We start from the raw sequence: 72089 nt of genomic DNA on the forward strand, positions 1-72089 counted from the left end.
GGACGCCTCACAAGACCAAATAATACGCAAACTGATGTCGAATTCTTTTCAATTTTTTGAATCGCCTCAAAAATTTTTGGTGTTAAAAAGGAACATGAAAACAGACCGAATTCTTTTTGCGATTGTATGTGTGCCATTTGACAACAATTTATATACGAACGTTAAGCTCAAACCAAAACAATTTCTGCAAAATAAAACCAGAGATTCATTTGATCATTAATTTTATTTATTTTCTTCGGTAATATAAATTTATTTTAATCAGAATCAAACGGAAATTGCAGTTATTATTGAGATCTGAGTGAATATAAAGTAGAAGGTTAATTATTTTGGCCGCATGCTGTGGTTTTACAGAGAAAAAAATTCTTGAAGACAATCACGTGAAGAAAAGTCACAGTAATTTGACTTTTTCAAACATTCAGCTTGACGTTTGAGAAATGTCAAATGTTCCAAATGTGTGTGCAAATCCGTGTAAATCTCTCAAAAAAGCAGGATTAAAAAAAATTCGAATTTTGGTTCGTTTGAGGCGATTTTTGTTTCTATGGAACATGATTTTCAGAAAAAATTCGCTTCGAGATCGCCGAAAATTCGATTTTTTTATTGAAAGGAATTCGACATGAGATTTATACTCAGGATAAAACCCTCTTCAATACTGCATCCAAACTTAGCAGATAGACAACTGTCGGATTTTTCCCCATTGACTGAACTAAATGCAAGTTTAAGAAAAGAACAAGTCAACAAGTCAAAAATTTGTTAGGTTATCTCTTTCATAACAATAATATTGTTAGACAGTGACATCTTAAATGAAAAAATAAATGCATTCTTATTTCCCCACCTAAATAAGTAAAATAAAAAGCGCATTTTTATTTCCATTATATAACTCTATTTCTGTTGTTAGATTGGGACAAACCTTAGCCAACGATAGATGACATCTTTCTCACACACACTCCCCACCTCCACATCAACTAGTCGAAAATAATGTGTCATTTAAATACGGTTGTAGTCTTATGTAAAGTATAACACAAGGTGGAGAGGGAGAAGTAGTCGAGTAGTCCAACAGATAGGTTTAGAACACTTTATATGGAACATTTTGTTGCTTAAATTTGTTTTATTTTTTAGTTGGCCTCTGACCTCCATCGAAAAAGGTGGTTGTGTTACTTCTTTTTTATATTTTTTTTTCATATAGGTATCTTACCTGTCATCCTTATTGCAATTGTCAGGTATTAATTGATGATAAATACTGAAATTCGTTGTCTTTTTAAACTCAATTATTAAATTTTAATATTCATCAACTATAGCTGACAATAGCAATTGGGGTGACAAAATTCTAAAGAACCAAAAAAAAAACATAAAATTCTGATAGTTGGGTTTTGGGTAGGTGCATAAATATGACACAAAAGACCTGCCCATATGGCAAATATATAGGTATATTAGAATTCTTTTTATTAGGTGGGGTTTTTGTTTGATTTTTAACTTATCCTGTGTCAAATAAATAAACAAGGAATCGGGTTGTTTTTTGCATAAAAAGATTAAACCACACCCATTTTCGTTAAAATCTATTAAAATAACCAATGAGAATCGATATTCTCTTATTTATGTTTCCATAATTCCATATCGTTCCTCGCAATTGTTGCCAACCCAAAAATCACATGTCATAGCTTAACATAACTTTAGAATTCGTAACTCTAGTTTTTCGTAACTTCGGTTTCGCGTAACTTTGACGGCCGTAACTCTGTCGCCCGTAACTCTGTTATTTGTAACTCCGTTACCATTTCCTTCACAAGTCTCTTTTTTGGAATATTTGGTTTTTAAAAAAACTTAACATAAACCCAAACCTCGCCTCCACGCGATATCTATTCGTGAGTGGAGTCAAGGAGGGTACTAATTAGTATATATTTGCATAAATATATTCTAAGTTGAAATTTTAAAATATGTAGATCGAAAACGAAAAACAGAACATCTCTTTTAAATTTAAATGCGATGAACACTTTACCTTTACTGTGAGTGGGCAGAGTTGAAACAAATTTTAAGGTGGGAGACAGGTAATCGTAACAATCTTGAAAAAGTATGGACGAAAATGAAAAAGATACTTAAAAGAGGACTTTTAAAAAATAGAGAACAAAAAAAGAATTTTATGAAAAAAGAGAGTTACACTCTCTTTTTTCATAAAATTCAGAGTTGAAAAAGAGAACATGTTCTCTTTAAAAGAGATGTTCTGGAAACCCTATGTAATTTTCCTTAATTAGCACTTAATTATAAATAAGATGTAGATCTTAAAATTAAGTTGATTTCAATAAAATAAATGAAAAAAAAATGAAATGAAAATTAAGTAGCACAATTAATTTCTTAAACGTCCACGTTTAATTTGTATGCTAGGTATTAGTGGTTTACTTACGTAATATTATCCTATAATAAGATAATTAAATCCATATTACAGAAGGAAGATCTGCTTGTATTGGGTATTTTCCATTTGTGGAAACAGAGGCGGCGCTAGACCAAAATGAGGCGTGTGCTAGAGTAAATTTTCGGGCCCCTGAGAAAATGAATTTGGACTATTATTTTGAAAAAAAGTATCAAATCTTCCGTCCAAGTTCAAGTTCAAAATTCTAATAACAAACTTAAGGGGTTATCTAGTTGTAAGTGCAAAAAAAAACTCTTTTTTGTGGATTTTTTGTGAAGAGGCATTTAATTATATAAACATAAAGAATACATATCCATATAGAAAATTTAATGTATTAAAAGAATTCAATGTGTATTTAAAAAAATATTGGGTTCCGTTACTTTTGTAGAAGATCTCCTAGACGACCTCCAAAAAAAAGGTGTCTGGCGGTGAGCAAATTTTCTCCCAAACGGCTGAAGTAAACGGCTTTAAATTTTTACACAATTTTCTTAGATACTTTTGTCAGGTAATGAAGGAAGGAAAAAGGTTTTTGACAATAATTCGATTTTTAAAGCCACTTTAAAGTGTAAATTTTCGTAAAAAAAACGATTTTTTTTCTTTGGGAAGCCGCCATTTTGTCATATCAAAATTTTGACTATTTCTTCGTTCATTACCTGCATTCGTCTATCCTGAAAATGAATCTTTTGGTTTTTTTAATTTTAAGTGACTTGGATCAGAGATATCTTGCTCACCACCAGATACCTTTTTTTTGGAGGTCGTCTAGGAGATCTACTACAAAAACAACGGAACCCAATATTTTTTTAAATACATAGCGAATTCTTTTAATACATTTAATTTGCTATGTGGATATGTATTCTTTATGTTTATATAATTAAATGCCTCTTCCCCAAAAATCCACAAAAAAGAAGAATTTTTTGCACTTACAACTAGATATAACCCCTTAAGACAAAACGTTTCATTTCAATGTAAGCCCTGTTCCTTTGGGAGGTGGCAAAGTACTACTAGTAGTTTACTAGCGATTCCCAAGACAGTAGATGATAGTCCTAGATTAACCAAAACATCTACTATTAGAAGACTACCACTTCCAATGGAACAGGGCTGTAGATGAAAAACAAAATGCAAGACTCGATCTCACGAACTTTTTCTTAAGTTTCAGATTGCTTTTTATATAAATAAGATTTTTCGTTAAATGTTCTGAAACGTACATATCAAAAAAAAATTATTTGTTCTTCAAATCAAACAAAATCGACATCTAGAATGAATTTCAGCAAATTGATTTCTTTTATTAGGGCGCGTTTTTAGAAAAAATCAAAATCGTTAGAAATCGCTGTAAACATTTTTCGGAAAAAAACTATTTTAAGTAAAATTGATATGAAATTTTGCAGAAATTTTTAATCTACATTCCAAATCTCATAAAAATTAAATGCAAAATTTTCTAAAATTTGACTATTCAAATAAAAATCAAACTTTCTTCATCAAAATAAAAACTAACACTTGATTGCTTTTTTGATTAAATTGTAATTTTCTAAAATTGGTATAGTATAATATAGCTATTTATTTTAATGTAGAAATTCTTGTTTTCGTCAGTTTCTCGGTTTCTTTTTTAGAATATAAAAATATCAATTGAATTACCAATTGGAAAAGGGGAATAAGTCCATATCATCTTATTGTTGGCAAAACGCAAATAACTGCACAACTTCATTATTTGATGGTTCTAAGAATGTGGTTAGGCTAGTCTCACGTTATTCTTAAAATTTGAAAATTTACACTTTTCAAACAACCTGTAATATAGCTGAGTGCCATTGCTATATTAAAATAAAAAAGTTAAAATTTATCAGTAGGAAGAAGGAAATAAGGCCGGGATTTGTTTCTTTCTTTAAACTATTGTTTTTTTTTTTAAATCACTTGTATATGTATATGATTTCTATTAGAAAATCGTTTTTTTTTTTCTTTCTTTTGTATAGAGACAAGATTAACATCAAAATGTAATTATAGGAATATTGAGGACTTATTGCTTCTTTTAATTGGTGATTCAATTTTGCTTTTGAGTTGAAGAAGAAGAGACCGGAAAAAACCAAGGGGCTCCCCCTGCTAAATACAGGAAGATATATAAAAAATTGAAATTGTTTTTGTTGATGTTTTTCCTCTGTTAGATACTTATCAATCATTAAATTTTTTTTTACGAAATAACTTAGAAAAACATAAATTATTCGCATGTCTGTTTGAGCAAAATCTTTGGTTTAAAACAGGTTTTTAAAGTTTGGTGGATTGTAAATCCGTCCGTATTTTGAAACATCAATGAATCCGCAAAATGATTTCGAATACCTACGAAATTTCGAACAGCGAAAATTCCACTGAATAAAATGGTCCTTTTTAATCATTAAATTGGCGGCGGAAAACAGAACAGTCCTACGTAATAAAGTGTTTAAATTGGTAGAAAGTGTAAAAAATCAGTTTATATAAATTGCGAGCGTAAGCGAGCAAAGAATTTTATTTAAGGGAAATAAAGTTTACCCATTCTTAACCTTTACAAAAACTTATTTCATACAATTTTAAATACCTACATATACAAAATTGAAAAATAGAAAAAAGAAAAAAAAAAAAAAACTGTTTTTATCACTGAGATTTTGTATTTTTTAAATTTAATTGGGAATTTTAAAAAGCAAAATTTTAGATAATCCAAACTAATTATTTGCTTCACTTGAGAAAAAAAAAACAAACAATAATCTTAAATTGTTTGATTTATTTTTTATTTCCTACTTTTGCAAAAAGTGGCCAATGTATGCTTCGACTCATCTCGATGGAATTATGGAAATCGAGTGGAAACAAGCCAATTTCAATTATTTGATTGTTTTGAATAAAGAGAAGAGACATGGTTTTTCGGATTTTATTATTTCTGAGACATTTTCATTTAGCGACCGCGGGGCCCCTCTAAGCGCGGGGCCGTGTGCGGGGGCACACTCCGCACACCCCTTCCGCCGCCTCTGTGTGGAAACATTATTTTAAAGTAAAAAATATTCCCGAAAATCCAAATCAAATTCCTCATTGTTTAAAATGTTGACATTTTTGTTTGAAAATTCCCAATCATCCGATCCAACTTACTAGCTACTGTTGTCTTCTGACTTTTTTCCCATATAGTGCAATTTTCACAAAAAAAAAAAACAATTTTGAATGATCGAATATTCATCAAAAGCCTCAGGGTCACAAGGATTAAAATAGTTTCTCTTTTTCATAATGTAAATACGATTTTTGCACATTCAGAAAACTGGGACACGTTCCCATTATCAATTTGTTCCAAAAATTGGTTTCTGTTTCAAAAAATAAATATAAACACCGAACAAAAAAATTAACAGCTTTAAAAATAATTAACATTTATAATGTTTTTTTTAACACCAAATCATTCATAATGAACATGTTCTTCAAATAATGAACAGTTCATTATTATAATGAACGGATGGTCACCGTAAATATAAGATATATTTTTCATGAAGATAATGTTGTTTCAACAATATGCAGATAAGGATTTAACTTAGACTTTCAATCAATCAATTCTTTAATTTAAAAATAAAATATAAGAACAATAGTTGTTTATGCAAACAAGTATTGCAAACATCGTCGTTGTTTTAGTTCAATTCTTATAATTTAACCCAACTCAGTACAAATTGAAACTCTAACTTACTTTAATTTAACTTAACTTTGGCAAACAATAATAGCTTCACAAACTGAAGACATATATTCATTTATTATAGAAATAACTTGCGAGAGGGTAGCGAATAATAAATGCAATTAAAGTACTCGCTACTTGAATGCCCAAAAGCATATGTGTTACAATTGACTCGTGAACTGGGCCAAAAATAACTAAAACTAAATTAATGAGTGTAAAATTATTCGTAATAACAGTTCCATCAGGCTTCTCCGTCCACGAAATAAATTTAAGTTTCCGAAATAATGTAACAAATAAAAAACCAAATCGTCCAATTTTGTCTTTCTGGAATGTTGTTGTACTTGTATGTAAAAGATCAGTCTTAGAATCATATTGAGGGAGTCGGTGCCGTGGGCATGGAATAAAATGGAAAAGCTGTGGTACCGAATACAAAAAGTTGATTATTTGTGGTATAAAAAACAATAGCAACGTTTTACTAAAGTGTCCTAATATACCAACAACTGCAAATGTCATTCCGGCAAAGTAGCAAAAGGTGTCACCAACAAAAATCTTCGCTGGATATCTGAAAAAAAGTTAAAAATAATGATAAGATTAAAAAATAACTAAGTTTTTCAATGTAACAATATACTTTTATAAAGTTTTTTTTTCTAATTGCGATATCCCGGTATGGTTCCAGAGGCTGATATGTTTGGAAATAAATTAATAAACATATTTATTTCTAACTTAAACAAAATTGAATGATACATTTTTCAAAACCAAAATTTTTACTTAATTGTTTTCGAAATAATCGATTTCAAAGTCAAAACTTTGTAAAAAAGCGCTGCATCAACTATAACATCATTAAAACACATAGATAGTTTTCAAAAATAAAATTTTTTGGTACCAGAAGTACGCTCTTATAAATAAAGAATTTTTTCTGTTGTAGGTATGTGTTTGACCAATTCTTTTTTAGTTCTTATTTATTTTGTTATATTAGGCTCTTTTGGTCTTTTTATTTTTGGAATGCGAATAAATAAAACACTTTATTACATACTTTCACCCAACGTTTAGTACGAATTCCTTACTTCTTCAAGGGATTTTTGTTCTTTATTCAATCTGTTACAAATATATTAATACAAATAATAAATATTTGTAGATTTATATTTGGTAATGCAGGCTATTATGGTCAAATGATTTTAAATGCAATTAAAAAAACTTTATTCCATTTTTTACCCAACGTTTCGTCGCTATTCACAACTTCTTCAGGGTTTTTTTTATTGATCTTAAAGGAGACTGGGCACTTTTGTATGGGACGTGGCCCATCGGTGTAACACATTGTGACATACATCAAATGAAAGGTCTCGATTAGTGCATTGTTTTTTAGTACGGGCACAAGTCTTTATCTCGTGCAGGGAAAGTGCAGTGATGCATTTTATGTTCAAAAATATGTGTAATAAAATTCCAAAAAGTATACATTTTGACTAGATGCTCGATTAAATTGTTTCAAAAACATTACATAACTGTGTTGGAAGTTCAATTTGGCTATTCCATCACCAGTTTTCACCCATGACTTAATGCATTTTTCGTTTTTTTTTTTAACACTTTTGTATGGGACGTGGCTCATTGGTGTAACACATTGAGACACACATTAGATGAAAGATCTCAATGAGCGTGTTATTTTTTTGTATGGACAAAAGACTATCTCGTGCAGGGAAAGTGCAGTGGTGCATTTTATGCTCAAAAATAAATGTAACACATTCAGACTTACATCAAATAAAAGGTACCGATGAGCGCATTATTCCTTTGAATGGACACAAAACTCTTTCTCGTGGAAGGTGGAGTGTTGCATTTTATGTTCAAAAATGTATTAGGTACAGCTTATTTTACATGTTTGTGTTTTTAGAACAAAAAAGGTATGGTTTGGAGTTTAAATACACTCCAACATTTTATTAGTAATATAACTTAAAGTTTGATTTGCATTTTTGAAAAATTAGTCACAGACATCGTATATTTAAATTACTTTCAAACCAACAAGGTAGTTTCGACTTCAAAGTACAGAAAATCATATACTAACTCAAATATTTTTTGGTATTGCATTTCATAAATCCATAAAAACCGATGGATTAGTCCAACAAAACAAAGTTATTATAATGTTTTTGAATCAAGTCAATCGAGCATCTAGTCAAAATGTATGCTTTTCTGAGTTTTATTACATACATTTTTAAACATAAAATGCATCACTGGACTTTCCCTGCACGAGACACAGACTTTTGGCCATATAAAAAAATAACAAACTAATGGAGACCTTTCATTTGAAGTATGTATCAATGTGTTACACAAATGAGCCACGTCCCATATAAAAGTGTTTTAAAAACCGAAAAATGCATTGCGTCATGGGTGAAAACTGGTGATGGAATAGCCCAATTGATCTCCCAACACAGTTATGTAATTTTGTTTGAACCAAGTTAATCCAGTGTCTAGTCAAAATGTATACTTTTCTGAATTTTATTACATACATTTTTAGACATAAAATGCATCACTTTACTTTCCCTGCACGAGATACAGACTTGTGCCTATACAAAAAAATAGTACACTCATCGAGACCTTTCATTTGATGTATGTCTCAATGTGTTACACCAATGGGCCAAAATGCCCACTCTCCTTTAACATTATGAAAAAATTTTTGTATTTATTATACACAGTTTGGTTAATATTTAAAAAACTTACGGAAGCGGGTCAAAATTCTGGCTTCAAAATTCTGGTTTTCAAAATTCTGCTTTTTTCAAGAAAATTCTGTTTTTCAAAATTCTGCTTTATTTTATATTCTGTCTTTCAAAATTCTGCTTTTAAAATTCTGCCAGGATTTTTTTTTTAAGAAAAAAATTCTGCTTATTCTGTTTTTTTTTTTTTTCAAGCATACATGTTTACTTAACAAAAATACACCTCATTAATGTACAGTAGGTGGCCACATGATTATGACCGATGAAATTTTTCACAAATTTTGTACGCTAAAAACTAATTTTATTTTATTTTTTCTGTACAGTAATTATTATTACTGTATTCTACTATAGGCTAGAGTGTCACGTACTTCCTAAGTAAGAAAAATTAAAGAATAAACAGGCTTGGTAATTTTCCAGGGATGAATTCCACAAATAACGCTCTTTGGGGGTTTTTAGCGAAATGCTGCAGAAAACCTCATACCAACTGGTGGAAAAGCTTAGAGGTGAGTGGCTGAATCATTACAAGCACGGAACATAAGCTCATTCAGGTTAAAATAGAGTTCCCAAAAGAATACAGGCAGTTTTGCAACAAAAGGAAAACACGAAATATTGAAAAAATGGTGGTCTCCTCTATCGTCATCAATTTTTTTGACTTTGTTTCTTTAAACAAAAAATTAGTATTGGCATAATGTTTTATACAACCGTACATTATGCCAATACTAATTTTTTGTTTAAAGAAGCAAAGTCAAAAAAAATTGATGACGATAGAGGAGACCACAATTTTTTCAATATTTCGTGTGTTTAACTTTTCATGCAAAACCGCCTATATTCTTTTGGGAACTCTATTTTAACCTGAATGATTCAGCCACTCACCTCTAAGCTTTTCCACCAGTTGGTATGAGGTTTTCTGCAGCATTTCGCTAAGAACCCCCAAAGAGCGTTATTTGTGGAATTCATCCCTGGAAAATTACCAAGCCTGTTTATTCTTTAATTTTTCTTACTTAGGAAGTACGTGACACTCTAGCGTTATAGTAGAAAGCCGTAATAATAATTAATGTACAGAAAAAATAAAATAAAATTAGTTTTTAGCGTAAAAAAATTGTGAAAATTTTCATCGGTCATAATCATGTGGCCACCTACTGTACATTGTGCCAACTTATAGATCTGATGTCAGATTCAAGAGCACTCATATTCAAATTCTTGAAATGTCATTGGAGGCCTAACACATGAAAAATCATATGACAGAACAATAAGATCATGTCGTGAAAAACCAGGTGCGGACAACTGATCATATAACATAACCTTATTGAGATCAGCAACAAAAAAAACATCAAGAGTGCTTGAGCTAAGTGAAAAATGCGTTGGATTACTAACGTTAACAGGATTAAGGTTGAATGTTCGCATGTTATTGATCAAACTACTATAGGCTAAAATGTTGCAGTTTAAATCGCCGCAAAGAATGGTATTTGGGAACAAAAAACAATTATCTTCCAAAAACATGTTGGTTGGAGATAAATCAATATATGAGTAGGGTCTATATACAACGCCTAGTAAAAGTTTTTCATTGTTACTGCTGATTTCAATACACAAACAATGAAAAGAACTAACGTCTGGGGAAATATATCTAACTCGGCTCTTTAAAGACTCCTTAACATATAATGCTACACCGCCACCAACTCTATCGAATCTATCCGCTCTGTATAATGTATATCCTCTCATTGCATACGTTTTATCATTTACATCATTTTTGAACCATGTCTCTAAGACAACAATTGCATTCACCTCTGAAACCTCAAACAAATCCCAAAACTCATCAATTTTCCCAAACAAACTCAGGGCGTTCAAATGGTAAACTTTAAAACCTCGATTTTGAGAATTTAAAACATTAATAATAACTTTTGTAACATTGACGTTATACTCGCTAAATTGGAATATGTTGCAGGATTCAGTTCACCCGCCATGATCGCAATATAATATTACAATAACTACACGAGAACCAAGAAGAACAGGGATTACATAAAAAGGTAAATAAGGTATTTACTATTTGAGCCCCCCGCTAAATTGACGGAAGTATTTAAAGGTTTTGAAAAATTATGTGATTAGAATTGCTTAAAACACTGAAATAAAAGAAAGAAATAAAGAAAGAGCAAAAAGAATAGAAAGACTTATAGAAGTAGAAACAGATAAATAATTACAAAATCAATAATTATGACTTAAATCTTAAATTTAAATAAAATAATTTTCAATGAATGTATTGAATATTTAAATTGAGAAAAAATATCAAATAATGTTACTGTTCTCGTTAGACTTTGAAAAGGCTTTTGACCGAATAGGCATCCATCTTGTCCTAAATAAACTAAGGAAATGGGGAATAGGTCCTAAAATATTTAATTATATTAAAGGCTTTCTCCTCAATAGAAAATTTTGCGCAAAATCAAAAAATTGATTTTCACATAACTTTGACCTTCCAAATGGAATTCCGCAAGGATCTCCTTTATCGGTGGTTCTTTTTACTATAGCGTTTGAAGATTTAAGTGCTATAATAGAAAATCACAAACAATTAGACCACACTGCATATGCCAATGATTTCCATATTCTTTATTATTTATTGCTTACTACAAGCTAGACTTAAAAAACTAATAACAATAATTTAAAATAAAATTATAAAATTAAACATTGTAAACATAATGCCATTTCAACCACAAATATATTTAAAAAAAAAACGTTTCAAATGATATCCTCGCCTGGTCCTCTCGTTCTGGAGCAAAGTTGTCATTAGCAAATGCAAAACATTGCATATCTGTCGTAAAACTTCATGTAATAATACATTTTTTTCATTTAACAATATTAATATTTAAAATGTTGATAGTTTAAGTATCTTAGGTGTTACATTTAATAATAGATATAATTGGAAAACACATTGTGTACACATTGGAACATACAAACTGAGTCAGTTAACACTTATTTATGCGAATTCAATAAGAATAACACGACTAAACAGTTGTACTGCCAAGAATTTTTAAATCTGACATCAGATTTAAAATATGAAGGTTGGAACTTCGTCTTTACTGACGGATCTAAAAACACAACAAGCACATCTTTTGCTTCTGTCAACGATAACGGATCTATCTTATGTTTAGGCCTACTAGAAAGCACTGACTCAATATTCACTGCAGAAGCACTTGCCATCCTCAAATCCATAAAATGCGCGTGCCTTCCAGGAAAATTTATAATATGCTCAGATAGCTTATCAGTTATAAATGCAATCAAAAATCCGTGCGTACCCAGCCATGTAGGTATAAAAGGAAATGAGCTTGCTGACCAAGAAACCTCAAAGGCCCATTCTGCTCCAGTTTTTCTTTTTGAAACAGTAAGTAAACCAGACCTTCTACGTTTCATCAATACCTACTTTAAATTAAAATCTCTATATGAATGGTCTACCTTTAACCACCACTATGCTAGCATAAATCCGGAAAAAACCGGTTAATTCTCCCTACCACAACTTCAAAATCCATGAATAGAAGCTTCATTAGACTACGAGTGGCCACACAATTTGTACTCATCAACATATTCTTCGTAAAGAACAACCGCTTATTTGCCAAGCTTGCACTTCACGCATCGATATCAACCACTGTTGGGGTGGTTCAGGAAGAAAAAATCAGTTGAATAAAATGAGTAAGTGTTGGGTTGAATAATTAGATTCTTTATTGAGTAGGTCTTACCGCTGATAAGAGTTTTACAAAAGTGGACGAGTTGTATTGACACTTGGAATCACGGCACCTGGTGGACAGCGCCGAAAACCTCAAAGTTGTATAGATTATTTTCCGATTTGCCGTTCAATGTAGTTTCCATAAGAAAAAACACAAAAAATACGTCGAAAAACATTTATTTTACGAATTAATTTGTGGCGATTCATGAAATTCATAATTTTGTATGATATAAATAGTGCTTAAAAAATAAAATAAAATCAGTTCTATTTAAGAATTCAAAGAAGTAGTTTCTTTTCATCCGAAGCTACTACAAATTTTATATGAACGAGTATCAATTTTATAATTGTAAAATGATAATAATATGTGTTTATATCTAAATCAGGTTTAAAATATATAAAAAAGTATAATAATACCTGTGTATTTTGTCTTCAAAAAGTATAAGTGAATCGCCTGAAAACAATAAGAAAATACCATACAAAATATAGAAATTATTAAATTATTCTTTTATTTGATTTGCTTTTTCACAAATAATAGTAGGTAAGCACTTTTTTTTATTTTCAACAATTTTGAAAAAAATTTCTTTATTTTTTGTAGTATTTGTTGTTGTTATCCTGCGCTTTGCTACACCTTTTGAAGACAAATTACACAGGTATTATTATACTTTTTGATATATTTTAAACCTGATATAGATATAAACACATATTATTATCATTTTACAATCATAAAATTGATACTCGTTCATATAAAATTAATTCGTAAAATATATGTTTTTCGAGGTCTTTTTTTATGGAAACTAAATTGAACGGCAAATCGAAACAAAAATCTATATCATTTTGAAGTTTTCGCCCCAAGTGGTATCATCACAACAAGAGGCTGTCCTCAGGGGGGCCCTTTCACCCTTGCTTTGGAGTATTGTTTTTGATGAACTACTAGAAAATCTAACTTCCCTAGGTATACGATTTTTCGGTTTTGCCGATGACATAGTAATAATAGCCAGTGGAAAGTTTGAAGAAACTCTTGGCGATATTATTCAAGGACGATTGAAAAACATTCGGAAATGGTGTCTATCGGCTGGACTTAACGTTAATCCTACCAATACAACAATTATACCATTTACCAAAAAAAGACTTCTTCCCCGTATGAAACCTATAAGGTTAGCTGGAGAAGTAATAGAAACACAGAAGGAGGTTAAGTATCTAGGTATCACACTAGACAGTAAACTCCTCTGGAACAAACACGTAGAAATTACCACTGGTAAAGCTAAGAAAACCTTAATGATTTGCAAAAGATTAGCAAGCACTTCATGGGGCTGCAAACCATACATCCTAAGATCGATGTACACTATGATGGTAAGACCTATAATTACCTATGGTGCAGTGGCTTGGCACAAAAGAACCGATCTTGCAACAACTAGGAAATCACTAGATAAAGTGCAAAGACTCGCATGTGTCTGCATCACCGGGGCTATGAGAACATGCCCTACAGCAGCAATGGAGGTTATTTTTGATTTAACTCCACTTCACCTATTTATTGAAAGTGCTGCTAAGGGAGCTATCATGAGATTTGCCAAGGAAGGAACTGCGGCTGGAAAATGCATAGGCAACAGAGAAAGAGAATTCCTGTCCAGATCCTCAGAAGAAAACTGAATCTGGCTTAGATACGTTGATGACGTATTCAGTGTTGTTAAAAAGAACACAATGAATGAAACTCTAAACATACTAAACAACAGATATAACACCGTCAAGTTTACGTATGAGGAAGAAGACGACAAAAACTCCATCCCGTTTTTAGACGTTTTATGTAAAAAACGTAATAAGAAAATAGAGTTTGAAGTGTTCAGAAAAAATACATCAACTGATCGCTACATCACGAATAACTCTTTTTGCTCATACCAACACAAAATAGCAGCGTTCCATTCAATGGCATACAGATTGTGTAAGCTCCCACATTCCATTGCCAGTTTCAAGAAAGAGTTTGATTTCATCGTTTATTTGACTGATGTTAATGGTTTTGAAAAGACGGTGGTGGATATTAAAAAACAGTCAAACCGAATAAGAAATAATGAAATCTCAACACTTTTTAGCCAAAATCAATCCACCAACAAATTTCGTGTATCATTCTCTTACATACCTGCAATCACAAATCAACTGCGGAAGACCCTGGAGAAAGAAAACATACACATCGCCTACAACAACAACGGCAAGCTTAAAAACATTCTCGGTTCATCCAAAGATGTCACACCAACAAGCGAGAAAAGTGGTATACATGAAATCAGCTGAAAGACTGCAACAAAAAATATATAGGCCAGACGAAGAGGAGTATAAAAACACGATTTAAAGAACACATCAACTGCATCAAGCATAAGCAAACAAATCCATCATCAGTGGCTGCTCATGTCTTCGCGTCGTGCGATAACGACGAACCACCACACCACACCGGCCCCTTTGAAGAGAGCGTGCGGTTGCTGAAGAGCGTGCGGTTGCTGAAGAGCGTGCAAAATGAAAGAAAGCTTGATGCATTTGAGTATCTCTTAATCCACAAAGCTAAGAATGTAATGAATAGTGATAATGGGAACATTCTATCTCCCTTATTCTCATTAACTTAAATGTAATAATTGTAACATTAACTTTTAATTGAATTGTTTGAATTTTTGTTTACATTCACCCAAATTGGGGTGGGTCAACAAAAATCGAAATTCATTTTTTTGATTTGGTACTCCGAAAAATCGATTGCTAGACACTTCTAGCAAAGATCATATAACTAGTAAAGATGTCGCACGTAGAACAAATTCCTGTGCTTGAAATTTTCTACCATCAGATTTTACCCATAGGTCCAAAACATGTATCCAAGAATTAAATTGTTGAGAAACATTTTAAAATTTTTCGATGACTGCGTAGAAAAGAGAGGGTTGATTTTTATAGATGAATTTATTTAATGGGAGGAAGCGAGATAGTAGTTAAATGTTGATACGAATAAGGAAAAGAATAAAAAAATACATTTGTCTGCGAGAATGTACTTATGAATTATTTTTTTTCTTAAATTATTCAGGAAACTCATAACAACACATGATTCAAAATAATAATTTGAATAAGAACAATTTTAGATATATATATGACAAGAGTGTATGAGCAAAATTGTCTGAAAATGAATTTCAACCCTCAAATTGTCAATAGGTCCAAATCATAATAAAGCAGAAATCCTTCGCAACATTAAAAAAAAGTTCTTATAGTGAGTGGGAAAGAGAGAGTTATTTTTAACACATTTCTTAAATGCGGAGGACCGAGATGTAAGTTGAATAGAAACAAAAATGAAAACAAAAAGGATCGTTTTGTCGTGTGGGTATATATTTTTTTTCACAACTGGATGGCTTCGCACAAGCAGGGCGAAGACGAGATGGCTAGTTTTAAAGATTGATGAAAAAAAGAAGAAAAGGTAGGTAGGTAGAGATGGCGGTCATAAGCATCCTAGCTTGATGACCCAAGTAGCGCAAAATGCGCCGTTTTGATACCAAAACTTGTGAAACCTATGAGTTATAAATGGGTTAATTGGAATAAAGTGATTTCAATACATACGAGTGTTTAGGCTAGCCTAAAACCACTTCGTTGCATTGAGGAATGAGATCAAGTCTTTGATCTTTAATTCTGAGATGTTATTTATATCGTTGAAAAATTCACTGCCCAGAGAGAGCATTCTGCTTCTAGCAAGGGCAGGACATTGGCAAAGGAAGTGGAATACCGTTTCTTTTTCTTGCTGATTCAAACAACTGCGACAAAAGGTGTTGTAAGGAATACCTAGTTTTGCTGCGTGTTCTCCTATCGGCCAATGTCCCGTACATACCGCAACGATCCTGCTAATTTCTTTTCTGGGTCTAGAGATTAGGTCATATGATTTGGATTTATTATAGGTGGGCCAGATTTTTCTGGATATGACGCAGCTAGTCAAGTTGTGCCACCTATTGTTGGCTTTTGTTAGGTATTTTGAGAAGATATCGCCCTTCATGACTCCCATGGGGATGTTAACTATTTCTGCTAGAGACTCATGAAGGGCCGATCCTTGCCTGGCCAGTTCATCCGCCTTTTCATTGCCTTCAAAACCACTGTGACCTGGGATCCAGATGAGAGTGATTGTGAGGCTTCCACTCAGCAATGAGAGTTCCTCTCTGCACTGCTGAACTAATTTGGAGGATGTCGTGACCGAAGCAATTGCTTTTATAGCTGCCTGGCTATCTGTTAATATAGCTATGCTTTGGTTTTGGTTTGGATATAGGCTAAGTAATTTGCAAGCTTCTTTAATTGCCAGCAATTCCGCTTGGAATACACTGGCAAAGTTTGGTAGTCGAAAGGATTTTGAGATATTGAGGGATTCATAATAGACACCCGCACCGACCCCACAATCCATTTTTGAGCCATCAGTGAAAATGCAGGTGTCGAAGTCTCTCGTCACAATGCCATCTTCCCAGTCTGATCTAGACGGGAAGCTGACCTTGCAATTCATTACAGTATTCAAAATAGGAGTGCAGTAGTCCGTGGGTGTCAGAAGCATATCCGATGGTATTAAATTTGCTGTGTCACTGTGACCAAAGGGTTTTGCCTTCCAACAGCCCGTTTCTTTTAGCCTTAAAACGCTACAAGAAACCTGGTATTTTATATGAAGGTCTATGGGTAAAAGGTGCAAGAGAACATTTAGAGCCTCAGTAGGGCACGACCGGAGGGCTCCAGTTGTCCCTACGCTTGCTGTTCTTTGAATTTTCTTAAGTTTGTTGATGTTATATGCTTTATTTAGTATGAAGAAAAACAACTTTTGCAAGTGACTGGTGTGCTGGTGGGTGGGTATACGTGTAAGCAGAAGAAGGTTGATAAGTTTTTTTTTTTGATTTTAAATTTTTTTTCGATGGTAGTTAGATATTTAGGTATTTTTTTAAGTGGAGGGTGGTTTTCTATTTCCATATTTTTGTTTCCTTTTTGATTAATCGCGAAGCACAGGCGCATTGCTTTTAGGTGTAGGTACACACGTAATATGTAGGTAGGTAGGTTTTGTTTTCCTTTGCGACAGCAAACGTCCTTGAAAAATGTAGTTCATTTTATTTTGGTTGGAAAAAGAAATTCAAACAAGTGGTAGGTAGGTAGGTAGGTAGTAGACCAGTGCCAATAATTTTTGAAAATAAAAAAATTACAAGCAGCATATGGGTGGTTGGAAAATTTAGGATAAATGGTATATAATTTTTTTGATTTCGGATTCGAGTTCAGCGCACAAAAAACCATTACAAAAATATACTTTGATCTCTATAATTTTTTTGACTAGTGAACCGAACAGGACAGAAAAAATCGACTGCCTTGTTCGGTTTCACTAGTCAAAAATTTTTTTTATAGAGATCGAAGTATATTTTTCTAATGGTTTTTTGTGCGCTGAACTCGAATCGGAAATCAAAAAAATTATATCACATCACGTTTTTGAGATATTACCATGCCAAAACATCACAAAAATAGTGTTTTCGACGTTCAAAATTCAATATCTCAAAAACTTTGCACGTTAGAGCTATTCTATTGCTAGATTCAAATTAAGAAGATCAAAGGCCATTAGAAAAGTATAATTTGATTTCTATGGAAAATTATTTCTCCTCAATATTACTGTCATTTACGGAAAAATCAATCTTAAAAATCGTTTTTTTTTCAATTTTTCTCAATATTTATTAAAACAAAAGTATAGTTTTTCCACACAATCTTAAAAAACAGGTTTTAATATAATTAATTGCATTCCAAACTTTTCAAAATTCCAAAATTTTTTCGGTAACTTTTTTGATTGAAAAATAGGCTATTTTTTCGAATTTAATTCGTCAAAAATCCAAAAATGAACATTTTGCTCAAAAAACATTTTAAATATATAGAAAACATAACAAAATAATTTTAAACGAAGTTTCCAACTATTTTTGTAAAAGATAAAAATAAAAAAATCGTATTTTTGCATTGTTTTTCAATATTTTTGAGGTTATACCTATAAAAAAATGGTTTGAGAAAAAGTTGTAGACATTTATACTTTCTACAACTTTTGTATTTGACTTTTTTCGATAGGAGGTCTACTTTAGACAGAAATCGTAAAAAAACATGATTTTTGACACCCACCCCACTTTTTCGCCCACCCACCCCCTTTCCCCCAATTTGTTTGTGGGCAATTAATTTTTCCCCTTTCATATACCATTTATCCTAAATTTTCCAACCACCCATATGCTGCTTGCAATTTTTTTATTTTCAAAAATTATTGGCACTGGTCTACTACCTACCTACCTACCTACCACTTGTTTGAATTTCTTTTTCCAACCAAAATAAAATGAACTACATTTTTCAAGGACGATTGCTGTCGCAAAGGAAAAAAAAACCTACCTACCTACATATTACGTGTGTACCTACACCTAAAAGCAATGCGCCTGTGCTTCGCGATTAATCAAAAAGGAAACAAAATTATGGAAATAGAAAACCACCCTCCACTTAAAAAAATACCTAAATATCTAACTACCATCGAAAAAAAATTTAAAATCAAAAAAAAAAAACTTATCAACCTTCTTCTGCTTACACGTATACCCACCCACCAGCACACCAGTCACTTGCAAAAGTTGTTTTTCTTCTTTTTTTCATCAATGGGTGCGTTCACGTACGCACAGATACCCTATCCAAGATACCTAAGTATCCGATACGTTTGTGAACACGAAACAGCTGTTCATCAAACCTCCCATAAGATACACGAGAATCCAGAAATTTTTAGGATACCTTTGGATTTTTTTGCTTGTCAACACAGCTGATCGATCAGCTGAGATTTTATATGGGATTACAACAACACAAAGGTATCCGGATACCCTTGGATCGGTACGTGAACGCACCCAATCTTTAAAACTAGCCATCTCGTCTTCGCCCTGCTTGTGCGAAGCCATCCAGTTGTGAAAAAAAATATATACCCACACGACAAAACGATCCTTTTTGTTTTCATTTTTGTTTCTATTCAACTTACATCTCGGTCCTCCGCATTTAAGAAATGTGTTAAAAATAACTCTCTCTTTCCCACTCACTATAAGAACTTTTTTTTAATGTTGCGAAGGATGTCTGCTTTATTATGATTTGGACCTATTGACAATTTGAGGGTTGAAATTCATTTTCAGACAATTTTGCTCATACACTCTTGTCATATATATATCTAAAATTGTTCTTATTCAAATTATTATTTTGAATCATGTGTTTTTATGAGTTTCCTGAATAATTTAAGAAAAAAAATAATTCATAAGTACATTCTCGCAGACAAATGTATTTTTTTATTCTTTTCCTTATTCGTATCAACATTTAACTACTATCTCGCTTCCTCCCATTAAATAAATTCATCTATAAAAATCAACCCTCTCTTTTCTACGCAGTCATCGAAAAATTTTAAAATGTTTCTCAACAATTTAATTCTTGGATACATGTTTTGGACCTATGGGTAAAATCTGATGGTAGAAAATTTCAAGCACAGAAGTTTGTTCTACGTGCGACATCTTTACTAGTTATATGATCTTTGCTTCTAGAATATACACACCAAATATGAACTCTTTATATTAATGGGAAGGTCCTCCGCTTCGCAATTTTCCATTTTTACATTAAGCTTCTACTAAAAAAAAATCATTTTTTTATCAATTGACTTTTTAGCAAATTTCTTTACATATTCTTGTAGAAAATTGAACACTACTAAAAAGGCGTTGTATATTTTTTTTCGTTTATCTAACCGTTTAATAGATATTTGAGGTTCAAAAATCAAGAAAATCTTTAAAAATTCGTTTTTTGTTCTTAATTTTGAAACAAATTGAAAAATTATAACAATCAAACGCGCAAGACATATTCTTGTAGGAAACAGAAAAGGTCTTGATAACTTTTTTCTTTTAAGCAAGATGTATTCTTGTAGGAGCTTAAACGTTCTACAAAAAGTTTCTTGGCATCAAATTGATTGCTTTAACCGTTTAGAAGATATTCGTAAAGAATATGTCTTGCGCGTTTGATTACACGGTGTTACAAAAATGAGGTTTTAAAATATACGCGGGCAGAGACCTTTCACGTTTTGTAGAGCTAGTCGCACTGATTACGAAACGGTATTTAAAAAGTCCCTAACACCCCCAAAATCTGGAGTTAGGGGCAAAAAACGTTTTTTTTTTTTACCTTCACCCATTGAAAAAAATCTAGCTTCGTCAAATTTTTACCCATTTTTTTCTGATAGGAGATAAATATACCTTTTTAACAATGTATAAAACATGTATTTCGGTTAAACCACCTAGAATTTATAAGCTGTCAAAGTTCAAAAATTCCGTTTTTTTCGTCATTTACCCAACTTCAACATCAAATTAAAGTATATATTTTCACAACAACATGCTGTTTTAAAAATATATTCTAAAATAATATTTATCTCCAAATCAAACGAGGTATTTTTTATGAAAATCAGTTTAAAATTGGCTTAGAAAAAAAAATTTACAATTTCAACCCCGATACAGAAATTCGAACTTTTAGGTATAGAACAAAAATTTCGTTTTGGCACGTAGTAGGATAACTTGGGCGCCAGGATTTGATAACGGGTTTTTGTAGAGGGGTTCAATACAAAATTTTTTTTTTGGGAGGGGGTCTATCTCCCCCCGTTTAGGTGGGAGGGGAAGTTTTCTAAAAAAAAAAATCATCAAATAAAAAAAAAATTATTAAAATACAACGGCAACACTTACAGTATTAAATGATACCATCTCCGAAAGGCAAAATTGTACATTTAATTCTAATTTTTAAATCAATAAATTATAACCAATAGTTTTTGAAATAATAGATTTCAAAGTTGAAAATAGGCGAAAATAAATTTTTTTTAAACTCATTTTATACCATTTTTGTCAAGACTGTGAATTTTAATTAAAAAAAATTACTCACACAGAAAACGGCCTCAATTCATTCCTTATCGAACAGTGAAAACTATATGTTTCTATGTCTTGTAGTTTTTGAGAAAATTGAAAAATTATTTTATCAGATTTTTCTTTTTTCAAAATATTTTTTTTTTGTTTTTATTTTTTTTTATTTTTCAATTTTCTCAAAAACTAGAAGACATAGAAATATATAGTTTTCACTGTTCGATAAGGAATCAATTGAGGCCGTTTTCTGTGTGAGTAATTTTTTTTATTAAAATTCACAGTCTTGACAAAAATGGTATAAAATGAGTTTAAAAAAAAATTTGTTTTCGCCTATTTTCAACTTTGAAATTATTTCAAAAACTGTTGGTTATAATTTATTGATTTAAAAATTAGAATTAAATGTACAATTTTGCCTTTCGGAAATGGTATCATTTAATAATGTAAGTGTTGCCGTTGTTTTTTAATAATTTTTTTTTTATTTGATAATTTTTTTTTAGAAAACTGCCTCTCTAGACTGATTCAAAAAAAAAAAAAATTTTTTTGTTCAAAGCATTGTTGAAAATATTGTTGGAAATGACGAAAAAAAAATACTGTAAAAGTTTCAGCCCTTAATGTTAACATTTAGTACCACCGCATCGCAAGTTTCTATTTCCCATACGATTTGTATGGGAAAGATTGTGTATTTGTGTTTAGAATTTTTTATCTTTTTAATGGTTCATCCAAAAGGCTAGACAAAATCATTTTCTTTTATAAAATTGTCCGCTCTACAAAAAAAGCTCTTATTAATTTTTTTGATTTACCACCGCGTTTCGAAGTTATTAAACTTTAATAATACTATCATATTAGATTTCTTCAATAAATTCGAATTATTCATTTTTTCAACTAAAAATTATTTTAATTAATTTTCCGCGTCCGTTTTTTTTTAATTTTATAAATGCAATTTTGTAGAGCGTTCAATTTTATACAAGAAAATGATTAAATCTAGCCTTTCTGATGAACCATTAAAAAGATAAAAAATTCTAAACACGAATACACAATCTTTCCCATACAAATCGTATGGGAAATAGAAATTTGCGATGCGGCGGTACTAAATGTTAACATTAAGGTTGAAACTTTTACAGTATTTTTTTTCGTCATTTCCAACAATATTTTCAACAATGCTTTGAACAAAAAAAAAAAAAATTTTTTGAATCAGTCTACTGCCTCTCCCACCTAAACGGGAGGAGATAGACCCCCCCTCCCAAAAAAAAAATTTTTGTATTGAACCCCTCTACAAAAACCCGTTATCAAATCCTGGCGCCCAAGTTATTCTACTACGTGCCAAAACAAAATTTTTGTTCTATACCTAAAAGTTCGAATTTCTGTATCTGGGTTGAAATCGTAGATTTTTTTTTTTAAGCCAATTTTAAACTGATTTTCATAAAAAATACCTCGTTTGATTTGGAGATAAATATTATTTTAGAATATATTTTTAAAACAGCATGTTGTTGTGACAATATATACTTTAATTTGATGTCGAAGTTGGGTAAATGACGAAAAAAATGGAATTTTTGAACTTTGACATCTTATAAATTCTAGGTGGTTTAACCGAAATACATGTTTTATTCATTGTTAAAAAGGTATATTTATCTCCTATCCTGTAAAAAAAATGGGTAAAAATTTGACGAAGCTAGATTTTTTTCAATGGGTGAAGGTAAAAAAAACGTTTTTTGCCCCTAACTCCAGATTTTGGGGGTGTTAGGGACTTTTTAAATACCGTTTCGTAATCAGTGCGACTAGCTCTACAAAACTTGATAAGTCTCCGCCCACGTATATTTTGAGTGTTACACCGTGTTATTATAATTTTTCAATTTGTTACAAAATTAGAACAAAAAACGAATTTTTAAAGATTTTCTTGATTTTTGGACCTCAAATGTCTATTAAACGGTTAGATAAACAAAAAAAATGTAGAAGGCCTTTTTTGTAGAGCGTTCAATTTCCTACAAGAATATTTAATGAAATTTGCTAAAAAGTCAATTAATAAAAAAATTAAAATAAAAATCGTTTTGCATTGCGCAACCGAGTTCACTTGTGTTTTCGTTTTCCGTTGGATTCAGTGTTAAACTTTTCTATCTTTCTGCGCATCTATGTATGCCTACATCACTTGGTAGGCGTTCTTGAGTAAAATTTAAAATGCGAAAAAAATATAGATTCAAATGGCCATAATTCGGTTAATTTTCAATGAAAAAAATTAGTGAGCCCAGCATTAGGAAGGAAATTTTATCTTCTTTTTTTCTTTAGAGCAACGTTTATGCCTATCTCAACGAAAAAAAAAAATACAACTAAAAAGCAAAAAAACTCCAAATGAAGTAATTGAAAAGCGGAACAGTTGTTGGGCGATTTCATAGAAAAAGACAATTTCATCCTTAACACAGCCACACAAAAAAAAATAAAAGTTCTGACCTGGGGTTGCGACTAGGTTTTTCATATAGTTTTTGGGTCGCTAAAACCGAATCCGAAGTCATTCGAAGTTTATTTTGGCGTATCATGTCAGGTTTTTGAAATATCCTCAAAAAATGTCAAAACTAAAAAAAAAGTTCCTATCTGACATTTTTTGAGGATATCTCAAAAAGAAAATTGACTTCGGATTCGGTTGCAGCGACCCAAAAACTATATGAAAAGCCTAGTCGGAACCCCAGATAAGAACTCAGAAACCTGACGTGATAGGGCAAAATTGACTTCGAATCTGGATTCAGCGATCCAAAAACTATATGATTAACATATTCGCACATCCAGATGTGATGAGGCAAAACTGACTTCGGATTCGGTTTTAGCGACCCAAAAACTATAAGAAAAACCTAGTCGTAACCCCAGTTCAGAACTTTTATTTTTGTTTGTGTGGCTGTGTAATCGAATTCGAAAATTTGATTTTTGTATTATAGTTACGGTGACCATATTTCTGGAAGCGAAACCCGGGACAGATAAAAAATTCGTGGGATCGTTTTGAAAATATTGATTTTTCAAAAAAAATTAAATTTTTTTAAATCAGTTTTCATAATTTTTCCTTACTTTGATATCAAGATTTCCTAAACGATTTTATGGGAGCGTTTTTGTTGAAATCATTTAAGTCGTTTACGAAATCAGAAATCAAGAAAATGTTTTATAATAATGTCTGTTTATAACTTCTAAAAAAATATTTTTTTTAATCAAAATCGGAAGAGCTATTTTTTAACATTTTAATTTTATTTCAAATAATTTTGAAATTGTATGATCTTTAACACAACTTTTAACACGTCCTTAAAAGTTTTCAAACTTATCTGGGTTCTTTACTCTTCCATATGTTGTTCTTTATTCGAAAACATTTTAACTGGTGTAGAAACCTGACAAACAGCAGCTGGAACTAGAAGAACATTTAAAAAAAACTAAAGCCTAGTCTAAAGGCGAAACGAAAATTTTCATACAAAACCAGCACAACGAAATCGTGAATGAAAATTTAACTTTTCGTTGTTTGTCAATCCTATTTATTTGTCCAGGCAATTTTTCTTGCAGCAACAGTTTTTTGACTTTGGAGACTTAGAAAAATGTTCGTTTTGCTTCAGCAGCGTACTAAGCTTTTTGCTTTATCCGAAAAATTAGAAAAAATTTAATTCCAACCAGTATTTTCTTATTTTCCGTACAAAGTATTTAAAATATTGAATACAAAAATCAGAGAATGTGCAAATACTGGACAATCACGGGACAAATTACAAAATACGGGACACTTATACGTCCCGGGTTTCTTAAATAAAAACCCGGGACAAGCTGTAGAAATACGGGACAGTCCCGGGTAAACCGGGACGGATGGTCACCGTAATTATAGTACGAATTACATTACAAACCCCCTCTGTCGTTGCAATTTTTTTTTCATAGAAAAATAAATATCCACATAGTTGCTCAGAAGCACAAAAAAGTACGAACTAACAATAGTACCGTTATGTACCTAACATGCAACACCATAAATTTATGAAAGAGATAAAAAAACCAGAACTCAGTTTTCTTGCTTGAAGGGAGGGAACAGAAAAACAAAGCGTCAACTTCATTTTTTTTTTTCTTGCAGTGTTTGTGGCGTGTCGTGTCTCGCCTTTTTTAATATTAAATTACTATATATAATATGGTATCATTTTAAGCCAAAAAAAAGAATTCATCGATAAAATATGGGTGAGTGTGCTCGCGCAGTGATTTTTTAAATAATAAACTAATCATTTTGTTTTTTTCTTAGGAAATCTTCTTCGGCAGCCTGACGCCACCAGCACCCACATAGGGGAAAGCGGGGCATAATGGGCCCCTTAAGGATAAAACAACAAAAATCATACCAAAAAGATTTTAATTATGTTCAAAACTATTTTATTCGTTAAATGAACATTTACTACATAACTTAAGGAGATATAAAACAAATAAATTCAAAAATTCTTCAATTTGTATTAAAATTAAAACATTGCTTCAAAAACCCATTATGCCCCGTGCATGGGGCATAATGGGCACAGGTAAGAAACGATGGGTATTGGGTTAATGATGTTACTGAAACGTCTGCAAATGTGATTCGATTCATCATCTCCATGCTCCTCGCCGGCACAAGAACAATAGGCCCACTTTCCGTAAGTTCTGCATGACACCCATCCTTCTGTTGATTCGGAATACAAATGTGCACAGTAACAACATTTTTCATCTTTCTCGCTTTCCGAAAATTCTATTTTCCTCTTCTTTTTTATTTTTGCGACGAGCTTTTTTCTTTCTTTGAGGCAGATTTGAAGTTTGGAGTTTCAGCCTCAATGGGGACCCATGCCCATTATGCCCCGCCCATTATGCCCCATGTCTTATTTCTTTAAAAAGTTGTCTATATTTTGGGTCAAGTAACTTAATTAAATGAAATAACTAGATTAAGATAAAATAAATAAACTTACTTTATTGTTAAATGAAAAAAATTAAACTTAAAATGCACTCATAGACTAAAAACACGAATTTTACTTTGATTCAAAAATACATCAACTCAGTTGAAAAGCTATTTTTATTCACTACGAACCACAGATATAATTTTCACTCAATAAGGAGATTCCCCCGTATCACCAGAGGTAATTTGAAAAGAACTGATGCAAAATCGGAGTTGCCACTTTATTCAAACAAGAAATACGAGGGGGGCCCATTATACCCCTGGGGCCCGATATGCCCCGCTTTCCCCTACATTCAACATCCACAATTTGTCGAATTACATCGAGTTTCAGTGAAAAAAAAAAAAATCTGGTTCTTTTTTGGTCGCAAATGCGAAACGTCATCCCTTTTTTGTTCCTCTTTCTGGTAGGCTCCGTTTTCTCGGCTTGGAGATTTTCACCACACCAATACATATGCAATCGACTTCGCGGTGATTATAATTTCCATACTAATTTGAGCCGCCTTCGGACCAGTTTCTGAGCCGAAGTCGGACTCAGCTCCGCCTCAGGCGGAGCGGATTCGGACCGAGGTCGGACTTGTTTGCTTGAAGGGATGGTATAAAAAGAGAAGGTATGATCCATAAACAAAAAATACCAAGACTGGAAACTTTCGTACGTCTTTCCCCCCAAAACCCTTTTGCGTACAGTGTTGTCTGTGAATATATGTGAAAGCCACCACGTTGGTAAATGACGTTAACATGCACACATTTATAGATTCATGACATTCACCACACATCCAACACGAAGAAAACGATAAATTGACGACATTCACCACACCTCGCAGCTTGTAGGCAAACGTCAGTTGACCGCCGAGTTTCCAGTCTTGATATTTTTTGTTTATGGTATGATCATTAGAAAAAACTCTATATCGAGAACTGTCAAAACTTAAAAATATGGCTACTTATGTTTTTGACAGTTGCCCATTGAAATTTTTGTTGTAAACAAATTTGTCTTGGAAATTGTTGTTGCTTTTGACTTTGCCAAATTAAACGTCAAAAACTTATTACTCCAGTTTGTGAAATGGCGACTCTAATGATCCACTTCAAGCAAACAAGTCCAACCTCGGTCTGAGTTGAGTTGAGTCCGACTTCGGCTCAGAAACGGGTCCGAAGGCGGCTCAAATTAGTATGGAAATTATAATCACCGCGGAGCCGATTTTATATGTATTGGTTTTTTCACCACGATTTCGTGGTGTTCATACACAAAAAGTTGCAAGTGTGTGAGTGCAACCCCGTTTTTCTCGGTCGGAGTGTCTTTTCTGAACTCCGTTTTCTTGCTTGAAGGGTTATACCATGTCCTTGTCTTCTTATATCATGGATGCGCAGAACGAAACAAAATTATAAACGCGAGTGCGCGTTTACACGAAGACGCAAAAGTCAAGATTCAATGAAGAAGGGAGAAAGAAAGTTCGAAAAAAAGGGATGGAAGATTTTTTACCCTGTGAGTCTCCGGTCGGAAATTTTGAGACTCATTTTGACGTTTCTCTTTGATCTTGTTCTTTTTTTTTTTGCTGTTTTGCTTTAATTGACTTCGTCGGTGGTAGAGTTCGCTTCGTCGGATGTATATTATATGGGTGTATAGTAACTTTTTTTAAAATTTATTTAAATGTTTTCGTTGCACATAGAGCCCGACGGAGTTGTTTTTTGAATATTTTGGTGCTTATTTTGGAATAAAAATACATACGAAAACGAGAACAAAATAAAACAAAAAAAAAAAAGCTGTCAAATTTGCGTCTAATAAAAAATACTACGTGTAGAAGCGCGCGATGCACCGAAGGGAAAATCAAAAGGAAATTCGAAGATAATTTCTGCGCCTTGCGTCTTCATGTAGAAGCAGACTTAGTTGTATCATGCTTTTTCTATATCCCTTCAAGCACACAAGTCCGACCTCGGTCCGAATCCGCTCCGCCTCGAACGGAGCTGAGTCCGACTTCGGCTCAGAAACGGGTCCGAAGGCGGCTCAAATTAGTATGGAAATTATATGTATTGGTTTTTTCACCACGATTTCTCCTTCGACTTTGTGTTCATACACAAAAAGTTGCAAGTGTGTGAGTGTAACCCCGCTTTTCTCGGTCGGAGGTCGGAGTGCCTTTTCTGAACTCCGTTTTCTTGCTTGAAGGGATACCACCAAACAACACTCGACAGAGCGAGTGCGAGAGATCATGTAGAAACAAAAAAGAAGATAATAATGTGAGAGATACAACTAGCGCCAGTGGAATTTGTTTGAACTACAAATTTCGATACATACGCATTCCATGAATTTCTGAGGAAAAAAATGGAAAGTAGACTATTTTTCAAAAACTAATTGTAAGAAAACTATTATAGCAATAATTGTTTTCTAACTTGATATTGATAGAAAAATAATGAAAAAAAAAAAATAAAAAACATATAACAAAAAATTTGAAAATTTTGGTTTCTAAGTACAGCTTATTGTTTTTGGGACAACTTAAAAAGCAACTGTAGGGTTACAAAACAATATTTTCAAACAAAATATAGCTTTAATCCATAGTCAATAAACTAAGCTTTTAAAAAAAATAAATATCTAAATTATACTTTGAAAAACAAAGAAATTAAACCACTTAAAAAAAAGTTAAGAAAAAATGACTTTTTAACATTTTATTGTTATTTAAGACCTCAAATAGACCAGGGTCGATAATTTTTGAAACCAAAAAAAATCAGTAGAATGAAACCCATTGGAAAAGGAGGCGAATATGATGAAAATTAAAGGAAAAATAAATTACGGGCGAGCCGAGTTCGGGAAGTGGGAGGGTTGAGTTTTTTATGGTAAAAAATGGTATATCTCGATTTCCGGCAAAACTACAAATCCTATAGAAAAAAGTTGTATGGCAAAGTTCTAGGTAATAAAAAGATCTACAACTTTTTGTATCAACAATTTTTTCACATAACCTCAAAATTTATGTGAAAAATTCAAAAAACCGAGTTTTTGGTTTTTTATTTTTATCTTTTTCAAAAACAAAAATTTTTCTACGAAATTTGGTGAAAACCTACCTTATTATATCCCAAATACACTGTAATTTATTTGATTTTAAATATAAATTTGTTCACCTTATTTTGACTTACCTAATACCAAAAAAAACACCCTAATTTTCAATCGAAAATTCACGTGTCAAAATATCAGCTTTTTTCAAAAAGTCGGTGGGCATTTCGTTCGTTAAAATGTCTATTTTCTGATGGTGTAAAAAAAAAATTTACATTAGTATACTATAGAACATGTTCTAGTAAAATTCAAAAAATGAAAAAAGCTTGAATTCGAAAAAAAAAATTATCATTGTTTACAATTTTGGCCTATTTATTCAAATTTACACTTTAATTATTCAAAAAACTATTTAATTATTCAAATTTACACTTTAATTATTCAAAAAACTTTAATCCATAGTCAATAAACTAAGCTTTTAAAAAAAATAAATATCTAAATTATACTTTGAAAAACAAAGAAATTAAACCACTTAAAAAAAAGTTAAGAAAAAATGACTTTTTAACATTTTATTGTTATTTAAGACCTCAAATAGACCAGGGTCGATAATTTTTGAAACCAAAAAAAATCAGTAGAATGAAACCCATTGGAAAAGGAGGCGAATATGATGAAAATTAAAGGAAAAATAAATTACGGGCGAGCCGAGTTCGGGAAGTGGGAGGGTTGAGTTTTTTATGGTAAAAAATGGTATATCTCGATTTCCGGCAAAACTACAAATCCTATAGAAAAAAGTTGTATGGCAAAGTTCTAGGTAATAAAAAGATCTACAACTTTTTGTATCAACAATTTTTTCACATAACCTCAAAATTTATGTGAAAAATTCAAAAAACCGAGTTTTTGGTTTTTTATTTTTATCTTTTTCAAAAACAAAAATTTTTCTACGAAATTTGGTGAAAACCTACCTTATTATATCCCAAATACACTGTAATTTATTTGATTTTAAATATAAATTTGTTCACCTTATTTTGACTTAGGGGGAAGTGGTCACCCTTCGTACACGGTCACCCTTCGTACAGTGAGCATAAAACAAAAACTAAACGGTATTCAAACACGTGCTTACTAGTGTGCATAGACATAGTAGGCGCCGAGCTGCTAGATACATTTTGAATCCTAAGTGCAACGGATTCGGTCGCCACGAGACTTTTAGTGTTTTTTAGTGCTCTGAGTAATTTTTTTATGTACATTTGATGTCATGTTGTGTTTAAGTTAAGTATGTTTTTGGCTAAACATTAATGAAGAATTGTTTATTAAAGTGTTAAATTCGTGTTTTAATTATAAATAATGCAAAACCTCAGTACATTTTTTCAAAAATCGATTTTTCTGCATTATGTACAGCTTGGGGAGCATTCGTACAGTCAAACATGGGGCACATTCGTACGCATACGTATGCCCCCCAATAAATTTTCTTGAGCAGATAACAATCAAAACACGGAGTTACAGTTTTATTGAAATGAAATTTAAACCTATAATAAGTTTGTCGCATTCTATAGTAAATTAAGGTTGGTTTTTTTATATAAATTTGTTTTAGAATCGTCGAATCGCAAAAAATTAAGTTTTTTATTTGTTTTTGTTTTTTTTCTGAGTCAAGTTCAATTAATTAATAAATTAATAAGTAATTAAATGTTTTAAAACTCATATTTGGCATTTGACAAATCAAAAGTTAGTCAAATTAACGTTTTAAATATCCTGTACGAATGTACCCCATGTGCTGTACGAAGGTACCCCACGGGTGGGGAGGATTCGTACAAAAATCTAATTCCAGTAAAATGGCTATAACTATTTAAGCCTTTGACTTAGAAGTGTCAAATTTTTTTGTAAAGTGTAATAATATACATATTACAAATAAAGTCCATTTTCTCGAAGCTGGAGTGAGTAAATAAATAACTAAAAAAAAAATAAGTAAAAACTGTACGAAGGGTGACCACTTCCCCCTAATACCAAAAAAAACACCCTAATTTTCAATCGAAAATTCACGTGTCAAAATATCAGCTTTTTTCAAAAAGTCGGTGGGCATTTCGTTCGTTAAAATGTCTATTTTCTGATGGTGTAAAAAAAAAATTTACATTAGTATACTATAGAACATGTTCTAGTAAAATTCAAAAAATGAAAAAAGCTTGAATTCGAAAAAAAAAATTATCATTGTTTACAATTTTGGCCTATTTATTCAAATTTACACTTTAATTATTCAAAAAACTATTTAATTATTCAAATTTACACTTTAATTATTCAAAAAACGTAAGATTAATCAATGTTACATGAAAATGCATCGAAAAACAGATTTCAATTTTTTTTTTTAAGGAAAGTGTGCAATAGCTATGAAATTTTTAAAGTGTTTATGTACTCATCCAATTATTGTAGAAAATTATAAAAAAAAAGAAATAAATAAAATTTATTTATTCATGGTTGTAGTGAACGAGAACATAAGATGATAAAATTTAAAATACACTGAACGAAAAAAATTATTTATGAACTGGTTGCGATAGAACTTTTTTCTATCTGTTTTTAGAACAGTCATAAGTGTAGCTATCAGCCGTTTTGGGGTTGTGCATTCTCTACTGCACAGCCTGTATATATTCATACATATTCTAAACAAAAATTCCCAGGGAAATGGTTTCGGGAGAAGGGCCCCAATCGGAAAAATGGCGAAAATTTCCATTTTTTTTTTTGCTTTCCCATATTCTTAACCATTGAAGAACGTAATTCAAGCTAAAAAAATAATGACATTTCAGGAACTTTTCAGTTAGGAGTTTTTTTCAGAATAGGCCTGATTATGAGGATTACAACTCAACTTCAACTTTTTGAATCGTTATACCTAAGAAACGGTGGGTCTAAGGAAAAAAAGTGTCATGACACTTTTTATATATAATAATCTGGTCTACAATTCTTGCATTGAAAATTTTTTGATAAGACTAACCGTTTGGTGAAAATCGTGAAAAAACAGTTTTTGTGACCTTTGACCCCCCGTAAATTTTTTTCCAGGCCTCGGATCGATGAGGACTTTTTAGATTAAATTTATGATGGTGTTTCCAACAATCCTACCAATTTTCAGCTTGCTGGGAATTAATGTAACCTCGGATGTCTAAGGGCCATTTTCTTCACTATTGCTCAACTTGAAGCAAACCTGAGAGTTGGCCAACTTGAGAGTTGACTTCAACTGGGAAGTTGAGACCCAAGTTGAACATTTTGTTTTCTTCACTATTTTTTCTCAACTCTCGAGTTTTAAAAACAGAAGTTGGCCAACTTCCAGTTTGAAAAATATCCCTGGGATATTTGTGACAGTTAACACAAAGACTGTCAATCAAATTTGAAAATCAACCGCGTATGTCATTTAAAAAGAAGTTTCGCATTTTTTTTTAGTTCAAAATGTCAAACTTATTATTAAATTAGAAAAAATATGTGTGAAATGGGTGTTTAGAATGCATTTTGCTTTGTTTTTTTTTTTTTGATATAAATTAATATTAAGCAAATTTCTTATTCTCGTGTTAATATGTGTGCCGTTCAATAATTTTGAAGTGATGTAAAACAAAATCGGTGATAAATCCAATTTCCTAGGAGCCATTTTATTCGCTATTTTTAAGTTTAATTCCCAATTTTCCATAAAAATAATGTTTCGTCACAGCAAAAAAAAAAGTTTTGAAACAAAAATTTAAGGAAAAAACATGACATTTGATAGAAAATCTGAAGTTTGCTCTCTCAACTTCTGCTTTTTTCGGAAGTTGAGAAAACCAGAAGTTGATCAACTCGAGAGTTGAGAATCGAAAGTTGAAACTGTCAATTTTTAGTGAAGAAAAGCAAAATCACAAGTTGAGAAAAAAAATCCTCTTTTAACGCCCGCTTCCCACAAGCCGCCCATGTGTGGGGCACCAGCAGGTATAAATTTCCAAGTAACTCCTTGGGGTTGATATATATCAGACACATCTCGAGCAAATGAGTCTATGAAGAGCCTGAAATCGTTCGCTAAAACTTTGCTAGCGCCTACGAAATTAGTTCCGTTGTCGGAAAATATCGTGTTTGGAAGACCACGGCGAGCTACAAAACGAGAAAAGGCAGCTAAAAAGGCTGAGGTAGAGAGATCACTTGCTTGGTTCAAGGTGTATTGCTTTAGTAGCAAAACAAACAAAAAACACACGTAACCCTTTGGGATGCGACAGTTAAAAGCCATCAAAATCGATGCCGGTATTAGCAAAGGGAAGTGAAAGTTCTGTTCTTTCCCTAGGCAGTGCAGCCATTTTTTGATTGCTAATTTTTTGTTTAGAAATTGTGCAAATGGTTTATTTACTTATGCAATATTTGATTAGGTTTTTGAGTTTTGGAATCCATATTTCAGATCGAATCAATCGAACAACGAGTGGGTTTCCTCCGTGTAGAGTGACTTTATGAACAAATTCCACATACAGTTTTGTATAAGTAGAGTAATAGGGTAATATAAGGGGGTACTTTTCGCTATGAGTGTAGAGGAAGCGAGTCAAAAGACTACTTTTCTTAGAAATGGGTTGATTTCATTTGGAAAATAAAGGTTTTGGGTTAAACGAATTAAAAGGGTTTTGGCATAAGAGATTTCTTGTTGGGTAAGAGAAAAATTAATATCCTGAAAGGGGTTCGGTCTTGGGGGTCTAGAATTTCGGGTTAATCTTAATGCATAACACATGACGCGTAACATTCTTGTCCATGAAGAAAATCTTCTGAGAACTGATTGAATATCGGGAAAAAGTATAGTCAGAAAAGTCTGAATAGGGCGCGCTCCTAGATCTTGTTTCATTGGAGAATTGGGAATCGAACTAGGCCATGAGTTTTGTGATTCCGATAACCAGTAAGGTCCACGGCACCATAGTTGCTTGTCAAGGAGTTCTAACGGGGTCAAGCATCTGGTTGCAAGATCTGCTGGGTTATCTGCAGAACGAACATGGTGCCAGTCGATAAGTACAACATTTTGATTTGGTTTTCCACATATGTGGGGGTTTCTTAAGCCAACAGGGCAATAGAGCTATCAGTCCATAAAAACGTTTTTTTTCAATCGCGTAATTGAGTTGAGGGATAATTTTCTTAATGAGTTTTGAGAGAAGTAGGGATCCACAAAGCTCCAATCTTGGGAGTGATATCTGCTTAACTAGGGTGACCTTAGTTTTAGCACAAAGGTGACAGGTAAATTTTTTATCTCTTTGGTTAACTCGGATGTATAATGCAGCGCAATATGCGCGATCAGAAGAATCACTAAATCCGTGAAGCTGAATTAAAACTGAAGGATTATAGGGATGGGAAAAACCGGCCGGTTTAAACCGGTTTCGGTTTTTTTGCTTCGGTCAACCGGTTTTTTTGTCCTCGCGGTTTAAACCGGTTTTTACAAAAAAACCGAAAAACCGAAAAAAAACCGGCTGAAAAAAACGTCCAACAAAAAAAAGATCCGACGAGGCAAAAAAGTGAAAACCCTCAAAACATTCATTCCCTCTCTCAACTTACCATATAATTATAAATTTTCATTCATATTCGGTTTAACAAATTCCTCAAAACTCCTATTAAGAGTGAGTTAAGAACTCTTAGGGCCAATTTATTGAGCCTCCATTAAATTTGGAAATTTATCGTTTTAGTTAAAAGCTTTGTTAATCTATTGACGTCTTTAAGTTTCCATCATTAAAAATTCATTTAATTCACTCTGCTTTAGTTAAAGTCTTTCTTTTAATGGAAGCTTTAAATTTAAAACTCCATTAGAAATATGGCAGGGTTATTTTTTGAAAAATTAAACTGTCAAAAGCTACATTTTTGTCAAATAAAATATATTTAAATTTGAAGATTTGAAGGATAAACAATATAAAAACACAAAAATGATGACCCGTAACAGAAGGTGTTACAATTAGGATTACGCAGCATCTCAACCCTGATTAGTTTCACTAGTCGTGAAGATATTCTCTGCGCTATGTGAAGTGGATAAGAAATGAATTAATTTCTTTGAATTTTGTGTCTATTAAAAATCTCAAATAAAGTGTTGTCCATTAACCCTCATACCCATAAATTTAAAAATTTATATACCATACTGGCGAGAGAGAAATGCCAGTAGTGACCAAAACCTGAAGCAATTCATTCCTATAACGTACATGTCGTTGAACTAAAAAAACACAAAAACGACTTTTTCTGCAAACCAAAATTACCAATTACCGAACGTTGGTCTTATGAAATTGATTGAACACATTTTTACCATCCCATTTTTCCATATTCATGCATGTTTTATTCATTTGTAATTTTTAACTTACACTGAAACTTTGTTTAATAAAATAATAAATGAAATGACATTTGACGCTAATGGAGAGTGAATAAATAGAAATCCTGTTTAAAACCTTCGTTTGCTCTAAAAATCCCTCTTAAAAGGTCGAATTTGGTGTTTTAACTAAAACGACTTTTAAATTTAATGCTCAATTAGTTAATGATGCCAAACTTCAAAAAAATCCTTAAAAGAGACTGAATTAAACGAATTTGGTTTTAAATTTTGAAATTCCCTTTTTTAATGGCGATTTAAGTTTAATGGAGAGTCAATAAATTTGCCCTTATAACAAAATCAAACTAAAAAAAGCTTTGCTCAGGGATTTTCTTCGAAAAGTTTTTTTTTTTTGGTTGACAATTTAGGTTTAATTTTGTCTTTTTATAAATCAAGCAAAAAAAAAACCGAAAACCGGTTTTTCCAAAAACCGGTTTATTGGCCCGGTTTAAAACCGGTCGGTTTAAATGAAAGGAAAAAAACTGGAAAAACCGAAAACCGGTTTTTGTACTAACAACCGCCATCCCTAAAGGATTATATTCAATCCATCTAGGAATTCGAACATTTCGGATTTCGGGAAGGGCTTATGAAATTCTTCCAAGCTTGACACGTTAGAGGCTCTAGGGGTGAGTCCCAGGACGTGCCATTTCGAATCAAAAGGAAATACAGTCAAATATCCATTCCATTTTTTAAATCTTTCGAGTGAGCGTGAGTAATTAGACCACAATTTTTCATTCAATTTTTTTTATTGATTTCAATGATTGCTAAACTCTCCCCCGCAAAAAAGACACGCATTTTTGTTAAACGTTTTCTATTATTTTGCTATGCTTTGTGTAGTTTTTTTTAGAACAATTCATCCGCAAAGTTTTGATCTGTTTTCTCTCGTTCCTAAAAAGTACAATCTAAATTTTGTTTTCTGTTTTATTCACATTTTTCCTTTCGCTTAACTCCGACAGATAAAAAATGTATAGATGGAAACAAATTATGATTTTTAGCTGGAGCTGGATAAAACTCAGCTGAAATTCTTGAATTATGTAATTTTAGGTGGGATAAATCTTAAGCATAAATTAAGATCGATCTGCGTATTATGGTTTAGCAACTAAAATGTTTACAGGCTAATTCTAGGGATTAAAATACATTAACCCCATTATCGACTTTATCAATTCGTGCGAGTTAAAATCGCTTTAATCGAAACCGTACTTTGACAGATTGTGTTTTCTCGAAAAACTTAATTATACCTACTTGTTTTAATATTCAACTTACTTATTATATTTCCATAGGGCCAATGATGTAGCTAGAAACGGTGAGATCAAATAAAGTGAAAATCTGTGAGCTTTTACTTGATTACCCAGAATTAACTCTGTAAAATTGAATACAATAATAGAAGCTGCAATAATTATAGCCTGTCCCACTTCCAATCCATTTATACCGGCTAAAATATTGATTGCATTGGTGCAAAACACTGCAAGCATACCCATGTACACATAGTAGAGTACTCCTAAAAGCAATAAAATTATAGCATAATACAGCGAAATATATTAATATCAATAGTACCATTGTTCGCAAACACTTACCTATATCAACCGTGAGACCCAAAAATGATCTCGCAAACTTAGGAACAAGAATAGTTGTTGAATTATAATTTACATAGTACACCATCAGCAGAGGTAGAGTTGCTATAGTTGGCAACAGCACTTTATGTCTCCATCGGAGATCAAGAACATCGTCTGCGAATCCCAGCAAAATCATACAGCAAATTGATAGCAGAGCTACTATCAACTCAACAAACTATAATATTTTTAATTTAATGTTTGATGGGAAAGTGCACACGTCACTTAACCTACTTCTTCCTGGGAAAAATCGTCTTTTCCATTTAGGAAAAAACTAAATGGCACAGGTATAAAAAAGAACATTGCAACCAAGAACACGCACGCTGTGACGACTCCAAGGGACTCCGGCCTGGGAATTTATTTACTATTTAAACCTTTTGCAGTACAACGTGCACAATTACAGTACGGACATGTTTTCAATTATTTTTTAAGGCTAGATTGTAAACTAGACAACTTAATTTTTCCGATTTTACTTACACTTTAGTCTTATCTTTCTTGCATAAATCATGTCCAATAAGATTGGATTTTATAAGTTTTTCTCGAAAAGTCGGTATGATTCGTACGGACGTTATATATGCTCCAACGGATATAATAAAGTTGGTGGCAAGGGAAAGGTCCATTTTAAGAATTTCTAAATAAATCGTTGGTTTCTAATCAATTGTTAACTGCACAATTCTCATGACTTCGTGAGAATAATGCAAAAATAGGTAATTTTCTTTGGGAAACCTTATGTCAAATTCCTTTCAATTGAAAAATCGAATTTCCGGCGATTGGGCTTTTAAGCCAAACGTCAGTGTGGGCGTAGATTTTCCTCAGTATGCTTTTGTTTTCCTCAGAATTGATTTGATTTGATTTGGTTGGTTTTTCTTGTTCTTCTTTGTGCCTGGCTACAGGTGATTTTTCAATCGCCTAAGCAGTGAGTTTGTAGGCAAGAGGTATTAGGAGTGAAGGGGGAAGATGCTCACGAAGGGAACTGAATTTTCTGAGGGTAGTACAGCAGTTCCATTGCTAAATTGTTTCTCTTTTTGACGTTTGTTCCTAGAAAATGTAAAAGTGGAACGTGATTGAGCACAACAGTGTGTAGCCACCGCATGTGATTTTTCAATCGATTGAAAAATCACTGTGTAGCCAGGCACTTTAATAAACAGTTATGATAGAAAGGAAAAAGACAAAGACGTTTATGACAAAGACAGATTGCTTAAAAGCCCAATTCGGAATTTCGCTCATCTGTCAGTACCAAAAGAACAAAAGAAAATAGAAAAAAATATCTCCTAAACTGGGTGAAGATCAAAACAAACCAAATTTTTCAAGGACTAGCGCAATTTTAAAGAACTGTTGTTTGTAAAAAAAAACTCATACAAATCGATTTCAAGTGTTTTTTTGGTAGTAACGTTCTACTATAACTTAATTTAGCGTCTAAAAATCGAAAAAATTAAGGAATTTAAAATATATTTCTATGCTGTATTTTTTGCTTTTTTGTTTTGTTGGTTTGTTTTTGCTGGTTTGTTTTGATTTTCGCCGAGTTTAAAACGTCAAAATGGTAACTGTAAATAGAAAGAGAAGACAAGGACAAATGTTCGAACGGCTAGTGTTGTCTGTGAATTTATGTGAAAGCCACCACGTTGGTAAATAACGTTAACACGGACATTTATAGATTCACGACATTCACCACAAATCGAACACGCACCCAAGACCCAACAATAGATTCACGATATTCACAACACCTCGCAGCTTGTAGGCAAACGTCATTTGACCGCTCAGTTTCCAGTCTTGGTATAGTTTGTAGATGTCTTTACCAACGTGATGGCTTTCACATATTCACAGACAACACTGTTGTCAAAAGGGTTTTGGGGGGAAGACGTACGAAAGTTTCCAGTCTTGGTATAGTTTGTCGATGGTTGCCAGTCTTGGTATAGTTTGTCGATATGGTATAAAAAGAGAAGGTATGATGACACCGGCAAACAAAATAAAAAAAGTGTCATGTACAAAAGGAACCAGACCCACAGAACACATAATAAGGTAATATATTCCGAACGTTGTCAAAATTTGTTTGTCAAAAATGGGCACCAATCTGTCAGGTCGGCCTTTAATTTTTATATTTCAATCGCAGTAAACAAGAAATTTGTTTTTGTTTTAATTTATAAAATGTCATTTAAAAATATTATAAATTGAAAAATAACAAATTTTCTTCGTGTTTCATCGCGGAAAATTGTAAATAATTGTTTGAAAATTAGTGGTGTGCGTGGTTTATCGGTTTTTGTGCGTTTTTCGTCGGTATTTTAAACAATTAAGAATTCGGTAGCTGACATTGGTCGCCAAAGTGTCATGTTTTGACAATCTGGCGACCAATGTCAGTTCGGAATATATTACCTTTTTATGTGTACTGTGAACCAGACCTATCTTTCTATATATTTTCGGGCACGCTGAATCCGAATTTAAAGTCCGTTTGACCCTGTCACCCTCCAGTTTTGAGGAAAATGCAAAAAACTAAAAAAAAAGAAGTTTTTTGCCTTTTTTGGGGTCTTTTTTGCATTTTTCTCAAAACTGGAGGGTGACCGGGCAAAACGGACTTGAAATTCGGATTCAGCGGGTCCAAATACATATAGAAAGATGGGTCTTGTTCCTGGTACATACAACTTTTTTTTTGGTGTGCTGGCACTGTCGCGAAATATCGCTTTTATCCCCGGCACACAAAAAAAAAGTTCCATGTACCAGGAACCAGACATAATATTCAAATTGATACTTGTAAAGTATCCCATTTTTTTCATTACTACATGAAGATTATTCTGTCGGACCAGACGGTATTCCTGCAGCAGTTCTGAAAAATTGTAAGTCAATTTTATCTCTTCCACTTAAACTTACAGGGCTATTCTGGAGTTGTGATGCTCACAAGTCACAATTTTTTATGAGGTTATTTTTGTGAGGTTTCTTATGAGGTTGTCACAATTTGGTATTCTGCGAAAAACCTCATAAGAAACCTCACAACAAATTCACCACAGGAAGGTGAGTTGATTATGACAGCCAGCTGATTTGTCAAAACAAGTCCGATAAAAAAAAAATCAATACACATATTTTGCAAATATTTTTGATTTGGAATTAAAACATGGTAAGAAAATATATTTTTTAATATACTCACATTAACTTATCAAATAAAGTTTTATAGGATAAAGGAAAGAAGGCATTTATCGACAAAAGAAGTCTGTACCTTTCCATTTAGTACAGAGAAGTCAAAACGATTCTCTGATCGCTGATGAGGATACTCTTACTCAGCGTCCCAAAAAGAAAAATTGATGAATTTATTTAAGTTACATTACATTAGATGGAGGAAAAGAACATCCTCGATAATACATGCAATTCCAATTTAGCATTTGATGAGGCAATTGCTTTTGGTTATGTCGCAATATTCTAAGTTGAGAGCAGATCAAAGAGGCAGCTCTGCCAACATGAGTCATCACAGATCACATTAGTTCTACTTCGGAAGGATTTGGACCATCCGGCGGCTTAAGTAGTTCGTCGGTTAAAACACCAAGTATTAATTTCAGCGAAATCATATCTACTCCTAGAGCACAGTAAGTGGATGCCATATATGTACTCCCTGATTTTTTTTTAATGAGATTTTTACTTTCAGAAAACCAATGGCTCGCAATGCGCTCCATTTAGGTGGCAAAGCCAAGATAATTTAATTGATAATTTGAAGAGAGAATTATACATTTTTAAAAGGGGGAAGCATCTGCACCGAATGAGAAACCGAAGTTCTCAATGTACATCAATTTATGTAAGCTTTTTTACATAAAAAAAAAGAAAAATGTAATAAAATTTAATTTATTTATAGTTGTCAACTTAAGGCTTAACTACATTCAACTTCAAAAAGTACAAAAGTGGAAAAATGTTTTGTCCTGTACCAACACACTGCGAAATTCTATCTTTTATCTCAGAAAAACAAAAGTAAAAGCTAAAAAGGTTTTAACTTTCACTTTTTGAAAATTTTTCACTTTTTGAAAACACCAACACATTCAAAGACGGAGTTAAAAAAAATGATAGCTAGATGTCGCTTATAAAGAAAAATTTTGATGAACACGCCTTTTTTTGACATTTGTTTTTTTTTGTTTTATGGGTAGCAAAAAATATGGAAACCGAATATATCAGCTCCAAAGCGTAAGTTTTTTGTTAATAGGTGTGTTTTTTTGTTTATCTATATAGATTTTGTGCAAAAAAACGACATCGAGATTTTTGAAATCGAAACAATTTACGTGTTAAATACAACAAAAACTTTATCTGTATAGATTTTTCAAAAATCCAGATAATTATCCAGATTTTACTTTCTCTCGATAGAAAACAGTATTGCCAAGGTATTTTAATTGTTGTGTTCATACAAAAATATCTGAAAATATTAACAAAAAAAAAAAGCGGAGAAAACGAGGTTTGAAAAAAACTCTCATAGAAAAAAATAATCAAAAATTTGTTTGACATGGTTGCATTGAAATGTTAATATCTCGAGATATACGCAATGCACTTTTCAGATAAAAGTCTTAAATGGATCCTGATAAGATTGTTCAACAGATATGTATATAAAATTACCAAAGTTTTTTCGAAAAATTAGAAATAAAAATAAAAAAGTTTCCACATTTGATTTTTAAAAAATCGAAAAAAAATTCAATATGGCTACCTTCAAACGCTTATAACACAAGAACGACGCAACCAATTTTAATGGTTATGGTCTTAAAATGTAGCTAAGAATATACCAATGATTTTTGGTTTTTTGTGAAAAAAAAATTTTTTGAATCCAACATGGATGCCATAGCCATATGAAAATTTTTCTTTGGATCCAACATGGATGTAATGGCCTTCCCACTTCGGAATCAAAATAAAATAAAAACAAAAGCAACATTTTTCACAGACAGCTGCCAAAGTATAGTACAGTGTTGCCAAATGTTTGCATGGATTTCAAAAATCCCGATGTCGTTTTTTTGCACAAAATCTATATAGATAAACAAAAAAACACACCTAATTATTTGTTTCATGGTATTTTAAACCTTTATATTTACAGATTATATAGTAAAATATGGGTCACTGCAATGATAAAACAACTTCTTGCTATTAATGCCGAAAGCCAAGCCACTTCACCAGCCAGTTGCTCCGCGGGTAAGCTCTTCAAATCAGAATTTCCCTTCATGCATTTTAATTAGGTACAACTTTTAGTTTCTGCAGAGTATAAATTGTGAAACTCAACCCTGAACCAGAATATCCCGGTGCATCCATTGGAATCCTGAAAATATCAATGCCAAAAGAAGCTGCATCTATTCCAGTCGGTGATTGACAAAATTAATGTTACATGCTAATGCTTATGGAACGCGAAAAGAAAACCAATAAAAAGTGTTTGTGTGTGAAAATATTTTATTTATTACTATTTTGTATTTGTTTAGCAAAATTTTGAGAAATGTTGGTTTTAGAATTGTTTATTTTTGTTCCTTTCTTTGTGTTTATTTTACATGATCTGTCCTTTTAATTTAATTAACATTACATGGATAATTCCTTTTTTTAAATTCTTTTCCTTGAAGAATTTGTTCCGTGTGTTGTTATTGTTTGTTTATTTTTTTTTTTACTGACAAATGTCACATAAATTCAGGAGTGTTACCAGCTCCAAAAAAAAATTAATGAACTCTCTTTCGCGAGAAGATGTCGCTACGGTATTTGTGTAAAAGCTTTTCACTTTTTGTAAAGCTTTTCACTTTTTGAAATTTTTCAAAAAGTGGCCAATGTAGTTAAGCCTTTAAGTGGACACAATGTGCGTAAAAAGCATGCTACGAAAGTGAAATATTCCACCAATTGACTGTTTGTCAATCTGCCAGGAAATGGAATTAGCTTCTGAAGAAGAAATGAACTGCGTTTGTGAATTCTCCACAGCCATCGGCAATAAAATGGCATGTCATTTGGCATTTTGTTGTCACAAATCGGCATATTTATTTGAGTGTTGAAAATACGGTTAAATGCCATATGCTTGATATGTTGGAATTAGTACGTTGCTATGGAGAAACAATTACTGAGGAAGATGCAAATAATTGAGAGGTTTCCGTTCCTGCAGACGAAACTGCTCAAACTACTGAACAACCAGAAAATCCATCACCAGATGATGATTATGAATCACAAGAAAATGATGATTTTTTTTCTATTCTACCAAATGATATCCAGGACAAGTCTGGGAGACACGTTTAGAAGCTGGAACTGGAACAAAACCTGGAGACTTCATTAAAATGCGTATGTATAGATTTAATACTTTTTTTGTATACGTTTAAATTAGACAAAATTGCTAATTTTTCAGAACTTGGGATGACCATATTTTCGATTTGATCTGGCTCTGGTAAAACCTGTTGCACAAAGTGAACTCACGAATACGAAATAAGCGATACTTCAAAGAATTTCTTTGCGAGAGTCATAATGCTTCGGAGAACCTATTCAAAATACTTGCCTGCAGTATGTCAACAATATTGGAAAAAAATCTAACAATATTCTGTTTTTAATTTGCACAATAAGACCAAATCGATGTAGAAAACCCAAGAAAGAGCGATATAAATCTGGCGAGCTATATAGAATAAACAGTAGCTCATCTTCCCGTATTTTCACAAAAAAAATCTGGATATAGACATGCAATCTCGACAGCTAGATGCTCTACTTATTGTTGAGAAATTAGATGTAACAGAACATTGGCATTGGCACATTAGTTCAGTGTAAGATTTATATCTTTTCATAGTATCTTCAACTAAATATTCATGTTAACTTTCTTTCACAGAGGTGTTCGAAATCTTGGAACAAATTTGCAGAATAAAATCACATTTTATTTGATGTCTCGTACGGCAATTAAATTGCCGTAAGAACTACGTTTACCGATTTAACATCATCTTCGATGTGTGCAATTTCGTTCATTTCCATACTTAATTAAATAGAAAGGTGTAAGTAACCAGCAATTAGTTGGCTTGCTAGAATTAGCCCAACAACACTGCAATTGCTCATCAACATCTGAAGGTACTAGAATCGACAACATGGATATGGACAGTACCTCTACAAGTAATGCCTCAAACATAAACATGGAGGAGAGAGAATGATCTACTAGGACCTGCTAAATGTTAATAAAATAACACAATTATCCAGGATAAAGTTCTGAATAGAAATAATTTTAATAATCAGTGGCTCATCAAGCCATGTAATGCATGTAGTTAAGATGATGTTGATATGACAACCGTGTGGTCATGCATCTCGATTATCAGGTTTAGTTGATATACTTTTTGCAAGTTAAATCGTTTTTTAATATTTTTGTTTTAAAATCTTTTTAGCTTTGGAAAACCACAGCCTTGGGCTTTAGCTGTTTGCAAATATCTGTTTCTGTGGACTTCTTCAGCCAAAAAATGGCCATTGTTTTAAGGCATTTACTACCAGATCATTTGAGATGGAACAGAACTAGAGCAATATCCTCAGGCTGATAAAGAAGGCAAATCATATGGACCAAGCTGAAAAGATTACAAAGAAGGCTGAAAAGTAAAAAGCTCGGAAAATCCTTCAGCAAAATTACTATAGTTTGCTTCTTTTTTTTCAAATTTACTGTTACTTTGAAATAATTCGATTTTTACAGTAAAAACGTAAATTAAAATTAAAAATAAAGATTGATTTTATTCTTATAATAAGAATGGTAACCGAATTGTAATTGTATTTTGGTTTCTTGTATCATTGATAGTTGAATAGGAGTAGAAATCGAAAAAAGTTGTATTTCGATTCAAAAAGTCTTATTCTGACTATCAACTGGTAGAATATTCCCTAAATACTCACTAAGCTCTATTCTGGCTTCCATCGGGTTAATCCTAATTTATTAACCTATCATAAATCGATTCTTAGGAATATATAAGAAAAATAACTTAACAAAATAAAATCGCTTTTGGTTTTTTTTTTTATTAATTGCATATAAGATATAAATTTTTTTCTGAACCAAAAAAGTTTTCGAACCATTATTCTTAAGGTCTTTACAGCTTAGTCACAAACTCCGAATACGTTATCTTGGGCATTGTTCAATAGGAGCAGTGAGTACCTTTGACTACTATTTGGAAATTATATTTTCTGCTATTGTCAAGTTACTTTTTTATTTCAACCAAGTCTTTGTTGTTCACCTTTAGAGCATAGTGATAGAGGAAAACTTAAGGTCATGGACTTTTTAAATGTAAGTACATACTATTTCAAACCCCATCAGACACATATTTTTAAATACAACGATGAATGGGTAGGTATTTGAAATTAAAAAATGTTAAGGTTCTTTTTATTCAAAATATTGAAACTTTATTTAGTCGGCATACGATAACATATTGTTGACTAATTATGCTGATTATTGCTCAAACGTTCGGGATGGAACACAGGTAAATTTAGGGAATCTCAACCCAAAACAAAGCACCGATATCACCTTCCAAAATGGGCTCTCGAGAAACCATTTGCAATTATATAAATTTTCAACGCTAGTTGCTCTCTTGGGAGTAAAAGAATAATTTAGTTTGACGATTACAAGAGCCACCTGACTGACTTCTCGTTAGCCCAGGGACTTGTGTTGTAAAAAAATGCACCCCTCCACTGAATCTTTCACCAAATGCCTTAAAATTAAAAAGAAACAAAATAAATAACTGAACCGAAGTGATTTTTAATTGCTTACTTTTGATAAGTCAACAGCGATGTAGGATCCAACATCGATACCAACTCCATCAGCAAATCTTTTGGATCAACACCCTAAAGAAGAAGCCTATAATTTTTTATTGCTTTTATTCACAAAATCAAGTTGTCTAATATCAATATCTTACCTGATAGCTTCTTAAAGCATAGTGCCTAAATTTCGAGTACTAGGTATGGAATCCGCAACCAACTGTTGGTGACAAAAATGTGCCTTTTTTCAATCCCGCAGCAACATTTGTAGCCTGTGTTCTTTGAAGTTCGTGGGTGTGTTATAATTTCCAGCAATTTCATCTTGCCCAGTGGCGAAAAATAATTCATACCAAAAACTTTGTGTGGTCGAAAGCTACCTGCGGCTATTTTTTTGATTGGAATTATATTTGTGTTGGTTGCAATGATACAATTCTTTGGCACAACAGCCTCCAACTCTTTGATAACTTTATATGTAATGGAATCATAAGATAGGGGTGGTTGTTGTGTTTAAGAAATGCAAAGAAATCCTATGGTTCGAACATGGCTCGTTCGTTGTGCGTCCATGAACTTCGTTCTCTTTTGATTTGAGCGATATGATGAATGATGGTCACTCCTTGAGCTAATCTAGCTCTCTTTGGATCTCAAGCATAAAATCATTATGCTGTGATTAAAAAAATCGTTGTCCAAAGTAACGCCGATGCAGCCATGCATCGCAAATGTACAACGATGACTTCTGAGAAACTATCTCCAGATGCAGCCAATAAGATGGAACAAAACAAGGTCTAATTCCATTTTTGTTGAATCACAATTCACAAATATAAAAAACTTTAATTTGTCCTCAAAATATTTTATGGAAATAAAAATTTTATCAAAACTCTAATAATTTGTGAGTTGTGATCTGCTCTGAAGCAGATCACAATTTTAACAATTTTTATGAGGCTCACAAGTTGTGAGGTTACGCCAGAATTCCAAAAACCTCACAAAATCAAACTCACCACACCTTATGAGGTTCTTGTGACTGTGAGGTTTTCGTTAGAATACGAAAAAGTCACAAAATCGAGTTTTACTCGAGTTATGAGGTTATTGTGACTTGTGAGACATCAGTGAGGTTGCCCAGAATAGCCCTGTTATTTTTGAATTATCTCTCAAGTTAGGTAAATTTCCTAGCACTTGGAAACAAGCGTTTATTACTCCTGTTTTTAAAAAAGGAGATAAATCCAATATAGTTAATTATAGACCCATATCTAAGCTTTCTTGTATTCCAAAGCTTTTTGAGCAAGTTGTTTGCGATAGCTTGGCGTTCCACCGTAAAAGAATTATATGCATTCAACAGCATGGCTTTATGCAAAAATGATCGACGGTTACAAACTTGCTTACTTTTTTACATAAGTGCTCAAATACGTTAGAAAGTGGGCAAGAACTTGACTGTATCTATACGGACTATTCTAAGGCTTTTGACCAACTCTCCCATGACATTATCAAATTTAAATTAAAAACTCTAGGTTTCCCTTTAGGCTTCGTTAATTGGATTTCTTCTTATCTTGAAAATAGATCTTATCAAGTGAAGTTCAGAGACGCTCTCTCAAAATCGTTGATCGCAAAATCAGGTGTCCCGCAAGGAAGTCATTTAGGACCTCTTCTTTTTATTCTAGCTATAAATGATGCCCCATTATGTATTCACCATAGCGAAATTCTCATTTTTGCAGATGACAAGAACATTTATAAAAGTATCAAATCGGTTAATGATCGGAGGCTTCTCCAAGAGGACATTAATCATTTTTCTATATGGTGTAGTAAGAATAGCTTAGTTTTGAATCCAATAAAATGTCAGACAATGACTTTTTCTAAAAAACGTGCTCCTAGTTTGTATGAATATAAAATATCCCAACACAAATTACAACGTGTTCAGAGCTTTAAAGACTTAGGGGTTAATTTAAGTTATAACCTTGATTTTTCCGACCATATCAACGTCATCGTAAATAAGGCCTTCTCTATGCTAGGTTTTGTGAAGCGTTGGTCAAAAGAATTTCAAGATCCTTATGTGACTCTTTCCCTCTACAATTGTTTAGTACGCCCCCACCTTGAGTACGCATCGCAAGTCTGGACTCCTTTTTACGAGACCCATAATGTAAGACTGGAATCAGTACAACGTAATTTCATTCGTTTCGCCTTAAAAGGACTGCCATGGTCTGATCCTTATAATCTTCCTCCTTATGAACATCGGATTAATCTCCTTTAAATTCAAACTTTGGCTCAAAGAAGGGTTAACAATGACATAATCTTCATTCACCAGTTAATCACAGGCGTAATTCATGCACCAAATTTACTTAATTCTGTTGGTTTTAACTATCGAGGGGGTGCTTATAGCCTCCGATGCTTGGATTTAATGAATATTCCACCACACCGAACAAATTATGGCTTGCATGAACCTTTAACACGCATGTGTAAACTTCTAAATTTAAATTCAAACCTTTTTGATTTAAACTTTAATAAAAATAGATTAAAAACTGTCTTAAAAACCAGTGTACCACGCTCATAAATGTTTGTGTTTATTTTTATGTCTTTTTTTTTGCTCAAGTAATTATATTGTTTGTATTTCTTTAATGTTTGTTTTATCTAATATTGAATTCAATGTTTTTTTCTTAGTGTACGTTTTTTGTAGTTATTATTTGCTTACTAACTACTAACACTGCACTAAGTGATGAGCCGGAAAACACACTTTTGTGTTGGCAAATGGTCGCAAGACGGTGCTTGTAATAAGCGCTCTTCGGCTATGAACTGATAGTGTAAAAAAAAAAAAAAAAAAATATCTTTCTATATGTTTCTTGACCCGCTGAATTCGAATCTCAAGTCCCTTTTGCCCGAACACCCTTCAGTTTTGAGAAAAAAGCAAAAAACTCCAAAAAAGTCATAAAAATCCAAACAAAATGCAGTCACAGCTCGAAACTGGAGGGTGACCGGGCCAAACGGTCTTGAAATTCGGATCATTAGAAAAACCTTCCCTTCAAGCAAACAAGTCCGACCTCGGTCCGAATTTAGTGGATTTTGCTTTACGCCGACGATATGTAAATTAAATATCTAAAGTCTGTTGTAGAGTTCAATTTTACAATGCCGAAGTCATGCCTTCAAGTGATAATCAGTTATTAAAAATTGTTTTAAACTGAAGAGCAAGTACCTACATGAAATCTAGTCGCGCATATCATTTTATTAAAAAAAAGAAGAACGATAATAGTTAATTTCTTGCATCAGAACTTCCTTAGTGCACATTCAGCGAGAAAATATCGAACACACCTTGGAATTTGAAGTGAGCTGTCAAAAAGCAATCCGTCATGCAACGTATTCTATGGGTCACTTCTTTCTGTAGGGCCCAACCCATAGAATTTGTTGCGCCCGTTCCGTCGAAGTTTTCAACTGACAGTTCAATTAAATACACACGTTCTTATGGGAAGCGACCCATAAGCGACGGATCGGACGGAGACGGATGGATTCGACGGAAAAAGTAGCCCAACTTTCTACTTTTTCATCCGTCGTATCCTATGACATTGGTTGTCAACAATAGATCAGTTCGATTTTCTGCTTCTGAGTGCACACCGGGGAATTTCAGAACTAAGAACTGAGTTCTTTTCTTCTCAGATTTTATGAATTGTGAACTTTAATTGTATATTTTTGAAGAAAATGTAATAAAAGTAACATTTAATGATATATCTAATAAATTATATCAATTAAATAGCTAAATTCTGTTGTAGAGTTCAATTTTACTATGCCAAAGTCATACCTACAACTCAAAATTTGTTATAAAAAAATGTTTTTAACTGAAGAGCAAGTATCTTCAGGAAATCAAGTCGTGCATTTTATTTCAGTTAAAAAAAGAACAGCATCAGAACTTCCTTAGTGCACATTCAGCGATAAAATATCGAACACAAAAAGCTATCCGTCATACGACGTATTCTATGGGACGGAACGGACGCAACGGATTCTATGGGTTGAGGCCTTTTGTCTTTCCTTCGTCAATTTTCACCATAAACAAACTATACCAAGACTGGAAACTGAGCGGTCAAATGACGTTTAACTACAAGCTGCTAGGTGTGGTGAATGTCGTTAATCTATATTTGTGTGCGTGTTCGATGTGTGGTGAATGTCGTGAATCTATAAATAGCTGTGTTCCTTTGGGCTAAGCAAAGTACTTTTTTAGGACCCAACCCATAGAATCCGTTGCGTCCGTTCCGTCGAAGTTTTCAACTGACAGCTCGATAAAATACACACGTTCTTATGGGAAGCGACCCATAAGCGACGGATCGGACGGAGACGGATGGATTCGACGGAAAAAGTAGCCCAACTTTCTACTTTTTCATCCGTCGTATCCTATGACATTGGTTGTCAACAATAGATCAGTTCGATTTTCTGCTTCTGAGTGCACACCGGGGAATTTCAGAACTAAGAACTGAGTTCTTTTCTTCTCAGATTTTATGAATTGTGAACTTTAATTGTATATTTTTGAAGAAAATGTAATAAAAGTAACATTTAATGATATATCTAATAAATTATATCAATTAAATAGCTAAATTCTGTTGTAGAGTTCAATTTTACTATGCCAAAGTCATACCTACAACTCAAAATTTGTTATAAAAAAATGTTTTTAACTGAAGAGCAAGTATCTTCAGGAAATCAAGTCGTGCATTTTATTTCAGTTAAAAAAAGAACAGCATCAGAACTTCCTTAGTGCACATTCAGCGATAAAATATCGAACACAAAAAGCTATCCGTCATACGACGTATTCTATGGGACGGAACGGACGCAACGGATTCTATGGGTTGAGGCCTTTTGTCTTTCCTTCGTCAATTTTCACCATAAACAAACTATACCAAGACTGGAAACTGAGCGGTCAAATGACGTTTAACTACAAGCTGCTAGGTGTGGTGAATGTCGTTAATCTATATTTGTGTGCGTGTTCGATGTGTGGTGAATGTCGTGAATCTATAAATAGCTGTGTTCCTTTGGGCTAAGCAAAGTACTTTTTTAGGACCCAACCCATAGAATCCGTTGCGTCCGTTCCGTCGAAGTTTTCAACTGACAGCTCGATAAAATACACACGTTCTTATGGGAAGCGACCCATAAGCGACGGATCGGACGGAGACGGATGGATTCGACGGAAAAAGTAGCCCAACTTTCTACTTTTTCATCCGTCATATCCTTTGACATTGGTTGTCAACAATAGATCAGTTCGATTTTCTGCTTCTGAGTGCACACCGGGGAATTTCAGAACTAAGAACTGAGTTCTTTTCTTCTCAGATTTTATGAATTGTGAACTTTAATTGTATATTTTTGAAGAAAATGTAATAAAAGTAACATTTAATGATATATCTAATAAATTATATCAATTAAATAGCTAAATTCTGTTGTAGAGTTCAATTTTACTATGCCAAAGTCATACCTACAACTCATAATTTGTTATAAAAAATTGTTTTTAACTGAAGAGCAAGTACCTAGAGGAAATCTAGTCGTGCATTTTATTTTATTAAAAAAAAGAACAACAATAATAGTTGAAAATTTCTTGCATCAGAACTTCCTTAGTGCACATTCAGCGATAAAATATCGAACACACCTTGGAATTTGAAGTGAGCTGTAAAAAAGCAATCCGTCATGCAACGTATTCTATGGGTCTCCGCTTTCTGTCCCATCCTTCAACTTCAACGGATCGATTGACGGAACGGACACAACGGATTCTATGGATTGGACCCTTGACGCTTTGCTCACTTTTCACCATGATTTTCGATACATTTTTGTGCACCCTTCAAGCAAACGAGTCCGACCTCGGTCCGAATCGGCCCCGACGTGAGTCCGACCTCGACTACGAAACAGGTCTAACGGCAGTTCAAATTAGTATGGAAATATATAAAATCACCGCGGAGCCAATGGCACATGTATTGGTATTTTCACCACGATTCTCTTAGACTTTGTGTTCATACACAAAAAGTTGCAAGTGTATGAGTGCAACCCCGCTTTTCTCGGTCGGAGGTCGGACTGTCTTTTCTGGACTCCGTTTTCTTGCTTGAAGGGACCCCATTTAGTAAGATGGCTACCCTTCAAGCAAACAGGTCCGACCTCGGTCCGAATCCTCTCCGCCTGAGGAGGAGCTGAGTCCGACTTCGGATCAGAAACTGGTCCGAAGGCGGCTCAAATTAGTATGGAAATTATAATCACCGCGAAGTCGATTCCATATGTATTAGTGTGGTGAAAATCTCCATTCCGAGAAAACGGAGCCGAAGTCGGAACGAATGACGTCCGGCATTTTGACATCGATCGATACTCGAGTTTCGAGTATCGAATATGTTTGACATTTCTAGGCAAAAAAAACTCGGTTTATCAATTTTGTTCACAATTGCTTTTTCTTTTTTTAATTTTAATGTTTTTTTTAGCAAAAGAAATACAATAAATACAATATTAAAACAAATATTAAACAAAATAAATTTTTTCATTTGTTGTTGCTGCTGTTGTTGTTCAACTTGTTGTCCAGTATTCCCTGCACTTAATCAATACACTGTGGATTCCTTTGATCATACTTCCTACTGATTCGTTATTCTCTAGAAAGATAAATGATTAAATAATGAACAGGAGATGTTATAAGAATGTTATTAGATACCTGCTGGGGATTCCCAGGAAACGATACAAGACCATTTGCATCGAATCTTGAATACCCCGACTGAGTTGGTGTTGGTATACCCTCGGTGATACTTCCTCCACTTTTGTTGTCCTTTGAAAATATAATGTTTAAAGAAGGATTTAAATGTATTGATTTTATTGAATACCTGCTAGAGATTTTCAGTCATGTGTATCACGTCCGTATGCATTGGCCCACCTGATTGATCGACTTTCAGTTCGATCTGTGATTTTTTTCATTATTACTTGGGGGTTTTATACTGCGGTTCAACACTTAATTTGAAGCTTATGATATTGGTGGCTGGTCCAAATTGATGTGGTACACTTGGTACATTGTTTGTCATTTTTCGACGAAAAACCTTAGGTAGATTACAGCTTTGTTTCGCCTTTGTCCAGCACATTATTTCCTAGAAGAAATATTCAAAGATTGACTTTTATAACGTTTAAAAACAGAAATGCTATTCATTTCTATACAATAGTAATTTCACTAGGTCAATTTATAAGAGAATGGCTAAAGTAGTGCTAACTAACCAGATTTTTCAATGATTTCGATTCAGGTTGTTGATGTAACGGTTTTAAGCGTCACTTCAATACAATGGAAATGGTAGTGCAAAGTGCTCCTCTTATAGACTATGGACAGACAGGCTGAACGTTGGACTTTGCTTAGTTCAACACAATTAGCATTTATTTCTAGAGCAGTCCACCATACTGAAACACCGTAGTTAGAATCGGTCTGATTAGTGTTGTGTAGAGCCACTGAGTAATTTCAGGCTGAAGCCCCCATTTAGTTACCATGGCGTTTTTGGATGAGAAGAGTGCCACTGTGCACTGGCGTATCCAGAGGAGGCTGGAAAATTTTTCTAAAATGTTTTATATGGTGAATGTACGAAATTTTTTCTTTTTTTCCGACTTCCTAAAAGGAGGAGGTTTCCAATTCGTGTGTTTTTTTATGATTGTTACCTCATAACTTTGGATTGAGTGAACCAATTTCGTTCGTGAGTGAACGATCGTTCTTTTTGTATTAGAAAATTGCTGCAATATGGCCCCATTTCAACTTCGTTCAGTTCTACTATTAAAAAAAAAACATAAAACCCAGTTTTGATCCATGGAAGTCGGTTTTGTTTTTTGATAAGAATGATTATTTTTATTCATCTTTGATCGAGAGAAAAGCACTGTGCTGCGGTACTAAAAGTGGTATAGTAGCATTTAACTGCTCTCGACTTCGTACTACTGTCTCCTCCTTTCACATTTAAAATAGTGTTTTCTTCAAAGTTCTTGTGTTCCAAACACTTTACACAAACAACGAAGTGTTGAGTAATCTTTAAAAAAAAAACTTTGCTTACAGATTTATTCCTACTTTGTCCAAAAATTGCAGATTCATTGAAAAAGGCATCAAATTCACGAACAGAAACTAAGTGAATTTAATTCGATCAAAAAAAGTTTAAATGAATGAGAAAATACAGAATACCTTATTTCACATTCGGCAAGTGAATGGTTAAAAAAGTGAAATGCAGAACGTGAAAGTCTCAAAAAATAGTTTTTAATGAAATTCTTTTTGATTTTTAATCCGAAATATATACTTTTTCATAATATGTTCCGTTTTTAAAATGTAAAAAAATTTTATTTCCAATATCTTTGAGAAAAATATTATTTTTTTAAAAAAGTAAATATACTCAAGACAATAAAGTACGGCGTGATTGCATTAGAAGCCTTGCAAAATTTAACGGTAATGTAATTCGACGTCAAAATACCAAAAATATTATTTGAAGAATTCTGAATTGGAATAAAATCCTTAAAAAATGTATCCCAACCTTCAACGTCAACTAAGGAACTTACTCAAACAAACACAAACAACCATTTCAAAATTTGGAGGGGGCTTCATCATTTGAGTTGCCTCTAAATCTCTAAGATTTACGAACAAGTTTAAGTTAATCATGTAGATTATGATGAAATTAGCTAAATACTAACATGATTTTGAAGGCTTGGCGGAGGGGGCTTGATGCTACCCCAGAACAACAAAAACAACAAATTCCTTACCAAAAAAGCCAAAGGAAAACAAGATTTTAATCTTCTCCACTTTTTCGATTATTTATTTCTTACCATTATTAATGACGGCATCCAAGTCTGTCTTTGAATCGGCATAGTTGGCTGACAACAAATGAAAGGTTCCTCTCATCAGTAGAGCTTCAGATTTATACTGTGATTCCGATTCACTTGATTCGATTTCTTCAGTGCACGCTGGAATAACATCATCAAAGTTACCACTATCAAATGCCATTTTAGCTGGAACATATCCTTTTGGATCTTCAGACTTTGGAACCTGTTAAAATACCATAAACCAATAAAACAACAAATCTATTTAAAAAAAAACTTACTTCTTTCACCACACATGGATCCTGAAAAAACGATTTAAAGAAAGTCTTAATGTCTTAATATACAAGTCGCTGTTACATCGTCAAGGCACTCGAGTAAATCATTTGTCGCTTCGCTCTCTTTCGCCCGCCGGAAACACGCTTTCGCATACCGGGGATTGTGTAATATAGAATTGGAGCAATCTTCCTTTACTTTCGACCACTTTTTCAACATTTCATAGGAAGCCGCTCGATTTTGATAAAAGATAGCCAAGTCGTTGTGATTCTGTGGAGGGCATTTGTTTATGGCTTTGTCAAAGAACAATATTGCCTCGTGGTATTTGCCTTTGCGATAGCACACATTTCCTTCGTTATTGTAGTTGGTTGCCTCTTTTAAGGGCGATAGCTTTTCGCTTTCCAATTCGGCTTTCTTTTTCTTTTTGACGTCTTTTTTGCTTTCTGTACCGTCAAGGGATATCGACTGGTCTTTTAGGTTTTTTAGTGGGATCTTTTTGGGTGAAGTGGGTTTCCCATCATCGCCCAGTGAGGACTTGCTGTTCTTTTTGTACAGATAGTAGCCAACGCCAATGATTACAGGGGTTCCGATGATAAGAGCCAATTGTAGTCTAGACAAGCCAGTGGAGCCAACGTTTCCTCGAGACATCTTTAATAGAAGCTGGAATTACATAAACAAGAAATGATGTATGATGATGTGATGTATACCAAAATTTTGTCTAACTTAACTGTATTATAGTAGGAATTGACAATAAACGATTTTAATGTTTTGTGAGATTTTATATGATTAACATCTGTGTCATAAATAAAAGAAAAATTCAAGCTTAACTTACCGCAGCATTACCGATATCAACAAGATTAAATTCTCGTTACTTGAATTCCTTATTTGTCCTGTATTTAATTCACCAACATCACGACAAATACCAATTGTGTCTAAGATAATAAACTTACACATATTAAAATTTCCTCTCAACAAAATAAATATTTCTAAAATTCTTACCAACAGCAGCTTTAGGTTCAATATTTGCAATTTGTGAAATTGGCACTAAATTATATTGAATGCTATCATCTTCTTCTTCGCAAGGCTGAACTAGTGTCTCGCCTGTAAATGTCATCTCGTTATATTTTTAAGAGAAGAATATTGCTTATTTGCTGGTTTCAGCTGGCACTTTGAGAAAAAATAAACTTTATCGACTTCAATCATATCTTAATATCGGTCGCACTGCTCCTCAAATGCTGTAGCACGAATTTCACCAGATTCGTCTAGCAGATACATATTAAAGAGTTTGCCTTCTCCTTAAGCATTACTCCAAGTGCGTATGCCTGACTTGGATGTAACACGTGCTTTGATTACCCATTTATTTTGGTATGGAGTTAAACTCGCTATGGGAGCAGTCATGGAAGCATTCATCGATTGATTCATTGAAGTGCTATTATAGTTCTTGTTTGACGAAGAGTTTTATAAATTTCCATTGGTTGTTTTCGATGGGTATGTTGATTCACTGGCCAATTTTGGTGTAGCAGCAGGTGCTGCTGCGTATTGTACAGGATTACCAATTTTTTTACCAACTTCTGCTCCATGGTTCAAAACAGTTAGTTCTAAAATGATCAGCACTCGCCTATGAACAGAAAAATTGTTATTGATTGTTATTATATTTAAGAATCAGTAGGAAAGTATATGGATAGTAATAAAACGCTAGAACACAATAATTATAACACCTGCCGATAGGAGGAATTCATTCACGTGTGTTATGAATTCATCTCTTTATTTCAGCTGGAATTCATTAGTTTTTTTTTTATTTTTTATATAAAAATTCTTTGAATTACCTTTCGCTTCCTCCACTCGCTTACTTTTTTTTATTGTTTTAATAATTTTGACGTTTAAACAAATTTGCACAATGGGGTTGCACTTGTCTCTATCATATCGTGTTTTCCTTTTCGCACTTTTTCACCACGATTCTCGTTCGACTTTTGTGTTCATACACAAAAAGTTGCAAGTGTGTGAGTGCAACCCCGATTTTCGCGGTCTGAGGTCGGAGTTTCTTTGTTGAGCTCAGTTTTCTTGCTTGAAGGGTAATGATCATACCCCTTCAAGCAAACAGGTCCGACCTCGGTCCGAATATGCTCCGCCTGAGGAGGAGCTGAGTCCGACTTCGGATCAGAAACTGGTCCGAAGGCGGCTCAAATTAGTATGGAAATTATAATCACCGCGAAGTCGATTGCATATGTATTAGTGTGGTGAAAATCTCCATTTCAAGAAAACGGAGCCGAAGGCGGACCTGAGTCGGAGCAGCGAAAACCTACCAGAAAGAAAAATAAAAAAGGGATGACGTTTCACATTTGCGACCAAAAAAAAAAACAAGATTTATTTTTTTTTTCACTGAAACTGTTTTATTTTTTATTTTATTTTGGCAAACGAAATTTTCACAATAAATACAATATAAAGCCTAGTACGCAGATCGCGCTAAAATTTATCTTTCATACAAATTTCCTCCAAAGATAAATTTTAGCGAGGATTTTTAGCCAGGTAGTACGCAGTTCACGCGCTAAATTCGAATTCTCATCTACTACTTTTGCAAAAAGTCTCCACTCAATTTAGCTCGTGAAATAATGCTTAGCGCATTTTTTCACAGATAAATTTTGACATTTTTGTGGTTGTTGTTGTTGCTGCAAGGAATAAGTGGCAAAAAAACCTTGGAATATATAAAAGAAGAGGAATAAAACGAAATGAGAACGTAAAAAAGGTATTATGCAAGTAAAAAAAATATGTAATGTAATATTGAATGTAAGCTGGTATAAGTAAATGAAACCGTGATTCAGCCGTTATTTTTAAATTTAAATTTATCTTGGCTTTTAGCTAACGCGTGTAGAGATAAAAATTGTCGAGATAAAATTTAGTTTAGCGCGATCTGCGTACTGGGCTTAAGATACAATACATTTTCTCATTTTATTTTATTTGTTGCTGCAGCTGTTGTTGGTGTTTCTTTAGATGCCCAATCGCATGTTTCACCTTCTGCCTTTTCCTTCATCATTAGAGATTACATCTACAAAACAAGCAGAAACACATCACTTTAATCCAAACATTTTGAGCGATATATACAACATACCTTTTTTTGTTTCCATATTGTTTATAATTTGATATAATTATTTATAATTATACTAATATGTATTATGCTAACAACGAAACGAGACACGACGCGACTATACACTTCAACAAAAAATAACAAAATGACGCTTTTGCTCTTGTTGGCTATGTCTGTCTTTATTTTTTTTTTCTTTTCTCTTTTTTCACCACGATTCTCGTTCGACTTTGTGTTCATACACAAAAAGTTGCAAGTGTGTGAGTGCAACCCCGATTTTCGCGGTCTGAGGTCGGAGTTTCTTTGTTGAACTCAGTTTTCTTGCTTGAAGGGACCTTATCTTTTTATACCATGGCTTGTCGATGCCTCAAACGAAGCAGAATTGGGCTTTTAAGCCCAATTCGAATTTTTGTTATCCCTCTTTTTTGAGAGATTTACACGGATTTGCACACACACTTGGAACATTTGACATTTCTCAAACGTCAAGCTGTTTTATTTGTATTGTTTATTTGGGAACACCAACTTCAAATAAAGATAAAATTTTAATTAAATATCGTATTTTTATTGCGGAACAATAGTAACAATAGTAAACTATGAATGTTTTGTCAAAAAATATTGTGGATGTGTCATTGTTGGAATTTGTTGGGATTTTTACAAAGTGTGTGTCTTGTTGAATGGGCACACATAGAGAATCAAGAAAAAGAAAATGTCAGATTAAATTCTTCTCATCAAACATATTATGCTACAGTAAAGCATTTCATTTTATTATTTATTACTTGTGTTGCCAGACCAATACTAAGTCGGCAAAACTTAAATTAGATGTGCTGTATATTATTTATAAGAAAATATTGAAAAGTGTATAAAATAAAGCTCAATAAAGTTACTACTACTACTAAATTTTTTACAAATCATTTAGGAACGATTTATTGTTACATATTGTTAAACTGTCAAACCATCAAAAAAAAAAATGTTTTAAGAATACTTTAATTTGCATAATTCTAACAAAAAATCATGTTTTTTTATCAAAATAAATTCTCTCGCATCATAAAATTACAAAAATCTCTTTTTATTTTCATTTTTGCCGCTTATTTCAAAAGAAAACAAAATCTTTGTGCTCGTTTTGTAAACAAAACGTCCACTTTGACACATCAACAATCTCATGAAAGTTCATCTCATATCATGGAGGTGACTTGGAAATCGTTACTATTTGTAACTATTTGACACTTCAAAACGAGTTTAGGAATGATGTTCATCTGTCAATGTAAGTTTTGGCTTTTGAGTCAAAAATAAAATTCATATCAGTTCAGCTATACCAAAATGTTTTGACGCACAAATTTTGCAATATGAAAATTTTCAAAAATTGGAAACAAATCAAATTCTTTGTCTCTTCCAACGCATATGTAAGTGCACATGAACATTTTGATCTCATATTATTACGTTTATGAGTATTATTATAGATTATATTAGAATTCTCACAGATTTGTTCAAAATATTCGTCTATCCATTCAAAAACAAATAAATTCTCCCTTAAACGAGACCTATTTAGCTATCGTTTATTTATTGACGATTATCGACTTACAGAAAAAAAAACAATTTCAATTTCCGGAGGCGAACCTCGGCCACCCGATTAAGAGCCAACTACTAGTTCACCTAGACTAATACGACTTCTAAGGATATGAAAACTTTTATTTATATAAACTGTTTTGAAAATATTGAATCAGGCATGATTTAAAATAGCTTTAAAGTATCTCAAACTGTGAAACGATTATCGTCTATTCGATTATCATTTTCAAAATAACGGAATGACCCCCCAGCTTATTTGTAATAGGTCTGGTCGTTGTTTTCCTGCTCCCAGGGCACTCTGAGTCATGTCAATCAACTGTCAGGAAATCAGAGTTTCTCGGGTTTTATTTTACATCGAACACCACAGAGTTTTACTTTCATCAGCTGATTTCTGTTTTGACATTTTTTTTCTTTATTTAGTTTCTTATTTCATGAATTTTGTGGAAAATCCTATATTTACCACACAAATTTTGTATCCACAAACGACAAATCACTTTTCGCACTCCAAACAATTTTTTTTTCTTAAATGACAACAGCTGATTTGATTTTGATAATTCTGAATTCCGCGCTCTGACAAAATACCCAGAGTTATTCAGAGTGCGTTCAGAGCGAAAATCGAACACAGAGGAAATAACTCTGGTTGAAAAAAGAGCTACAAAAAAAAGCTTGACAATGGATTCGGAGCGACCCAGAGGGCCCTAGAGCTCACAACGAACAAACCTAATGTATCTTTACCCTATTCTGCTTGTCGTTTAATTGACTTACATGTCCACCCGACCACCAAAAAACCAAAATTTTTTGAAAACCATCCGGCAAAGCGGACAGGCTGTCGGATGGGTGTTCACATTATCAAAACAGCATCAGATCAGACCAAATGGCAGCTGATTTATCCGGTAAGTTAGTCAATCTGAACCCCCCTAAGACCACAGCATACGGCCAAAATAATCCCTTCAACCAAATGAGTCCGACCTTGGTCCGAATCGACTACGAAGTGAGTTCGAGCTAGACTACGAAACGGGACCCACGGCGCTCAGTGTGCAATTTTGCCAATCAAGCGGAACTAAATTCGTGGTTCTAAGTACACTTAATTTTTTCTATGAAAACAAGCCCAAAGGGTAATTCGCACCTATAAAACTGGTATACTACCCATGGTAAAAAATTATTAGTAAACGCTGATATTTATATCTTATAGTGGGATTATAGGTGCGATGAAAAATTCTCTCGCTGGACTTCTGTTTAGTGCCACACTATAGTGATGTTGGGAAGTGCTTACAGTGTCATAATATAATAATGTAAGTTGGAAAGTGTTTGATTTTTATTCACACTTAAAAATTCTCAAGTGCGTTATTGTAATTATTTTTTGTGTTAAATAGTTTAAAATAAAATATAAAAACAGTTAAAATTAGAGTAAAGTTTAAAGTATTTCTCTTTTATACTATTAGTATCAACCTAGCTCCAGAGTTCTGTTTGATTTCTCCATTTGGACACGACATTTTACTCACACATAGACAATTTTTTGTGTATGAACAAAATCGAAGTGAATCGTGAGGTGAAAATTATCGACAAACTATACCAAGACTTTGACAGCTCACTTCAAATTCCAAGGTATGTTCGATATTTTATCGCTGAATGTGCACTAAGGAAGTTCTGATGCAAGAAATTTTCAACTATTATTGTTGTTCTTTTTTTTAATAAAATAAAATGCACGACTAGATTTCCTTTAGGTACTTGCTCTTCAGTTAAAAACAATTTTTTATAACAAATTATGAGTTGTAGGTATGACTTTGGCATAGTAAAATTGAACTCTACAACAGAATTTAGCTATTTAATTGATATAATTTATTAGATATATCATTAAATGTTACTTTTATTACATTTTCTTCAAAAATATACAATTAAAGTTCACAATTCATAAAATTCTGAAATTCCCCGGTGTGCACTCAGAAGCAGAAAATCGAACTGATCTATTGTTGACAACCAATGTCAAAGGATACGACGGATGAAAAAGTAGAAAGTTGGGCTACTTTTTCCGTCGAATCCATCCGTCTCCGTCCGATCCGTCGCTTATGGGTCGCTTCCCATAAGAACGTGTGTATTTTATCGAGCTGTCAGTTGAAAACTTCGACGGAACGGACGCAACGGATTCTATGGGTTGGGTCCTAAAAAAGTACTTTGCTTAGCCCAAAGGAACACAGCCATTTATAGATTCACGACATTCACCACACATCGAACACGCACACAAATATAGATTAATGACATTCACCACACCTAGCAGCTTGTAGTTAAACGTCATTTGACCGCTCAGTTTCCAGTCTTGGTATAGTTTGTTTATGGTGAAAATTGACAAAGGAAAGACAAAAGGCCTCAACCCATAGAATCCGTTGCGTCCGTTCCGTCCCATAGAATACGTCGTATGACGGATGGCTTTTTGTGTTCGATATTTTATCGCTGAATGTGCACTAAGGAAGTTCTGATGCAAGAAATTTTTAACTTTAATTGTTGTTCTTTTTTTTAATAAAATAAAATGCACGACTAGATTTCCTGTAGGTACTTGCTCTTCAGTTAAAAACAATTTTTTATAACAAATTTTGAGTTGTAGGTATGACTTTGGCATAGTAAAATTGAACTCTACAACAGAATTTAGCTATTTAATTGATATAATTTATTAGATATATCATTAAATGTTACTTTTATTACATTTTCTTCAAAAATATACAATTAAAGTTCACAATTCATAAAATCTGAGAAGAAAAGAACTCAGTTCTTAGTTCTGAAATTCCCCGGTGTGCACTCAGAAGCAGAAAATCGAACTGATCTATTGTTGACAACCAATGTCAAAGGATACGACGGATGAAAAAGTAGAAAGTTGGGCTACTTCTTCCATCGAATCCGTCGGCCTCCGTCCGATCCGTCGCTTATGGGTCGCTTCCCATAAGAACGTGTGCATTTTATCGGGCTTTCAGTTAAAAACTTCTACGCAACGGACGCAACGGATTCTATGGGTCATTTTTTTTTGTAAAGTCTGTCATGTCGTGTGTCGTGTCTCTTTGTTTTATTTAATTATTGTAAATAATATTTTAATCCAAAAAAAGTATGCATCGCTCAAATGTTGGTTAGTGTGCTTCCGAAACAATTCTATTAATTAATAATTTTGTATGTTTTCGTAGGAAATTATCTTCTCCTGCAGCCTGACGAATAACATTCAATTGAGAAAATTTGTGGAATTACATCAATTACTCTTGCCGCTTGCCAGAAAATAACGACACAAATTTTGTTTGTGAAAGTTAAAAAATAAAATAAAACTATTTCAGCCGCCGTGGAGCCCGTTTCGACCGAGGTCGGACTCGTTTGATTTTTTTGAGGTGATTAAAAAAATTGAAAGGAATTCGACATAAGTTGTGTTCACCTACGCTGAACTGTTCTTAGGGATGGGAAAAACCGACTGGTTTAAACCAGTCCTGGTTTTTTTACTTCGGTTATCCGGTTTTTTTTTTTGTTATTTTGTTCTTCCGGTTTAAATCGGTTTTTGCGAAAAAAACGAAAAACCGAAAAAAACGTGGAACAAAAAAGACCCGACGAGACAAAAAACTGAAAACCCTCAATACTTTCATTCCCTCTGTGCCGTGGCTTCAGTCACTTTCTTTTATGTGCTTGGAAATGTGGGAGTATTCAGCAAGGAGAGATGAACTTAATGACTATATCTTAAATTTGATCATAAGAACTAATTTAGATTGAACAACTCTTAATGTTTTTTCGATATAGAATTATTGATGTTTTTATAAATTGATATTTATGTCGATCAATTTAATTTTTCATTTTTATTCTTGCTTAAATATTTCAAAAAGAATTCTTGCTTTCATTCTTAATAATAACTAGCTGACCCGGCGGACTTCGTTCCGCATTTTTCTAGTATTTATTTCCAATTTTTGGCTTTGTAATGTGTTAACCTTTTCCAATACAAAAAAAATCGGGCCACAACTTGATATATGGAGCACAAACATACAATTGTATAAAGTATTAAAAAACGCAAACCATTTGTTTGACAGCTATTATAATTTTAATTGGAATGTGTACCTACTAAGTTTCATTACTATTATTATTAAAGTATAACAACATAAATCTTCAGCTGAAAGCAAAATAGTGCTATGTCCTTAACAGATTCTATGGAGTTATAATAATTTTGCTTTCCAGGTGATATGTATGTTGTATGCATGTTTCTGGTATTGGCACGGGTTTTTTGCGTCAAATAGTAAAAAAATGTTTTTAAAAACAAAATCTTATGTGTCTCGAACTCCTTTCAATCACTTGCAATCGCTACTTAAATTTGATATTTTTTTGGCTATTTAGGAAATTCAAAAAGTAGGGATCTTTTTTTGTGAATTGTAAAAAAACCGACTTAAAATGAAAAGATTCCGTCTTAATTATATGCATACGTCTAAATATTAAAATATTTTCTTAAAAAGATTAAATCATTTTTATTTAATGTGGAAATTGCATTAATAAATTGGTAGTTGAAACAACTTAAACAAATTTTAAGTTTCAGTTTATCATACCAATTTTCAACTGTGAGATAGCTTAGTGGTAAACAATTTTAATTGAGGAAATAACATTTTAAAGAATTTAATCATGTTTGTTTTTATTAGCCTTGAATATGAGCTCTTTGAACCCCAAATATTGAATTTGTTCATAAGCTGACAGCAGCGCTACGTACCAGGTTCAACTAAAAAACAAAACCTGTCTCCAATGAACCTTATCAAACGCAAAAAATTTCATAAAAGTCTATACAGCCGTTCGGACTCCAAATATGGAATTTAATTATAACTTGACAACAGCGTCACCTATCGAGGCCAATTTATGAAACAAAACATATTTCTTATAAATTTTATCAAACACAAAAAATTTCACAAAAATCTGTCCAGTCGTTCGTTCAAAATATGCAATTTTCCTAAAACTTGACAACAGTGCCAACTACTGGGTCCAATCATGAAACAAAACTCGTCTCGAATGAACCTTGTCATAACACAAAATTTCACAAAAATCTTTCCAGTCATTCGACCCCACCTGTGGAATTTGCCTATAACTTGAAAACAGCGCCACTTACCGGATAAAATTATAAAACAACACCTGTAACGGATAGACCTTATCACATACACAAAATTTCACAAAAATCTGTCCAGTTATTCGACCCCAAATATGGAATTTGCCTATAACTTGACAGCAACGCCACCTACCGGGTCCAATTATAAAACAAAACCTGTTTCGGATGGACCTTTTCACATACATTTCACACAAAATTTCAGAAAAATCTGTCTAGTCGTTTAGGAATAGGGTCACAAATATATATATATATATATATATATATATATTACATACAAACGATAACTCTGATTGATGACACATTGCATAACGGTGTCATACACATACTTTTGTTGATCGTTTAACATCGGGACATTGGTTTGCACAAATATTTTTAATTTATTCAATGTAATTGTATTGCCTTTCGCGTAGTATTTCTGTTCAAGAACATCTTGGTCTGCACGATTTGGAACAACCAATCCTAACTGTGCCAATGCTTTACTCGCAATAATCAAACACGTGTCCTCAATGAAGATCAGAGATTGAATATACATTTTATTTGTGCAGTCCATATCGTCGGTCTCATAAGGAAACCTCGTAACTCCACTTTTTTTCAAAAATGACTTTTGAATGCCATTCTTTAGAAAATATGTCAGCGGAGCAACCCAGAAAATTTGGGGTCATTCCAAAAACTCTAAATAGACTTAAATTCAAATTTTGCACAGCGCGTTTCTTCACAAATACTCTGTTGTTTGTTTACTCTTTCGTCTCTCCTGTAAAATTTTGATTTTGGGAGTTACGAGGTTTCCTTATGAGGCCGACGATATGTGGATTTAATGTCACAAGACGAATAATTATTTGTTTCACTCAAAATCAGGCTTTTTTAATTATTTTGAAAGCTTTACAAATTAAGCTTAGTTAAAATTTTTAAAAAGCGAGAGTGTTTTTTTATTCGTACAAATTGACAGCTATGTAAAGATGCGAGAAAAGGTATTATTTTTTTTGATACAAACCATCTACATTTTAATACCTTTCCAACAAAAAAAAATTACCAAAATCGGACCAGCCAAACGCGAGTTTATCGGCCACACACACTAAACGAACTCATTTTTATATATAAGATAATACGAATTACTTGAAGAATATTATCACAGAAAATATATATTTAGACGCTGTAAAAATAATTAAAAGAAAACTTAAATATTTTAAATCAATTTATTTAAAAAGAAGATGTGATCATGTGATCTTGTGGTCGATTATGCTAGAACTGTTTCTTGTTTGAAGCCAAGCTACAGCTGCATCCTCATTGGCCATTTTCAGGCGGCCTCTACCGACTCTTGTCCGACCTCTATCGACTCTCGCCCTGCGCAGCGTTGCCAGAACAATCCGCCACAGTGGCCCCACAGAAGGCTTATCGCATCTTATAGGTAGCTCGCTGGGAGCTGGATACGGCGACCTTTAAGAGTGTGATATGGATGAGAAGTTATTTGTTGTGGTGGATCTTGTAAAGCCGGAGTGGATGTCGCAGATGGTTGAGGTGTTGTTTGTTGTATTGGTTCTGGGATAACCCGTGTGGTTGTCGCTGGTGGTTGAGTTCTTTCGCTTTCCTCGTTTTCGAGGTATGCGGGCCTTAGGTGGTCTATCCAAATTTTGGTGGATCTGCCTCGAATGCGAAGAACGAAAAACAAATACATAGGTTGATGTTCTTAAGTCTTGATGAACAAAAGGGCGATGTATAGTGTGCCAAGCTGTCTGCTGCGGTCTAGTCTGTTCCATCATACATCAGAGGTTTTTTATAAAATCGCATTGCGAACGGTCATCAAGCGTTGGGACCAGGAAGTCAGCTGGTAGTCTGATTGATGTTCCGTACACTAACTCTGCTGGGGTTGCTGTGATATCTTCCTTCAGCGTCGCCCGAAGACCTAGTAGTATAAGTGGAAGGCGTTTAACCCATTGCATAAAGTCGTTGCAATTTATTGCGGCTTTTAATGTTCTATGGAATCGTTCAACGATTCCATTAGCTTGCGGGTGGTATGAGGTCGTCATCGTGTGGTTTGTTCACATACAGACACATAGCAAAGACTGATGAGGTGAATTGTCTTCCTTGATCGGATGTTATTTGCATAGGTGGCCCAAACCGAGAAATCCAGCCTGAAATTAGTGCACTGGCGCAGTTAATAGCCGACATGTCTAGCATTAGATATGCTTCGGGCCATCGAGTGTATCGATCAATGATTGTTAAAATGTAGCGGTATCCTTCGGAGGGCGGAAAGGGTCCTAGGATGTCGATATTTATGTAAGCAAACCGTTTATCGGGTATCGGGTAGTGTTGCAGCTCAGACTTTGAATGGCGTTGAACTTTCTTCATTTGACAAGGTATCCATGTCTTTTCCAGGTAAGCACAATTCTGGCGAACCGGGATGCGAAAGATCGTGAGTTGCATGGAAGAAAGATTTAATTTCAAATTGATTAAACACATAAACAAACCCTACAAACTTGACGCATACGAATCAATATATAATAATCTAAATGATGATTTGATGAACTTGGAACCTGGACCAATTGATTCTCAGCTGTTTAATGTCTGTTTTATGTACTTTACTTGTCAAACTTTTTCATTGTTCTCTTTTGTTATCTTTTTTGTAAAAAACTGTCATTCGCTGAAGATGGTTTCACTGTTTAGAACCGAAATGCATTCGATTTAAATAAAATTTAAAATTGTTTTAATTTAAAATCAAAAGTTTGTTTTTTAATTTAATTTTATTATTATTTAATTTTATTTCTATTTTGCGGTCAATAAGGATCTTAAAAACAAAAATAATTACTCAGACCACAAATAGGATATTATAATAGGTTGCATGATCCGGTGCAACGAAAAGGTGTAAAATTTCTAAATTTTATTTTTCTACTACTATAACTACAAAAGACAAATTTTGCACCATTGTATTTTATTTTTGCAATAGGGTTAGGGTTTGCAATAGGTTAACAAAAGTGTATAAGTGTAAAAAAATTATAGCCTGTATATTTGGTTATTTTAGTTTAAGAAAATGTTACACTTCTGCACTTTTACAACGATACAAGAAAATTTCCATCGAATCGTGAATATGTTATGCATAACCATAATTTTTTATTTTTACTAGTCTGGCCATTCTTCGTTTTGAATGTCCACTTCAAATCATAAATTCCTTTTTTCAGCAATTGCATAGAACATATTTTAATTATCTTTCAAGTAGAAACCAAAACGTCTCACCATTAAATTCATCTTAAATGTTGTTTATGCATACCACTTCGTTTCTTATCTCGCTTGTGTGTCGAATATGAGTATCATATTCGATGCCTTTGATAAAATAAACAATAGGTGTGTTTTTTATTACCACCGGTCTTAACTGGACAAAAAAAACGCCTCGGCGCTTAACCTGAAATCTTGGCAGCACTGTATATTGAATGTTCCGAAAACAACAGACACAACAAAAGTTTAGAGTTGTCATATTTTTCGCTTTCGTCTTTTTCTTGTATTTTTCATGTATATTTTACAAAAGGGGGGTTCACATTGACCAACTTACCGGACAGACCGGTTGTCATTTGGCCTGATGGCCGAATTATATTTTTCGTTCACACTCTTCAGACAATTTTCGTCAAAACCCATTTTTCAGCTTATTTTTAATATATCTTTACCCTATTCTGCTCTCAAATAAGAGAGAATGGATTATCACTGTCTGCCGGACAGACATGTCGTTTAATTGACTAACATGTCGGTCCGACCACCAAAAAATCAAAATTTTTTGAAAACCATCCGGCAAACCGGACAGGCTGTCGGATGGGTGTTCACATTATCAAAACAGCATCAGATCAGACCAAATGGCGGCTGGTCTGTCCGGTAAGTTGGTCAATGTGAACCCCCCTATAGAGATACAAAAATGTATGCTAGCAAAACTATTTTAATACATTTTGTCTTTCCAAACGTGAGTTTTCACGTTTTTAAACAAATTCTAAACAATTTATGAAAAAATTAGTTTGGTAGCACAGATTTAAAACTGTTCAAAAAGTTAAGCCCAGAGAAATCTCCGGGCTAAACAACTAAGCCCACGGGGCTAAAGTGTTGTTGTATTTAACATGTAAATTGCTTAGCCCCGACTGCGTTTTTTTTGTGCAGTTAAGACCGGTGGTAATAAAAAACACACCTAATGATGAATATTGATGCTTCAGATTTGTTTTGAAGTTAGTCTTAAGTAAAACTCCGAAAAATAAAGTCGTTTATATCATTATAAGCTGAGTTCCTTTGGAAATATTTATGTACTTTTTAGTACTTAAAGCTGCTTTGAACTACTTTTTCAATATAGCAAAAGTAGTTCAAAGTAGTTTTAAGTAGGTACTAAAAAGTAGATAAATATTTCCAAAGGAACGCAGCTATAAAATAAAAAAACTGTTTTATTTTATTTAAGAAATTCGTGCTTAACAAATTGGTGGCAGCGGTGAAATATACCAAAAAATTATTTAATTTCGAGACCAGCTTTAAACTCTCTAAGCTCGCGTCGTCTTAGTTCGAAATAAAGATAAAAGTATATAAAAAAATCAAGAGTCGAGATTCAACCCCAAAATCTTTGGGGGAATCAACAATTCGACACGAGACTTAAAACGAAAAAAAAAAGAAAGAAGAGACTGCTTTCTTGTGTGTTATGTGTCTAAAAATTACAAAAATATTGTGGAATTAACTGAAAATTAATCGAATATAATATAAAAAAAACAAAAACAGAACAAAATTTGTTTAATTAAAAACTGTTAAAAGAAAGAGGCATTTGCAAGCCCCAACGTGATCGAAAAGAATAGAGGGCCAATCGAGAGCCCCAACGATATTAGAAGGAAGTTCAACAGAGGTAAAACGCTCAGGAGAGGACATCTTTTACAACAATAACAATGATGAAATTTTGTATGTAAGTTTATTTAAGTTTTATAAATACTCGTATGTTAGAAACTTCGGATCACGAGGAGAAAAAAAGATTTATTGTTTGAATAATATAATTAATTATCTTATTATCTACGGACAGCGAACCAATTTGTCCTTATTGTTCTTCACGCACAAAGTTTAATTTCACCAGTTCAAATCTTAAATTCGGCTAAAACGAAGGACCATATGTTTTCGATTTAAAGAAGCTATAGTGAAAATTCAATGAAACCTTATAAAACCTTGAACTATTGATTAATAAGCAACACAGTTTAATCTGATCGTTATAAAAAAATTGGTTTATTTAATGCACAAAAAATACTTAGCCTGGTGGACAATGGTGTGGTCTCTTGTGTGGTCGCAATCCAAATGGAAGAGATGATCGATCGATTAGACTTAGGGGATGGAAGGTAATTGGAGAATTGCCTCCCACGCATATTCGCACAATAGTGCATTGTTGTTGCATTTTGTGGATGCTGTTTATAATCGAGAGCAAAACTACAAACAAAGCAAAGAGTAAAGACCAAGTGATTGATAAGAACAGATTGTATGAAAAGTTTAAATGAAAATTTTAAGTGAGAAATTAAAATACAGTAGAATTCAAATATACGATCAAAATGATAATTATATACAAAATAAATGAAATGAAATAAATTGAACGAAATGAATTTAAGTTGAAGTTCAATAGTAAAGATATAATTGAATATGATTGTAGGTAGGTAGTTCATTAGTTTTCGAACAAAATGAGATTTTATAATCTTTAATGAACAACAAGAAATTGTGGGTGCTACTGCCAAGCATTTTGAGTGGAGTGATATGTATTTCACGGGTCTCAGACCGCTATACCAAGCGGTTTTTTTGTTTAAAAAACTCTTTGAAATTATCTCGTGAGTTTCTAAAAAATATCAAGCAACAAGCAAGATTTTATGTTTAAGGTGATTCTTCCGTTTACGCAATATACTTTTATAATAAGACATTTGATTTCTTTTATTAAATAACTTTACATAGGTAACTATATGTACTTAAGAAAAAAAAAAAAAAAAAAACGGCGGCACACCACCCTCTGGTAAGGAGGTCAGAGACCCACTAAAAAATAAAAAAATAATAGTTTGTATTTCAGTTTCAGTCGTTTCAATTTGATGGGGGCAGTTCATTTTTGTTATTTATTTATCAAAGCAATCGCCAATAAGAAATTTGGATTTTTTTTTGTAAGTGCCAAAATTTTTATATATATATTTGAAAAGTAATTTCTATTGGCTTATTATTTTAAAATATTTTGATTGGTTGTTGATTTGATTATATAAAATTTTATAAGAAAACCCCCACCAAACCGAAACAACTGAAATGTGAACATTTTGTTTCTTTTTAATTATGTTTTTTTAAGTGAGGGACTAATGGCTAAAACAGATGTGCGGCACATCTGCACGCATCGCTGCATGCAACGCTGCACCCATAATACATGTGCATCACTTTTTAAATTATTGATGCCGATTTCTATAAAAAAAATGATGACCTTGATATTTATTATTATTTTTTTCTTTGTAAGAAAACGATAAAAATGGATTATAAGCTATTAAAATGGAAGATATAATTGAATTTATTAAACAAAACAAGATGGTTATATTTTTTTTTTTAAATTCAAAAAGCAAGTATTTTGTATTTTTTGTTGAAACTTGGCATGGAATTTAGAAATGGAGATATGTTGCAGCTCTGCGCTGCATGCAGATTTTTCTCCCATAAGAGCCCGTGTTATTTTGTTTTGCTGCAGGGAACAAACTGCACGTCTGTTTTGACCATAAGCTCCTAACGGAAAGGGTCTGCATGTTTTTAACTTATCTATAAAAAATGCGCCAAATAGGTCACATATATTTGCTCTCAAAACAAATATTATTAAGTAAGTATTTTGTGTAGAACATCGGGAAATAAATTTGTTTAAGACGTAATTATGTAAGATATACCAAAAATTCGCATTTTAATGGTCTGAATATACAAACAATTGACTTTATGAAAAATCACGAGAAAATAGTTTTCAGACTTTAAGACCTTAGAGTTTTTTTAAATTTTTCCATAGTTTTGCTTTTGGCTGAAAAGCTGAAATATCAAGAACTGGTTTGGGGTAGGAAAAACAAATATTTAAAAACAAAAATAGCTACATACTTCAAATTTCTTATGGGGTTAAAAGTAACAGGGGTAAGAAGTAACAGCTAAAAAAAGCGCTGTTCCTTTCGATATTAAGGAACGCCTGAAAGAGAAAAATACTCATTTTTTCCATATCTACCGGCATATTTTCTTCAGTTGAAGATTAGATGGCAGGGTGAAAAGTAATACTAGTGGTGCCCAAAAAAAGCATGTTTGTAACTTTTTTTTTTAATTTTATTTTTGGTCTACCTCTTTGTTTTGGCTCAAATTGCGTGTATATATTACAGTTTCGCTTTCAATTGAAATTGATTTTGTGTGAAGAATTGCACGCTGGGACTAGTTGTAACATTTTTCTGGGGCAAGTTGTAACATATAAACGTCTACCTATAGATCCGTTCTCTTATATATTGTAACGATGAATTACTGAACTACTTTTAA

General features: G+C 33.1%; 2 protein-coding genes and 2 long non-coding RNA genes across 25 annotated transcripts; 1 reads left to right on the plus strand and 3 right to left on the minus strand.

The window, feature by feature from the left end:
• Window positions 1-5927: 5927 nt before the first annotated feature.
• On the minus strand, window positions 5928-38109 carry LOC129906407 (UDP-N-acetylglucosamine--dolichyl-phosphate N-acetylglucosaminephosphotransferase). Its single transcript, XM_055982205.1, has 5 exons — window positions 37636-38109; window positions 37393-37507; window positions 37123-37336; window positions 36812-37046; window positions 5928-6624 (listed from the first exon to the last, which is right to left on the minus strand). The coding sequence occupies exons 1-5, from the start codon at window positions 37776-37778 to the stop codon at window positions 6135-6137; spliced, it is 1197 nt and encodes a 398-aa protein (XP_055838180.1). The 5' UTR covers window positions 37779-38109; the 3' UTR covers window positions 5928-6134.
• A 1014-nt stretch (window positions 38110-39123) lies between these two features.
• On the plus strand, window positions 39124-44801 carry LOC129907045 (uncharacterized). Of its 14 annotated transcripts, none has more exons than XR_008770932.1 (11): window positions 39124-39959; window positions 40023-40068; window positions 40158-40264; window positions 40322-40727; window positions 40787-40933; window positions 40991-41313; window positions 42206-42300; window positions 42345-43413; window positions 43478-43883; window positions 43946-44420; window positions 44487-44799. It is a non-coding gene; the product is annotated as an uncharacterized LOC129907045 (long non-coding RNA). The 14 variants fall into 14 exon arrangements; XR_008770933.1 differs by having other exon boundaries at window positions 39124-39903; XR_008770934.1 differs by lacking the exon at window positions 40023-40068 and having other exon boundaries at window positions 39124-39784; window positions 39939-39986.
• Window positions 44802-45451: 650 nt separating this feature from the next.
• LOC129907046 (uncharacterized) lies at window positions 45452-48543 on the minus strand. 5 transcript variants are annotated; one of them, XR_008770941.1, is made up of 4 exons: window positions 46829-48543; window positions 45987-46569; window positions 45842-45928; window positions 45452-45782 (listed from the first exon to the last, which is right to left on the minus strand). It is a non-coding gene; the product is annotated as an uncharacterized LOC129907046 (long non-coding RNA). The 5 variants fall into 5 exon arrangements; XR_008770940.1 differs by having other exon boundaries at window positions 46824-48543; XR_008770942.1 differs by having other exon boundaries at window positions 46773-48543.
• A 3662-nt stretch (window positions 48544-52205) lies between these two features.
• Window positions 52206-56908, minus strand: LOC129907044 (replication protein A 70 kDa DNA-binding subunit-like). 5 transcript variants are annotated; one of them, XR_008770921.1, is made up of 7 exons: window positions 56679-56907; window positions 55852-56470; window positions 55685-55784; window positions 54586-54682; window positions 52635-52892; window positions 52469-52579; window positions 52206-52409 (listed from the first exon to the last, which is right to left on the minus strand). XR_008770921.1 is itself a non-coding variant. In XM_055983087.1 (4 exons), exons 2-4 carry the CDS (start codon window positions 55964-55966, stop codon window positions 55503-55505), a joined length of 225 nt encoding a protein of 74 aa, XP_055839062.1. In that variant the 5' UTR covers window positions 55967-56470; window positions 56679-56908; the 3' UTR covers window positions 55490-55502. The 5 variants fall into 5 exon arrangements, 1 of the variants encoding a protein (XP_055839062.1); XR_008770923.1 differs by lacking the exon at window positions 56679-56907 and adding an exon at window positions 56571-56637; XR_008770922.1 differs by lacking the exon at window positions 56679-56907 and having other exon boundaries at window positions 55852-56555.
• Between the last annotated feature and the right edge of the window lie 15181 nt (window positions 56909-72089).

The sequence above is a fragment of the Episyrphus balteatus genome, chromosome 1 (assembly GCF_945859705.1).
Source record: "Episyrphus balteatus chromosome 1, idEpiBalt1.1, whole genome shotgun sequence".
NCBI classification, from domain to species: domain Eukaryota; kingdom Metazoa; phylum Arthropoda; class Insecta; order Diptera; family Syrphidae; genus Episyrphus; species Episyrphus balteatus.

Bases quoted from the DNA above. Each gene is read 5' to 3' on its own strand.
- LOC129906407 (XM_055982205.1), bottom strand. From the start codon at position 37,778: ATGGACCTTTCCCTTGCCACCAACTTTATTATATCCGTTGGAGCATAT. The intron at 37,337-37,392 runs GTAGGTTAAGTG...AAAATATTATAG, and splicing joins ACGATTTTTCCCAGGAAGAA to TTTGTTGAGTTGATAGTAGC. The intron at 6,625-36,811 runs GTAAGTTGAATA...ACTTTTTTTCAG, and splicing joins GCCCTATGGAAATATAATAA to ATATCCAGCGAAGATTTTTG.
- LOC129907044 (XM_055983087.1), bottom strand. From the start codon at position 55,966: ATGACATTTACAGGCGAGACACTAGTTCAGCCTTGCGAAGAAGAAGAT. The intron at 55,785-55,851 runs GTAAGAATTTTA...TTATTATCTTAG, and splicing joins TGAACCTAAAGCTGCTGTTG to ACACAATTGGTATTTGTCGT.